This window comes from Moschus berezovskii, chromosome 9 (genome assembly GCF_049115385.1).
Source record: "Moschus berezovskii isolate FMDL1 chromosome 9, NW_MosBer_1.0, whole genome shotgun sequence".
Taxonomy (NCBI): domain Eukaryota; kingdom Metazoa; phylum Chordata; class Mammalia; order Artiodactyla; family Moschidae; genus Moschus; species Moschus berezovskii.
Genome location: NC_142468.1, coordinates 105,836,725 through 105,908,201, shown reverse-complemented (window position 1 = coordinate 105,908,201; position 71,477 = coordinate 105,836,725). Strand labels below are relative to the sequence as shown.

At 43.6% G+C, this 71,477-nt stretch overlaps 3 protein-coding genes and 2 pseudogenes across 3 annotated transcripts; 3 read left to right on the top strand and 2 right to left on the bottom strand.

Annotated features, from left to right (window-relative positions):
• The first annotated feature begins 16,956 nt into the window (after window positions 1-16,956).
• Window positions 16,957-17,946, top strand: LOC148776959 (olfactory receptor 11H12-like). The gene has a single exon (XM_088840253.1). The coding sequence runs from the start codon at window positions 16,957-16,959 to the stop codon at window positions 17,944-17,946; it is 990 nt and encodes a 329-aa protein (XP_088696379.1).
• A 17,086-nt stretch (window positions 17,947-35,032) lies between these two features.
• On the top strand, window positions 35,033-35,670 carry LOC129536194 (olfactory receptor 11H6-like; annotated as a pseudogene).
• Window positions 35,671-37,392: 1,722 nt separating this feature from the next.
• LOC148776958 (cyclin-D1-binding protein 1-like) lies at window positions 37,393-53,657 on the top strand. Its single transcript, XM_088840252.1, has 5 exons — window positions 37,393-37,405; window positions 41,762-42,009; window positions 46,757-47,037; window positions 50,839-50,885; window positions 51,131-53,657. The coding sequence occupies exons 1-4, from the start codon at window positions 37,393-37,395 to the stop codon at window positions 50,861-50,863; spliced, it is 567 nt and encodes a 188-aa protein (XP_088696378.1). The 3' UTR covers window positions 50,864-50,885; window positions 51,131-53,657.
• A 273-nt stretch (window positions 53,658-53,930) lies between these two features.
• On the bottom strand, window positions 53,931-64,762 carry LOC148776957 (protein 4.2-like; annotated as a pseudogene).
• A 1,868-nt stretch (window positions 64,763-66,630) lies between these two features.
• Window positions 66,631-70,807, bottom strand: LOC148776956 (uncharacterized). Its single transcript, XM_088840251.1, has 4 exons — window positions 70,570-70,807; window positions 68,154-70,106; window positions 67,176-67,829; window positions 66,631-66,917 (listed from the first exon to the last, which is right to left on the bottom strand). Exons 1-4 carry the CDS (start codon window positions 70,805-70,807, stop codon window positions 66,631-66,633), a joined length of 3,132 nt encoding a protein of 1,043 aa, XP_088696377.1.
• Between the last annotated feature and the right edge of the window lie 670 nt (window positions 70,808-71,477).

Sequence of the window (71,477 nt, the reverse complement as noted above, 5' to 3'; positions counted from 1 at the left end):
AGAGGTTGATGGAGTACCCTCCTCTTTGCCTTGGCATTTCCCACCTTCGGTTGAACTGCAGGTGACACACCTGTGGGGTAATACACCAGGGAATAGCCATGGAAACAGAATGACTCAGCATGAAATGTGTTGAGAAATGTTCACAATGAAATTGATGGTTTTACAAGGTCAAGTTTCCTGGGTGAATATTCCCCAGGCCTTTCTCCTCATGCCTCCTCTAAACTTTTTATTGAAGTCTGAGACATATACAACAGTGTGCTTGAGGAAAGGTAGCTTCAAAGCTTCCAGAGCCAGCATTTTTGTGATCATCCAAGCATGCTATCCTCATGGGGAACTCAAGGGAAAGACAGAAAAGTCTGTGTCTTTTCCTATCAAATCCTCCTTGCCCATCCATAAGCTACTGAAAAATCTCAATCCCTCTCAGGAGAGTGGCACCCTTCCTTGCAGTTAACTGACATCTGGTCTCCCAGAGCAGCCATCTGGTCAACTGCCTTTTTCTATCTTCTCTGGGACCTAGATGAGGGACACATGTTTATGGCCCGTTTCTTAAAGAGGAAATGGAGTTCTTCCTATGGAGGAGGATAAGTAAGCAATGAAAAACGGTCAATGGGAGCTCCTACCTCCACACTATATTCTGAGCATAAAACTATCAAAGTTTCATTTTCTTTCAACTGCTCTTTAGAGTTCTCCATTCACCTTATTAATTTCTATACTTTCTTTATATTTTACCTGAAATAAATTTTGTGATTCTCTTTATAAACTCAAAATAAACTCAAAAGGAGAATTCACTTGAAATACTCCCTTAGTGTTGCCTGAGGACTTCTGTTGTGGAAAGACCACTGAATTTAGAGGTAGAAAACCCGGACTGTAGTTAAAACACTGTCACTTTTACCTCTTTAACACCCAGTTGCCTCATCAGTAGACTAAGGATAGTAATATGGGTTAATATATATTATGTGGCTAAGAATCAAACCAAGCCTGGTTGCCAGAAGATCTGGTTCCCACCCTGGAGAAATCTTTTCCAGTTAGCGAGGGTCTAAGGCAATGACTGCCTGAGAGGGAATTTGGTGTTGAGCGGGAGAGGATGGCTGCTATGTCCACGAGCATGGAGAGTAGCAGACCCAGCCTCTATGTGCTCAACTGCCAGGCCCTGGAAAGTTCCTGGTACAATCTGGGGTTAAGACGCACCACCTACCACTAGGTGGCCAAGCCTAGGGCTGCTCACCTCCTGCTGCTATTTCTGTAACCTATTGTCGGTGGCAGCTGCACAGGTACCACAAACTTACCCTGTGGCTGCAGAAGAAGGACTACTTCAATTTGTCCTAAGGAAGGGTGGGTGGAGTGTGATGTTTCTGTGAGCAGCTCTGGAAAAGGCTAAGGAAAGCTGGGAGAGAGAGGGGATTAGGGGATGTGAAAGAGAGATTCTCCATGCTGAGAATAATAACTCTCAGCTAGGGCCTATATGCTACCACATCACTGGAGGACATAATCAGAAAGACAGTCTATAAGCAATGCTTAGCTCAAGCTCATTTTCCACACTAAAAATTACAGATGAAGAAACCAAATCCCAATGGAATAACATATTAGAAATCACTTGGAAACAAGGTATTCACTCAAAAAACAGTTCTGATAGCTGCCAGTCCTTTCAACAAAAGGCATTCTGTTGTTTGAGGGGGAGAATATACAAAACTATGTTATAAAATATACATTTTTCATAATAAATTCATTCTGCCTAATGAAAGGAATGTATTTACTTGTCTGGTTAAAAAGCAAATATATATATATACACACATATATGTATATACACACATATATATATACATATTCTAGCAGAATGTAGCAAGAATCAATGAGCTATTTGTCAGTGTTCTGAAGCTAGACTGAAATCATGTTTGCAATTTACCAAAACTCCAAAAATTCAGAGTTTCCCTAACTCATGAGGCTCTCACAATATCAATATTACATGAGTCAGAATATTATCTTTGATGTTATATTACAAATGGAAAATCTAAGTACATGAAGTTTAGGGATTTATTATCCAGGCAGCCAGTGTATCACTAAAGTTTAGATCTGGCCCCAGTTCCTTAAGTCACATTCCAGTATTCTGTCTATGCAGTTATCTTCCAGTGATCATTAACCTATGACAGCTTGGCTTGCTACAAAGTTAAAAGAGTCAAACATCTTAAAAAGACATAGACATGTGATCTAGTCCCAAAAATATTTTCTAAAGAAAAAGAAAGTAGATTCCCAGAAAATTACATAAAATAAGTCTTCCCAAAGAGAATGATAAAGTACATTTGTTTAAAATGGAATATCATGCACCCATTAAAAATCACACTTAAGGAATATTTAGTTCTATGGAAAAAAAAAAAACTCAAGACATAATACTAAACAAAAATATTGACAAACCACATGTGCTATAATTCCAATTTTGTTTAAGTTGCATATGTACCTAATATATGAAATATGTAGAAAGAGAAAAAAGACTAGAAATGGCCCTTCATGGATGATTTAAACTTTTTATATATTTCAGTTTTGTTCATCTTCTTCTGAAATAAGCATGTTACTTTCAAAATAATAAAAATAAAATAATTCTATTTCAAAAGTAACAGCCTTTAGTGCAGACCAGTTTAGGTAGTTCTCTACTTTGTGGTGGCACAATGGGAGCTTTAGAGAAAGCATGAATGCTGAAATTCGGATAAATGGAGAAAATAGAGTGAAAAGTCACCCAAAACAATCTACATCAAAGACCACCTGTCATATAAATGAACCAAAGATGCCTTCTATATATTGACTTGTAAGTTGTTTACTTCTTCACAGCAAGTTGAATCCTGTTAACTCAAATACCCACCAGGGCTAAAAATTTAACATGTCCAGTTGTTTCATATGTAGCCCCAATATGCAGAGTTTTGGGCTTCCCCAGTGGCTCATCAGTAAAGAATCCACCTGCAACGCAGGAGATGCAGGAGATAGGTTAGATCCCTGGGTTAGAAAGATCCCCTGGAGGAGGACATGGGAACCTATTCAATATCTTTGCCTGAAAAATCCCATGAACAGAGGAACCTGGCGACCACAGTCCATGGAGCTGCAGAGAGTTGTACGTGACTGAAGAGCCTGAGCATGGCACAGCGCACAGATTCTTAGCTGTTCAGGGCCTGTCTGCTCCGCATGTACCAGGAAAACGTGCCCCGCCTCTGCCAACCGCAGATGAGATAAAGATCCCAAGTTACTCCTGCCCTTTGCAGTCTTTGGCACGGAGTCCTCAGGTCACCAGGCTGACATCACCTCAACAAGTAAATTCTCTTCTCCTTCTTTCTCCTAGGAGTTCCTTATCCCTTCTCCCCTTCTTACTAGCCCCCAGGTCTACAGCCTCTGGAAGGTCTCCTGCTTTGAGGCATTTCCTGCATGCAAATCTGCCAAAGCAGTGTCCCCAAATAAAACTTTTTATGCTGCTGCCACCTCTTTTTCCTTGTTCAGACCTGAAGTTCTTCTGATCCCCCTACTCATTCCTTGAAGAATCGTCTTTGACCAAAACTGAGGAGCCACTCAGTTTTTGGCTCAGAGAGCAAGTTCCACACACATTTTTTCAGGAAACAAAAATGCAATTTCTTCAATTAATAGAATTAGACTATCTGTATTCCCAGGGTATAACTCAAGGACTTTGCTGGCCAAACCACTGTCCAGAATTCTCTTTTCTCCTCCCTTTGTCTGCTGTCAACTAACAACCATTAAAATATACCATTCATTTTATCAATATAAATGAAAGCCTCAAGTTCTCATTAACCTTAATATTTCCCATTACATTTTTTTGTCATTGACTTTGCCTGGATAGGTTTTCTTTTCTTTTTGTTTTTGACACATCTTAAATGCATATAATCAAATTTCAATATTGAAAGACATTTGTTTCTGATGCTTAAACCCCCTCTACCACTTTCCCTGCCTTTATCTGATGAAATCCATGCTAGAAACTAGTCTTCTGATAGAAAATAGCACTGTGTAAGATTCTGTTACAAAATTACTTTCCACGTTGAATTACAATGTGTCTCACTATAGATTTAACTATTATTTTTAATTCTCTACTTTGAGGGATAAATGGAACAGATTGGATTGCTCTACTAAATGGTCATCTTTCCTCTGTCTGAATGGAATCTTTTGTTCTCCAATTTAAAATTCTAATTCCTTCCACTGTTACTTATATGTCATACTTCTAAGGATCTCTAAGTTGTTTCCTACAAATTTACTGCAGTTTGCCCATGGTCTTCTTAAATTATGAGACCCAGAACTTGTGAAGGGCTCTATATCTGATATCTACAGATAAAATCAAACAGGATTAGATCTTTACCTTCATTTGAATATTTTAATGTCATGTTATTAGTTGTGGCGATCATAGTGTTGATTTCAATGTTTACTTTTCTCTGGCTGAAGTAATATTGAAAGGACAGATCACAAAACAAGTGGAGTAATATTTACACTCAAGTATCACTTCATGGCAAATAGATGGGGAAACAGTGTCAGACTTTATTTTTTGGGGTTCCAAAATCACTGCAGATGGTGATTGCAGCCAAGAAATTAAAAGACGCTTACTCCTTGGAAGGAAAGTTATGACCAACCTAGACAGCATATTAAATAGCAGAGACATTACTTTGTGAACAAAGGTCCATCTAGTCAAGGTTCTGGTTTTTCCAGTGCTCATGTATGGATGTGAGAGTTGGACTATAAAGAAAGCTGAGCATAGAATTGATGCTTTTGAACTGTGGTGTTGGAGAAGACTCTTGAGAGTCCCTTGGACTGCAAGGAGATCAAACCAGTCAATCCTAAAGGAAATCAGTCCTGAATATTCATTGGAAGGACTGATACTGAAGCTGAAACTCCAATATTTTGGCCACCTGATGCGAAGAGCTGACTCATTTGAAAAAGACCCTGATGCTGGGAAAGATTGAGGGCAGGAGGAGAAGAGGACGACAGAGGATGAGATTGTTGGATGGCATCACCGACTCAATGGACATGGGTTTGGGTGGACTCTGGGAGTTGGTGATGGACAGGGAGGTCTGGTTCATGGGGTCGCAAAGAGACGGACATGACTGAGCGACTAAACTGAACTGAAGAGATGGGACATTTGCTGTGTGCATGCTAAGTAGCTACAGTCCAACTCTTTGTGATCCTATGGACTATCGTTGGCCAGGTTCCTCCGTCCATGGGATTCTCCAGGCAAGAATACTGGAGTGGGTTGCCATGCCCTCCTCCAGGGGATCTTCCCCACCCAGGGGTCAAACCAATGTCTCTTCAATCTCCTGCATTGGCAGGTGTGTTCTTTACCACTAGTGCCACCTGGGAAGCCTGGAACACTTGCTGCTGCTGCTGCTGCTAAGTCACTTCAGTCGTGTCCGACTCTGTGTGACCCCACAGACAGAAGCCCACCAGGCTCCCCCGTCCCTGGGATTCTCCAGGCAAGAACACTGGAGTGGGTTGCCATTTCCTTCTCCAATGTGTGAAAGTGAAAAGTGAAAGTGAAGTCGCTCAGTCGTGTCCGACCTTTAGCGACCCCACGGACTGCAGCCTACCAGGCTCCTCCATCCATGGGATTTTCTAGGCAAGAGTACTGGAGTGGCTTGCCATTGCCTTCTCCGGGAACACTTGCTACTGATCCCAAAATTTAAACATTACCATAGCATACTTGGGTTGGTTCAGGGGTAGAATTGTGGAAAGAAGGGAACAGATGGAGCAAGATTTTGGAGTGTTTTGTAGATCCTTTGCAATAGTTAACTTCTGTCTTTATATCTGTTGACTTCGTGGAACTTTTGCCTTTACATTCTCATTCCTAAAGCCAACATCACCTCTATTGTGGAGAAACATAGCTATACTACTATAAAAATATATACAGATGCTGATGGTTGTATTTAATGCTCTGATTCAAGGCTTAAAGCCAAGTTATTCTTCAACTTGGACCTCAGGCCTGCCTCATCATCTTTCCTTTTTCCCCTAAAGGTTGAACCAACACTTTCTGACATCTGGCCAAAATTTTCTCATCATTATCCCTAGATGAAGCCACTGGGAGAAGTTTGGTGATCTAGGAGAGTCAGACACAATCTTCATATATTTATTAAAAAGCATGCTATGAACAGGAGTTCAGTAGTAAGGCCTGACTGCACACATGGGGTACATTGGATCATCTCCTCCCAGGGTAGAGTGTTGAGAACAAAATAACCATGTCTCAGAATGTGGTTGCTACTAATACATACTCTTCTTTAGAGACAAGGGTGTGATTGGTTCTTCTTAAATCAGGAAAGACCACATTGCCATTTATAACCACATGGAATCACCCTTTCAAATTGTTCAAATAATATGGTCATTCTGTGGGCTTCAAATAATTGCTATACTTAATAATATTACATTCCATCACTTACCTCCCCGACCCCACTCCATTAAGAAGATACTCAGATGCCAGTTCGAATTTGTGGTGCATTTCTTTCTGCTGAAATGAGAGAACAAGGAGACTGAGGCCGACTGCATACTCCAGGAGAGAGAAATATAAATTTGGAGTCTGCCTCTACCAGATACTATAATTCTCACATAAAAACTTCAGGTAAGGTACAATTCAAAAATTTTCATAGTGTCTTTTTCACTTTTCTCTAATCCTGTATTGTAGTTTCTTCGTATAAAAATGTAAACTAGAATAGCTTGCATATGATTGGTCAGATTCTCAACTGTATAACATAGCATCTAGTATCAAAACTGATTTAATTAAATGTTAGACTATATGTGTGTTATTTATAAATATATAAGTAAATATATTTAAGAAAAATAATATCTCACTTAAGTTGAGATGTTAACTGAACCACAAAACCACATAGGCCAGGAATAAATTGTAGAATGATCACTTTATTCTATACCTTATTACTTGTTCAAGTCACATATACCAGATTTCTTGACCTTGAATATGAGACAGAAGAAAATATGAGACAGTAAGAAAAGTACATTTTTCTATTAAAGTGCTTTGGTTAACCACATGGGGAAAAATCAGTTATAGACTGTAAACACATTTTCTTTAAGAGGGAGAAATATAAAACAGTTCACTTACCCATTTAAAAAGTCACTCAATTAAAATGTTTATAATTAGACACAGGAAAATACTGAAAGAATAGACAGAAAAACCAGAGTGTTTGTTCACACACACACACACAAACACACACCAACAAACACCTTAAAGCATGATCATAACTTAGCAACAATAAGAAAGCACAGGGCATGAAGATGAGTGGATAGAGGGGATATAAAGAGAGACAAGGTGATTCAAAGAGAGAGGTAGTTGGGGAGGTTGCCTTGAGTAGGCGCCCTTCATGGATCTTGTTTGCACGGATTGAGGCTTTCTCCCGTGCAAGTGTGTTGCCTTGTTTTGTCGTAACTGTGTTCAAAAGATTGAGTTGGCTTCCCTGATGACTCAGTGGTAAAGAATGCAGGAGACACAGATTCTATCTGTGTCCAGAAAGATGCCACCTGCCATAGAGCAACTGAGCCCTTGCACCACAATTACTGAGCCTGTGCTCTAGAACCAGGGTGCCACCACTACTGAAGCCCACATGCCCTCAAGTCTGCAAGAAGAGAAGCCACTGCAATGAGAAGCCCATGCATTGCAACTTAGAGAGTAGCTTCTGCTCAATGCAACTAGAGAAAAGCTTGCACAGCAATGAAGACCTAGCACAGCCCAAAATAAATAAATAATTTTTTTCCACACTCCAATAGTGTGTTTTATTTTTAGATATTGAACTGGATATCAGTTATATCACAGCAGTCTACTTTTTACTTTTTATCAAGCACTCTCATTTTCTTTCTCCTCCTCAACTCAGAAATAAAACATTTCTTGTCTAATTTCATACATAGAGTTTAGTAAGTACTTTTTTGAATTTAAAAATATCCTGAAATTTTAACTTCCACCCTATTCTTTTTTTTTTTTTTTTGCTGTTTTATTTTTTTTCTCATTCCCTTGTATTTATTTATTTTATTTTTAATTTATTTTTTCAAAAACAATTTTAGGAATCTTTACTTAAAAACAACCTTGTCTTAAAATGGAGTAACTTTGGTTTTACGAGCTGCAAGCAAAGTACAGAAGCAAAAGTGCATTACAGGAGCATTAAGTTCTACATTAGGTCACAGCATCTAATCTGAAATCACACTCATAATATCATTTTTCAGGATCTCTTGGAAATAGTTATTTCCCAGGATGTCTGAACCATAGCTACTCTATTTTGACTTTTAATTGTAAAAAAAAAAAAACAAAAAAAAAACTTTTTTTTTTAATAGCTAAAGCAGATTTCACCATTAATGATGTCAGTGTTTTTCTAGGTATGAGAAGATGCAAGAATTGGAACTCATAAATCCTTTTTCTGAAAAGATCTAACTATCTGAAGGCCTGTTCTGTTTTTTTTTTTTTTTTGTCCCAGAAGCATGAATTCTGACACTACAGACAGATTTCTTTCATCCATTTTACTCAGCATGTCCTCTGAAATAACCTAGAGAGAAAGATAGATTGTCAGTTAGTAGGATGGAAAACGGTACTTATTGTCTAGACTTTGGTTAAAATTTATCCACTGACATTTAAATTTCGTTGAAATCTAGCATCTACATCTGAAAGTGAAAAGTATAATTGAGAAGATAAATATTGGTAAAATACTCAGGGTAGTGTGCCCAAAAGAGAAGTAAAATGCCTAAAACTGGCTTTCCAAGATCGGATTCTTATGAATGATTGAGAGGGTTCTTTCACAATGAGGAAGTGAGAAAGGTGGACAGCAAAATAAAAGGCTGAGAAAAGATTTTTGGGCCACCTAGAATCTAGCTTCAGTCTGCTTCTCCAGTGAAAAGAATCTGGATGGGTGACCAACAAAAACCGTTATAAGTTAATAACTAAAATACAAGTAGTCTACTTAGGAAGATGATGGAGAACAGATACTGAAATCCAGAAAAAATAACATGGCACAAAATTACAGTTTCTCTGTGTTAAGCATAATGATTTCTTCAAGCCTCAGATGAACTTAAACTAAACTTTTAGTTTATTACTCTAAAATATGTGCTTCCCAGGTGGCTCAGTAAAGAATCTGCCTGCAATGCAGGAGACCCAGGTTCCATCCCTGAGTCTGGACGATCCCCTGGAGAAGGGAATGGAAACCCACTCCGGCATTCTTGCTGCAGAATTCCATGGACAGAGAAGCCGAGCGGCTACAGTCCATGGGGTCGCACAGAGTGGACATGACTGAACAACCAACACTTCCACTTCACTTTTCAAGTATATGTTTGAACAAGCGTTTTTAGGAGAGAAACTGCACAGAAGGCCATATAAAAATATCATTGCATGAGCATTCAAACGCAAAATAAGCACATAATTTACCATTAGGATCACAATTAAATGCAATTCATTTAGTAAACTGAATCTATTAGGAAAAAAATGTCAGGGGAGTGTTATGTGAGAAAGGGATGGACCAAAGTTTCCACTTTGGTGGCAACCCATTAAATCATTCTGATTTAATGACCTCTGAACAGAGGTTTTTAGAACTCAGGTTTATCAATAGAAAATATGTACCTTCTACTATGCCAATGGGTTCTTTGAAATATTGACATAAAATTTTTAAATGTATCTTTTCTAAAGTGAAAATAAGCTACAGACATGTGTAAGCAAAGTACGTCTTGGTTAGTACTGACTGATGTGATGTTAAAACTTTAGAGATCACTTCTAAATGAATAATGATATTGCTTATATTCATCCTGAAGTAAATTGAGAATTCCTCTCAAGCTGGCTGGTGGAAAGGTAGTTATATCTCTCTCTTTCCATTTTATTTATTTCCCTTGACTTCATTTTACTTTTAGGCTGTCACACCTCCTTTTTTAATTTTTTTTAAATTAAAATATAGTTGATTTACAATGTTGTATTAGTTTTAGGTGTACAGCCAAGTGATTCAGTTGTATACACACATGCTCACACACACATATTTTTCAGATTCTTTCTCTTATAGGTAATTACAAATATTGAGTATAGTTCCCTGTGCTATACAGTAGGTCATTACTAGCTATCTAGTTATGTATAATAGTGCATACATTTTAATCCCAAGCTCCTAATTATCCCATCCCACCCCTTTCCCTTTTTATAACCATAAATTTGTTTTCTATGTCTATGGGTCTATTTCTCTTTTGTATATAAGCTCTTTTGTAAGTATGTTGCATCTTCTTTTATCCTTTGAAATCTCAAGGGTAGTACCAAGGAAAGCAGGTGAGCAAAAATGAAAACCATTACCTCATCGTGAGCACTTGTTTTCCCTTCCCTTATACTGAGAACTATGAAGCATAGACAAAGAATGGAAAGAAAGAAGAATTTCTTAAAGGAATTATGTAAGTCACATATTTGCTGTGAAAATGGGAACATGTGATAATAGTTTCACAACTAACAAATAAATATAACCGCCATAATATTTATTTAATTTCTAAAGAAAAATATTCTGATATTATACCCAAAAGAAGGCCAATGTCTCCTTAGAAATTTGAATAATTTGACCTTTACCTTGAACTTAAATTTCGTCAAGGTAAATCTTTCCAAAACTGATTTTCAATAATTAGTTTTGTACCTGTTGGAATAAGAGACATGGAAGATAGATAATAACAAAAGTAGAATTTCAACTGTGTTTGAGAGAGAAATTTGCTAAAAGATGAATATGTACATTGCAACGGAACAATTTATCAATAAGAAATCATATTTTTCATCAGTTTTGAAATTGCTAATATTTCACAATATTAGTAGAGATATTATTCGATCAATATCAGTCCAACATTTGGGATAATTCATAGAATAACCGTGGACTTTTTAAAATAGTCAGATCTAGTCTGAACCCTGTTACATATTGACCTTATGCCTTTGAGCTAAATTTATTTCTGTTTCCATTTCCTCATCTGTAAAAAAAAGAACACTCAATCTAATAGACCGGTAGTCAAGTCAGAAAATATACCAAAAGCAATTAAAATTTTGATAGTGCATGTTTAATAAATATTAGTTATTTCCCTTCTTCATTCACTAAATGCAACCTAAAGCTCTACAGTTTCCAGAACTTACTGGCAAAAATCTTAGTGAATGGCCAACCACCTTCTGTAACCAAAATACATGGGATAACCTTTCTTTGTGGGCTTCCCTGGTAGCTCAGCTGGCAAAGAATCTGCCTGCAATGCAGGAGACCCCAGTTTGACCCTAAAATACCTACTGCTTATATTTTCTCTAAAGTAATAAGTAGATGCTTAGCAACCCTATAGGATGTAGATGCAAGTGAATTATCAGAATTGCTTCTTGCTTTCCACGAGCTTAACAACCTTTTTACCTTTCAATTCTGCTTTTATCCAGGAGGCACTTAAGATTTTAAAAAGACTGACAAAAGGTAGTTACACATTCTTTTAAAGCACCTTTGAAATTCTGTAACTTAAGGTGGATTTTCACAAAAGGAGGTAGTGAAATTGAAAATTTTGAATTTTTCAGTTGGGATTAGTGAAAGTGAAGAATGAGGGAAAGGAGATAAACTGAGTTACTCTTTTTGAGTATTAAAATATAACAACATATTTTTTATCCTAGTCTGGATCCAATGTCCTTCCATTAATTTTTTCATGATAGTAATCCTAAAGCTGTGAGATTCTCAACATTTATAATATTACAAAGAGAAACTTGAACTCAGAGAATTTAATAGATTGCCTGATATAAACACTGGATGAGGTACACAGGGAGATATTCCAAGTTCCTTCTTCTAAACTAAATTTGCCTTCCTTTTCTCTCAAGTTACAAATTTTAATCCTGTTGATCCCATAATAAATGAGTTTTATACCACTTCTCACTGGATACATAACTTTTCACTTCTATCTCTATGCTAAAATTTGTCTTAGTATGCAATACTCTCTCTGGTATAAACACTTATTTTCTTAAATGGTAAGAGCCATTTAGCCAGGATAGCTGGAAGTTGCTCATAATCAGGTAGCTGTCAAAGCCCTCTGATCTCCCAAAGCAGACTTGAGAGCATCTCTGAGACACAGCATCATGATGATATGTACATTTGTTAAAGAAACCACAGAGATTTCAGTAGGAATAGAATACAAGGAGAAAACCCATGAATGATCTCTTTAAAGTTCAGAAGTGAAACGAGCCATACTCAGTTCCAAGCATAACAGGCATGTGTGAGACAGAAACAGATATACTTTTAAAGTTCTTTTAAAAAAGATAGTCCCAGAGAATATGAGATAACTTACCATACACAATTCTCTCTAAGACCAGATTACTTTTCACTCTTCTCTTCTGATATATGCTTGAGATAATCTCCATTGTTGGGTAGAGACAGTATCTATGAGAGAACTTTCCCTCAGCCTGACACATATTCACCACTGGAAGGAATCCCTTGAGTGAAATTTTCCTATTCTCTGTTTTGGACAGAACAAGAATCATGAAAATAATTTGCACTGGACATCTCTTGGGAACTTCTCTGTTAAGAGCAATAAATTTTGCATATTCTGAGAATCAAAAGAGGGAGACAAGAAAATCCACATATAAAGCAGCTAAGCATTAACCATAAGTGAAGTTTCAGATTATTTTTCATTTAACGTATAAGTACTAGGCAGATGTCTTCTGCGATCTTAGTCTCTAACTAAATCTAAATCATTAGATACAGTTAAGGTTTTATTAATAGTTCCAGTTCCACGAGAAATCATATCTTGACCACTATGATATATGACCACCAACAGAAAACCTTGATATGGATGGCATGCTCTAATGCATGCCTAATGTTTTCTAAATAGTCAGGTAATGTTGATTACCTGACTAATTAGTTTCAACATTATTTATGATTACTTCAGGTCCTGATAGTTATGCACTGGATGTCAAGTTATTAAAATATCTTCAAAAGAACACTGATATTAGCATAAAATACATTTAATTTGATCTTTTAGGTCTTTTTAATAATTTTATTGTGGTGTCATTAATATATAACAAACAGCACATACTTAAAATGTGCAATTTGATAAAATTTGACATATGTGTTCAACAATGAACATCATCACAATGAAGACAGTGAACATATCCACCAGCCTTTATGTTCCTTGATAATCCCTCTTTAATAGAAAAGATACATGCATCCTGATGTTCATTGCACAATTATTTCAGTAGCCAAGATACAGAAACAATCTAAGTATGCATCAATATATGAATGGATAAAGAAGATGTGACATTTCTATATATAATTATAGATATACACACAATGGAATATTACTCAGTCAATGAAATAGTTAAATTCTGCCATTTGCAACAACATGGATGAACTGAAATGTATTATATGTAATGAAATAAGTCATACAGAGGCAAATACTGTGTGTTATCACTTATATGTGATCTCAAGCCATTTCTTCAATGAGCTTCCTAAGAAGTCTCTCAATATAAGTTGTAACCTACATACATCTCTCTTTCCCTCTGAATTTCTTTCCCATCTGTGAATATAATGTAATATTGTCAGGCACCTTGGTGTTGTCTTTTTTTACTTTGGTGCACCAGGTGTTGATTTTACAAATAATTGTGGTTGTTGTTTAGTCACTAAGTCATGTCTTACTGTAGCCTGCTAGGCTATTCTGTCTATGGGATTTCCCAGACAACAATACTGGATTGGGTTTCCTTCTCCAAGGGATCTTGCTGACCCAGCGATCAAATCCGTGTCGCCTGCATTGGCAGGCGAATTCTTTACTACTGAGCCACCAGGGAAGCCAATACAAATAATAAAACTCAGATAACATAAAACAAGAGTTCCATATATTCAACAAATATTTAATGTGGATAAGTAAATACAATGTATTTTTATCATCTTGATTTAGTTCAAACTTGAATAATACCTCTTGTCTACATCTTAAAATCTGGGAGGAGAGAAAAGATATGTATATAAACAAGCAAACATAAAGCAGCTTATGAAAAGCGTAAAAAGAAAGATACGCAAATGGTGAAATAAAAATTCAGAGATGGAAAAGGTGCTTCCATTAGGGGAATAAGGAGAATTATTATGGGAAAATGTCATTTGAACTAGACCTTGAAGGATAGATGGGGCTTTGCAGGTACTGCCGTTTAGTCACTCAGTCGTATCCAACTCTTTGCGACCCCATGCCAGGCTTCCTTGTCCTTCACCATCTCCTTGAGTTTGCTCAAACTCATGTCCATTGAATCAGCGATGCCATCCAACCATCTTGTCCTGTGTTGTCCACTTCTCCTGACCTCAATCTTTCCCAGCCAGCATCAGGGTCTTTTCTAATGAGTTGGCTGTCCACATCAGGTGACCAAAGTATTGGAGTTTCAGCTTCAACATCAGTCCTTCTAATGAATATTCAGGTTTGATTTCCTTCAGGATTGACTGGTTTGATCTCTGTGCAGTCCAAGGGACTCTCAAGAGTCTTCTCCAATGCCACAGCTCAAAAGCATCAATGTGCAGGTATAGAGGGAAGTAATGAGAATTCCATACAGAGAAAATGGCCACAAAGAATCAAATATGAAAAACTGAAAGCTGCCTCAGAGAATGAAATGCTGCCCAAAATTATTCTGAGAGAAAGAGTAGGAAAAGGGAAGAAAGAAAGTCACTAGAAGTCTATTTGTAGAGAACTGGGAAAATTTTTAATAAGGAAACCACTGGTGGATTTTAAGCAGGCAAATGATAGAATCAAGACTGTTTTAGGGAACCAAGGTCCGTCTAGTCAAGGCTATGGTTTTTCCAGTGGTCATGTATGGATGTGAGAGTTGGAGTGTGAAGAAAGCTGATCGCTGAAGAATTGATGCTTTTGAACTGTGGTGCTGGAGAAGACTCTTGAGAGTCCCTTGGACTGCAATGAGATCCAACCAGTCCATTCTAAAGGAGCTCAATCCTGGGTGTTCATTGGAAGGACTGATGCTAAAACTGAAACTCCAATACTTTGGCCACCTCATGCGACGAGTTGACTCACTGGAAAAGACTCTGATGCTGGGAAGGATTGGGGGCGGGAGAAGGGGATGACAGAGAATGAGATGGATGGATGGCATCACCAACTCGATGGATGTGAGTTTGAGTGTACTCCGGGAGTTGGTGATGGACAGGGAGGCCTGGCGTGCTGTGATTCATGGGGTCGAGGAGAGTTGGACACGACTGAGCGACTGAACTGAACTGAATATAACCAAGAGGTAATAAAGTCTAAGTAATCTTTTCCTCTTTAGTCTTTCAGTGTAAAGAGTTTACTTTTATGTGTTAATTGGGAAATCACACGTTCCTCTGAAGTATTTTAGTCAATAAGCTTAAATATTGATACTTCTCGCTCTTTTCTCTCATATCTAAAGACTTTTACCATAATGCCCTTCTAAAAGATACTTCTAAATTCTCCAAATTTTTATCATCAGTGTCCTACAGTTTCTATATATCAACATTTGCCTCATTGGGGTCTCTGCGCATCCCCTCTCTATTCTGCAAAATATGCACAATGATATTTGAAATATTCCTATCAGAACTTTGGCTGACACATTGTATCTTTTTTTGCTCCACAAACTGTGTTTTCTGGAAACTTTTGGAATCCATATTTCAGGTGGGCAAGTTATTTGTAAATAATGGGGTCTCAGAGAAGTTGCTACTTCCCTTTACTGATCCCTCAGAGAATGTGCACTAGTTTAACTTTATAAAGAAGCTTTGGCTTGGAAGAGAACTTCCCTAAAGCCACAGAGGCCACGTGTCAAGAGAATCTGTGATAAAGAAAGTGAAATCTTAATTTTGTGAAGCAATAAACTCTTTATCCAGCTAGAGACAGAAGGATATGATTTATTAAACGGGTCCTTAGAGATCTGGTCAACATCAAAACCACAGGTCTTTCTTTCGAGAATAGCAGAGTCCTGACACCATTAGTCTAATCCCCTTTTATCCCCATCTCCTTACATTGATTTCTTAATGCTTTTGATTTGGAGTGACTTTAAAAGGATTTAGATTACTAAAAGATGCACAAACTTCTATGAAGTCATTATGAAAGACTTCTCAGAACACTGGTGTGGAAAATAAGTGGAAGAAAATTACTTTTGAAAATGTTGTGTTTGTGCTGAAAATATAAGCCTTCATAACTTTTAGGACTCACATCCCTGCATATTGCCACACACAAAAAAAAAATTTCAAGAAGTTCAGATACCTGGCATCGTTTCCATGAGAATATAGAGTAAAAAGAAATTTGCTTACAACAAAAGAAAGCATTTGCCTTCTCTTGAATTGTGGAAACGTTTTACTTTAAACTAGCTTATAAGTAAAATCAATCCCAAAAACTTGTGGAAAAAAAAATACTACAAAATATAGTCCCATACCTAGCTTTTTTTTTCTCCAAAATTTTAAGTAAAAGACTAAGTGCAAACTGAAAGCCACTGATTTCTAGAGAATCACTGTAACATTACAAAAGCTAATGTCGGTGAGTAACATTATGCTCTTGTATATTTTATGTTGCAGAAAAGCAGAGGTAGTGCCTTTAAAATGGTTACTACCAACTTACTGTAAAATATATCCATTTATTTTTCACATTTTAATGATATGATAAGGAATATATTCAACTGAGATGTAAATTGTAAAACCTTCTCTGCTGAGTATTTCACCATAAGATAGGTTTAGTTAAAAAAAAAAAAAAACTAGTACATTTATGGGGTTAACTTTGTGTTACATGCTGTATAGAAACTGTCACAGATCATCTCTGTCCCCAAAATAACAAGCTGACAAAATGTGTTTAAAGTTCTCTAGTTCTATCAAACTAAGGGAGAAATTCAGAAGCAGGCAAAAGTTTGTTTCTGTGCCACCAGTTACCTACTATGCCCAGAACTCAGAGTACATAGCCAAGAACAAGCGGACTATATTCTCTTCCTGACTGATGAATTTAGGGAAATATCTTCTCCTCATTCTCAAACAAGAACACATTTGAAACTAATTCTAAATGATAAATATATGTCTGTTGACGTTGCAGGTTCCTGACCCAGTGAACATCTCTGAGCCAGATTCCCGCTTTGTCTTTGTAAGAGAATTTATACTCCTAGGTTTTCCTTGTGAGTGGAAGATTCAGAGCCTCCTCTTCTCACTCTTCCTTACGATGTATGCTCTGACCATAACAGGGAATGGGGCCATTATTTGTGCTTTATGGTGTGACCAGCGACTCCACACCCCCATGTACATATTCCTGGGGAATTTCTCCTTTCTAGAGATCTGGTATGTCTCTTCTACAGTCCCCAAGATGTTGGTCAACTTCCTCTCAGATAAAAATACCATCTCCTTTGTTGGATGTTTCCTACAATTTTATTTCTTTTTTTCCTTGGGAACGACTGAATGCTTACTTTTGGCTGTCATGGCTTTTGATCGGTACCTTGCTATCTGCCGTCCCTTGCACTACCCTAATATCATGAATGGGCATCTCTGTACCAAACTGGTCCTTATCTGCTGGGTCTGTGGGTTTCTGTGGTTCCTGATCCCCATTGTTCTCATTTCTCGGATGCCCTTCTGTGGACCAAACATTATTGACCATGTTGTGTGTGACCCAGGGCCACTGTTTGCATTAGCATGTGTCTCTGCCCCCAAAACCCAATTGCTTTGCTACAGTCTAAGCTCAATAGTTATCTTTGGTAACTTCCTCTTCATCCTGGGGTCCTATTCTCTTGTCCTAACAGCTGTGTTGCGTATGCCTTCAGCTACTGGGAGACAGAAAGCCTTCTCCACCTGTGGGTCTCATTTGGCTGTGGTATCCCTGTTCTATGGCTCTCTCATGGTCATGTATGAGAGCCCAGGACTTGGACATTCTGCTGGGATGCAGAAAGTTGCAACTTTGTTCTATGCTATGGTGACCCCACTCTTCAATCCTTTTATCTATAGCTTCCGGAATAAGGAGATAAAAGCAGCCTTGAGGAAACTTCTCGGGAGTTTCAACATAATGTAAGACATATTAGATGATCCATCCATTGTCAGGTCAGTATAGTCTAACATGAAACAACCAGAATTATATTGTTATCTAAGCTTCAAATGTGGGTCTAGTGATATTAACTTATATCAGCCTGTGAAATAAAACATTTATGAGGCCACTTACAATCATAAAATGCTGAGATTTTATAGATAACTGATAGTGTCGGGTTCCTCCTTGGCATTTAGCCTGTATGTTAAATAAGGAATGTACACCACACTTAGGTGTTTTTGAAGAGTTAATATGACTCACCTGTGGTCAAAATTCCTATCTTCTATTTGATAATTTAGGTTAATAGTTCTGGGATCAATAAAATTGTAATTATGTCATTTTGCTTGTTTAGTTGGCTAGTTGTAAAGTAAAAAAGGAATCATTACTATATTATTTTCCAATTGTAGTTCTTATCATATTTGACTTTATTATTCTTAGTAAATAAACACTTGAAAGCAATTATCCAAAATTTCTGTAGAGAACGTATGTTCGCCTATATATACTGCTTTATCTAAAATGGATGACCAACAAGAACCCGCTGTATAGCACATGGAAACCTGCTCAACGTTATGTGGCAGGCTGAATGGGAGGGGAGTTTGGGGGAGAATATATACATCTGTATATATGGCTGTGTCCTTTCTCTGTCCACCTGAAACTATCACACCATTGTTAATCAGCTGTGTGTGCATGTGTGTTAATTCACTTCAGTATTCTGAATACTAATATTTTCATCAAAGTGTCACCAAAAGATTGATCCTGTAATGGGGTTTTAGGTAACAGAACATCTCCACCTAGAAACTGGAGAGGAAAACAGTCTTGGGGATATACTACTTAAGATCAAAGAAATGAATGTCAGTTCAAGGTTATTTGTTACTAAAATAGTGTTAAAATAACATTGAGGGACAATTTTAAAGAAAAGCATCCAGAATTCAATCCCTGCAATAAAGGTATTTTCATTTGTATTTATGCGTCATTTAATATAATGTCAAATTTGTTCCATATTATGACAAGTCTTTATAATTATTTTTAGAAACTATAATATTCCATTCAAATATATGGCATGGATTGTTTATGTAGTGAAGTGACTATTCTCCTAGAAGGAAAATTGTTCTTCCAAGTCCCTTGTAGCTGACTTGTGAAGGATATAAAAAGGAATTTCCAGAACATATATTAAGAGAAAAATATATGTTACCACTAAGTAATAATGACTGCTTAAGAACTAGTACTCAGGGAATCAGACTCCTGTTCCATCCACTTCCAATCTTTTTCTTGAATATTATTTCCATTATTTTATTGTAAAAAATAGTACCTTAATAAAACCTTTATAAAGATTTGCCATGGAGATACATTGAAAACCTAATTTAGGACTCCTTCAGTTCAGTTCAGTTCAGTCGCTCAGTCGTGTCCGACTCTCCGCGACCCCATGAATCACAGCACGCCAGGCGTCCCTGTCCATCACCAACTCCCGGAGTTCACTCAAACTCATGTCCACAGAGTCGGTGATGCCATCCAGCCATCTCATTCTCTGTCGTCCCTTCTCCTCCCACCCCCAATTCTTCCCAGCATCAGAGTCTTTTCCAGTGAGTCAACTCGTCGCATGAGGTGGCCAAAGTATTGGAGTTTCAGCTTTAGCATCAGTCCTTCCAATGAACACCCAGGATTGATCTCCTTTAGAATGGACTGGTTGGATCTCCTTGCAGTACAAAGGCTGCTAATAAATATGATGACTCAAATTAAAGGTAAAAAAAAAAATACTGACTTTTTCTTTTTATTTCCTCTGAGGAAACCACTAACCATCACAATTATTTTTAAGCATCACCTTTCTGTGTTCTTTTGAAAGCTTAAGTACTGAGAAACAGACAAAAAGAACACTATCATCTTACTGTTATTCCTAGTGCTCTTTCTCCCTCCATCTCTCTCTGTCTTTTTCTCTGTCTTTGGGATACAGTTTGGCCTTGAAAAAATGTCAGATACAAATTACGTTATACTGTGCAAAGGTTGTAAAGCAGTAAAAACCCATGAATGTACGTGGAAAAAACAAACTTTTGTTTCCCTGACCCTCAACAAACAAAATCACCTCATACAGTACTTGAAAAAAAAAAAAAGAATTATTGATACAAGTGGTAAAAGAAATATTTCAATATATCCATATGCAAATTTATGAGATTCTTACTCCAAAAACAGGTCCAAAAAATAAAAATCCAAAAAGAATTTCAGTCAAGTCAAGCATGATGTGAATCAAGGGAGCCTTCTCTTTGGGACACGAAGTTACCAAAACCCAACCCTGGTTCTGATTTCATGACTTCCTCACAGAAGTATCTCAGTAGCCCATATCCTCTGGGTAAGGAGATACACCATTCAGGTAGAAATCTACCATTCTGTTTCTTCTTCCTTCCTCCTCTACACTCCCAATCTATAGTGTGAAGGTCAAGCTCTCTCCAGAAAAGCCATGGGCCCATCTTTAATCTTCCTAATACAAAGGGACTCAGTATGAAGACTAGTGAAAGGACTCAGTGGAAAGAGATAGACATGGTGAAGACAGTGGGCTGTACTTACGATAAGGAAGAACATAGACTCTCCTGCAAACAAAGAAGCATCTCATTATTTCAGACATCAGGAGGTATGACACGAAAGCAGTGAGAACTGAAACCCCCAAACCAGATTGGAAAAGAGAAATTGTGAAACAGAAAAGGCTATTAGGAGGGAAAAGCGAAAGAAAACCTTGTAAGTTGGAGAAGTTAAGAGGTCAACAAAGCACCCTACTCTTCGCCCTGACACTTCCCACCTTCAGTTGAAAAGGGTGTCACACTTATGGATGAGAGGAAGGAAAGATCACAGAGGAAATGAAGATGAGAAAGAGGGACTTCCCTGGTGGTCCAGTGGTGAAGAATCCACCTTCCAAGGCAGGGGATGCAGGTTCGATCCCTGGTCAGGGAACTAAGATCCCATATGCCACAGGGCAACTAAGCTCGTGCTCTGCAACTACTGAGTCTGCACGCTCTAGAGCCCGGGTGCCACGGCAAGAGAGAAGCCCGCACACCACAACTAGCACACGCACCATAACAAAGATCCAACGAGGCCCAAAAATAGAAGAGAGGAGAAAAAGGCCTTCCTGAGAACTGTCAACCCTTTCTCCCCTGATCTTCATTTCCTCTGTTCAAAGGTTAAAAATTGTTCCAGTGCCAGGTAAGCTTTGTGGACAGTGTGGAAGAGTAAGTAGTGAAAACAAACAAGGGTGAAAGCAAAAATGGAGAATCTCTCCTTCATAGAGACCCTGGACCTCTCCAGGGGAGGCCCGAAGCCTCAAGTTAGGCAGGGGCTGGGCAGAGCTCAGCATTTGAGTTAAAACTTGCCACATTTAACTGGCCAAATGAGGAACCATCATTTGTGGACAATCTAAGTGATGCCAACAAAGCTAATTCCCTAAGGACAAAGGGCATTCCACAGTCCAGAACTCTTCTGTATTCCTTGGATCCCTATTCCAAGGTCATTGTGTGTTCCTAGTCTGAGATCTATTCCAGGCTCTGAAATCTCATAGGTACTAGAAAAGAGAGGGAAGTCCAAGAAAAAAAGGGCATGCAACTTGACATATAGAGGACTGTAGGGGTGAGCTCAAGAAACAGTCTTTCTAGAATGCAAGGAATAGCCATGGAGACAGAAGGACTCAGCATGGAGTATGTTGAGTGACACAGTGAGGCTGGTGGCTTTGCAAGGTAAAGTTACCTGGACAAATATCCCCAGGAATTCTCCTCATGCCTCCCCTGAACTTTTCTTTGAAGTCTGAGATGCATACAACTGTGTTGCTTGAGGAAAGGTAGTTTAGTGCTTCCAGAGTCAGCCTTTTTGTGATCACCCAAGCATGTTGTCTTCATGGGGAACTGAAGGGAAGGTGGAAAAGTCTGTGTCTTTCAATACAAAATCGTCCTTTGCCCAAAGTCTCGAGTTACTGAAAAAGCTAAATCCCTCTTGGGAGGGTGTCTTCACTGTGGTAACTGACATCTGGTCTCTCAGGGCACCAGTCTGGTCGCCTGTCTCTTTCTATCTTTCTTGGACTGGGATGAGCGACGTGCGATTACCACTTGTTTCTACTGCTTCCAGCTTTGTATACTTGACCTTGGGAAGAACCAAATTCAAACTGTAGAGGACAGGGATTTCCTGAGCTATTGCTCCCTGAAACACCTCAGACTTCATGCCAATGGCTTGCAGTCACTTCCTTCCAGGCTCCTGAGTGCTCTACCCCAGCTACAGAGGCTCCCTCTAATAAAGAATAAACGGCCCAGAAGGCTCCCAGTGGGCCAGTTCAGCTCAGCCTGAGGGTGCTAGATCTGTCCCACAACAATCTCTGGGGTCCCCTCCTTTCTCCCTCAACTCCAGGAGCTCTGGCTGAGTGGTAACAAACATTCCAATTTACCCAACAAGAACCTGGAGGGACTGAGATGGCTGAAGAGACCCTAAACCTGAGGTGGAACTAAACTGAGGCTGACTCTTCTCCCTTCCTGCCCTCACCTCACTGAACCTCCTGAGTGGATCTTAGGCAGCTCCAGGGTTCCCAGAAGCTGAGCCATCTGCAGCTGGATTCTCCTGAGATGTTGAAGACCTATTTTCCTTGGCATCATAGCACTGTTCAGCTTGGAGGACTGGACAGAAGTTTGCAGTGAGTTTACAGAGACCCCTTCCTGTTCCTGGAGAATCTCACATCGCTGCATCCAGATGACACCGTCCACCCTGCGTCACCTCACTCTGAGAGGCTGCAGCCCCTTCATCTTCTCTAGCCATTCGTCTAGGGATTCCTCCCACAGCTTCCCCTCCTGGAGCACTTGCACTGCTGGTCTGATCATGAGGGTACAGAAGGTCTACGTCTATTTGCAATGCCCAGGCTGCAAGTGTTGGAGCTGGGAGACCTGGATGTGCTATGCCCCAAGTTCAGTGAAGCTGGAGATGCTACTTGAGGAGCTGCCTCTAAAGTTACAGGTTTTGGCACTGAGCAACCTGAACCTCAGAAATACTCTGTCTCCCACTTCAGAGGCTTGGGCCTCTCTTAGAGGCTGCTGCTTAGCTCCACTCTACTGCCTTCCAGTGATCTCTAACCTAGGACAACTTGACCTCCTAAAAAAGTTAAAATAGGCAAATATGGATAATATCTTAAAAATATGCAAATATAGGATCAATTCCCGAAAATTTTTTAAAGAAAGAAAAATTTAAAAGATTACCAGAAAATTGCAAGATGTTATAAGTGTTCCCAAAGAGGAAGATAGTTTAAGTACATTGATTAAAATGGAATATCATGAACCCATTAAAAATCATGCTTGAAGGATATGTACTTTTATGGGGAAAGACTTGTAACATAATATTAACATATATGCACTACTCTATGCAAAGATAACTAATAAAGATCTACTATGTAGCACAGGGGGGCTTCTCTGATGGTTCAGCAGTAAAGAATCTGCCTGAAATGCTAGAAACACAGGAGATGCGGGTTTGATCCCTGGGTCAGGAAGATCCCCTGGAGGAGGGCATGGCAACCCACTCCAGTCTCCTTGCCTGGAAAATCCCATGGACAAAGGAGCCTGGTGGGTTACAGTCTATGGGGCCTCAGAATTGGACACGACTGAAACAGCTGAGCACAGCTCAGCATATAGCACAGGGAACTCTACTCAATATTCTGCATTAACCTATATGAGAGAAGAATCTAAAAAATAGTGGACATATATGTATATATAATTGATTCATGTTGCTGTACACCTGAAACCAACATTCTACTCTAATTTAAAAATGCTTAAAAAATTTACCAATTGCATGTACTATAATCCAATTTTGAAAAAATTGTATATGTACCTAACATAGGAAATGTGTAGAAGAGAGAAGATTGGACTTCCCAGGTAGCTCAGTTGGTAAAGAATCCCCCTGCAATGCTGGAGACCCAGGTTCAATCCCTGAGTCAGAAAGATCCCCTGGAGAAGGAAATAGCAACCCACTCCAGTATTCTTGGGTGGAAAATCCCATGGACAGAAGAGCCTGCTGGGCTACAGGCCATGGGGTCACAAGAGTCAGACACAATTTAGTGAGTAAACCACCTCCAGAAGAGAGAAGATTAGAAGTGTAAATTTGAAATGGCCCCAGAAATGGAATTGTGAATAATTTAAACTTCTTATATATTTCTGTTTTATTCATTTTTTCTTAAAATAAGTAGGTATTAATGAAATTAAAAGACACTCCTTGGAAGGAAAGTTATGACCAACCTAGATAGCATATTAAAAAGCAGAGACATTACTTTGCCAACAAAGGTCCGTGTAGTCAAGGCTATGGTTTTTCCAGTGGTCATGTATGGATGTGAGAGTTGAACTGTGAAGAAAGTTGATCGCCGAAGAAATGATGCTTTTGAACTGTGGTGCTGGAGAAGACTCTTGAGAGTCCCTTGGACTGCAAGGAGATCCAACCAGTCCATTCTAAAGGAGATCAGTCCTGGGTGTTTATTGGAAGGACTGATGCTAACGCTGAAACTCCAATACTTTGGCCACCTCATGCGACGAGTTGACTCACTAGAAAAGACTCTGATGCTGGGAGGGATTGGGGGCAGGAGGAGAAGGGGATGACAGAGAATGAGATGGCTGGATGGCATCACCGACTCGATGGACATGAGTTTGAGTGAACTCCGGGAGTTGGTGATGGACAGGGAGGCTTGGTGTGCTATGATTCATGGGGTCGCAAACAGCTGGACATGACTAAGCGACTGAACTGAACTTCCTAATAATAAAAATAAATAAAATCTCTTTCAAAAGTGAAACCACTTAATACAGACTAAATTAAGTAATCTCTACTTTATGGTGACACAATGGGAGTTTTAGAGAAAGCATGAATGCTGAAATCTAGGTAAATGGAGGAAACCGTGAAAAGCCATTACAAACAACCTATTTCAAAGACCATTTGTCATATAAAGGAACCAAAGATGGCTTCCACATATTGGCCCATAGGTTATTTACTTCTTCACAGCAAACTGTATTTTACTAGCTTGAAGACTCACACAGGACAAAATTGTTACTCATCCAGCAGTTTCATTCGTGGTCCAGATATGCAGGTTTTCAGCCATTTAGAGCCTGCCTACTTGGCACATTCCAGAAAACTGTGCCCAACACCTGCTGGCCACAGGTAAATGTTCCAAATTACTGCCTTTCAGAAATCTTTGGCACAGAGTCCTCACCCTCACCAGGCTGACATCATTTAGACAAGTAAGCCTTCTCTCTGTTCTCCTTCTTTCTCCTAGAAGTTCCTTAGCTCTCCTTCCCTTGTTAGTGGCCCCCAAGTCTATAAGCCTCTGGAAGGTCTCCTGCTCTGAGGGATTTCCTGCAAGCTAATCTTGAGAGTCCCTTGGACTGCAAGGACATTCAACCAGTCCATTCTAAAGGAGATCAGTCCTAGGTGTTCATTGGAAGGACTGATGCTAAAGCTGAAACTCCAATACTTTGGCCACCTCCTGTGAAGACTTGACTCACTGGAAAAGACTCTGATGCTGGGAGGGATTGGGGGCAGGAGGAGAAGGGGACGACAGAGAATGAGATGGCTGGATGGCATCACCGACTCGATGGACATGAGTTTGAGTGAACTCCGGGAGTTGGTGATGGAGAGGGAGGCCTGGCATTGCAAAGAGTCGGACACGACTGAGCGACTGAACTGAACTGAACTGAATCTGTAAAAGCAGTGTCATCAGACAAAATTATGTGTACTACTGCACCTTGAGGCCATATCTTTTTCCTTGTCCAGCCCTGAAGTCCCTTGAGCACCCTACACCCACCTTGCAGAACTAACTTTATCCAAACCAAGGAGCCACTCAATTTTAGGCTCAAAGAGTGAAAGAGTTCCACGCACATTTTTTCAGTGTGTGTGTGAAAAATTGGCATTGTAAAAAAAAAAAAAAATGCCAGTTTTTTCAATTAATAGGATTAGACTATTTGTAGTCCCAGTATATAACTCCAGGACTTTGCTGGCCAAGCTGCAGTCCAGAATTCCCTTTTTGCCCCTGTTGTCTGCTGTCAACTAGTGACCATTAGAATATACCATTCATTTTCACCAGTGTTAATGTGAAAAGCCCAAGTTCTCATTAATCTTAACATTTCACATGATTTCTTTTTTCTTTTTCTGATACATCTTGAATGCATACAACCAAATTTCAGTAGTAAGAGAAATTTGCTTCTGATGCTTGCTGCTAAGTCACTTCAGTCATGTCTGACTCTGTGCAACCCCATAGACAGCAGCCCACCAGGCTCCGCCGTCCCTGGGATTCTCCAGGCAAGAGCACTGGAGTGGGTTGCCATTTCCTTCTCCAATGCATGAAAGTGAAAGTGAAGTCTCAGTCGTTTCCGACTCTTAACGACCCCATGATCTGCAGCCCACGAGGCTCCTCCGTCCATGGGACTTTCCAGGCAAGAGTACTGGAGTGGGTTGCCATTGCCTTCTCCGCTTCTGATGCTTAAACCTGCTCTAACCACTTTCTCAGCCTTTATCTGGTGAAATCCATGATAGAAAGCAATCTTCTGAAACGGCTTATTCATCACTGGCTAGGAATCCTTTTCAAAGTTATTCGCCACATTTAATTACAATGTGTCTCTCTATGTGCTGTGCTTGGTCGCTCAGTCATGTCCGACTCTTTCTGACCCCAAGGCCTGTAGCCCACCAGGCTCCTCTGTCCATGGGATTCTTCAGGAAAGAATACTGGAGTGGGTTGCCATGCCCTCCTCCAGGGGATCTTCCCAACCCAGGGATCTAACCCAGGTCTTCCATATTGCAGGTGGATTCTTTACCAGCTGAGCCACCAGGGAAGTCTGTGAATACTGGAGTGGGTAGCCTATCCTTTCTCCAGGGGATCTTCCCAACCTAGGAATCAAACCAGGGTCTCCTGCATTGCAGGTGGATTCTTTACTAGCTGAGCTACCAGGTAAGCCTGTATCTCCCTGTAACTTCTATTAAAAACCATTATTTTAAATTCTGTATTGGGGGGATTAAATGAGACAAATGCAATTGTTCTGTTAAACAATCATCCTTCTTTTGTTCTGAGGTTCTTTTGTTTGTTTTACTCCAATTTAAAATTCTAAATACTTCCAGTGTTATTTCTTTTAGATACTTGTAAGCCCCTTTCCAAATTCACTGATCTTTGCCTGTTTTTCTTAAACTGTGAGATCCAGGACTTATGAAGGGTTCTATCTCTGATATCTACAGATAGAATCGAACAGGATTAAACCTTTACCTTCATTTAAATATCTTGTCACATTAGTAATTATGGCAATCATAATGCTGATTTATTTTTTAAGTTGTGCTTGTATTAGTTTTTAAAGACTGAGGGTTAGAAATAGCTATAACATGGACTGCAGCTTTAAAAGTCCTGTGCTAATCATAGTTCTTTTGAAGTATTTTTCAAAATAATACATCTTTAATATTTATTTAATTGATCATTTAGTAGTGAAAACTAGATGAAAATAAAGAAATTAACAAACTGAAAAATCTTTCTTTACTTTTTTTGCTTTCCTTCAGTTCAGTTCAGTTCAGTTCAGTTCAGTCGCTCAGTCGTGTCCGACTCTTTGCGACCCTATGAATCACAGCACACCAGGCCTCCCTGTCCATCACCAACTCCCGGAGTTCACTCAAACTCATGTCCACAGAGTCGATGATGCCATCCAGCCATCTCATTCTCGGTCGTCCCCTTCTCCTCCTGCCCCCAATCCCTCCCAGCATCAGAGTCTTTTCCAGTGAGTCAACTCGTCGCATGAGGTGGCCAAAGTATTGGAGCTTCAGCTTCAGCATCAGTCCTTCCAATGAACACCCAGGACTGATCTCCTTTCGAATGGACTGGTTGGATCTCCTTACAGTCCAAGGGACTCTCAAGAGTCTTCTCCAACACCACAGTTCAAAAGCATCAATTCTTCGGCGATCAGCTTTCTTCACAGTCCAACTCTCACATCCATACATGACCACTGGAAAAACCATAGCCTTGACTAGATGGACCTTGGTTGGCAAAGTAATGTCTCTGCTTTTTAATATGCTGTCTAGGTTGGTCATAACTTTCCTTCCGAGGAGTAAGCGTCTTTTAATTTCATGGCTGCAATCAGCATTCGCAGTGATTTTGGAGCCCAAAAAAACAAAGTCTGCCACTGTTTCCACTGTTTCCCCGTCTATTTTCCATGAAGTGATGTAACCAGATGCCATGATCTTAGTTTTCTGAATGTTGAGCTTTCCTTATTTTCTGTCAAAGGCTGTGGACTTTCTCTTTTCCTAAATGATCCTGCCCTGGGACTTCCCTGGTGGTCCAGTGGTTGAGACTTTGCCTTCCAACGCAGGGGTTGTGGGCTCAATCCCTGATCTTGGAGCTAAGATCCCACATTCCTTGCAGCCAAAAAATATTAACAACAGCAAAAGCAATATTGTAACAAATTCAATTAAACTTTAAAAATGGTACACACTAAAAAAAAAAAAAAAAATCTTTAAAATCTGAATGATCCTGCCCATCTGCCAACCTCTCTTTCTGTACCCTGATGCCATGTGTTCTTTTGACCAAGCACTTCCTTTTGAAATTTCAATATTTTCTTTTCCATATGCTATTTAATGTCAGAGAGGAAAGTTGTTTAGATCACATCCAAACTTGGAGACATTCCTTAACCCTAATAATCTTGCAAATTATTTGTCACATTTTTCTTTAAAAAAAAAAATTGTGAAACACCAGTTGCCTCCCTCTGTCATCATGCACTTATTCATTTGGACAGTTCATACACTAGTTTTCACTGGTGCTATTCTGACTCTGAAGTCTCAAAGGTTAGTTACAACCTCTTACTTGATTAACAGAGATATTTTCCAGTTCTTCTCCAAGTTTATATTACTTGTATTTTGCATTTCATATCACATTACATTATTAATTCTTTTTTCCTTGAAAACCTCTTTACTATCGACTTATATGACTAGGAAAATATAATATTTAAGAAAATAAATTAGTGACTTTGCACATTTGCATCACAATGTCATGACACACTCCCAAGTTCCCTAGTTCATTTGAATTTCAACATTCAAAGAACAGTTGTAAAGTCAGTCTTTGTTGAGAAAGAAAAGATTTTTATAAATTATTTTGCCATAATTTCAGACATTGGAGTTTTTACTTTGATTTAAATGTTTATGTTTCTCTGGCTGAAGTGAGATTGAGAGGACAAATTCACAAAACAAATGGAGCTACAGTTTACAGTCAAGAATGAATGGGTCAGTTGTTACAGATCCAGAAATCTCAACATTACCGTAGTAAATGTGGGGCTGGTACATACACAGAATTGTGGAAAGAAAGGAACAAATAGATAAAGGCTTTGAAGGTTTTGTTTTTAATTCTTTGCAACAACTAACCTGTCTGCATATCTTTTGGCTTCATAGGAGTCTTTGCTCTTAGATTTTCTTTCCTAAACCCAGTATCATCTCTAACGTGGGAAAACAAAGCTGCATTACTGTAATAATGCATACAGAGGCTTCTGGTTATATTTAATATTCTCATCCAAGGCTTAAGGCCAAATTAGTTTTCACTGTAGACCCAGGCTTCATCATCCTTCCCTTTTCCTCTGGAGGTTGGACCAAATTAGACCTCACTTGAAATACTTTCTGAGATCTGGCCAAAACTTTCTCATTGTTATCCCCAGATGAGGCCACAGGAGTTCAGTAATCCAGGATGGTCAGAGACAATCTTGGCATATTATTAAAAACTGTGTGGGGAACAGGAGCTCATGGTTAAGAGCTGACTACATACACAGAGTGCCCTGGATCACCTTCCCTCCAAGGTGGGCTGCCTGGAACATATCAGCCATAATTCAGAATGTGTTTGCTAACATATTCTTCTTTAGAGGCAGGAATGGAATTGGTTCTTCCCAAACCAGAAAAGACCACAGTGCCCTTTACAACTGCATAGAACCACCTTTTCAAGTTGCTTAAGCAATATGGTCACTGTATGGGCTTCAGATAATTGCGATGTTTGATGATGTTACCTCCAGTGCTCACCCCCTTTTAGCAGCCATCAGATGTTCGGATGCCAGCCCCGCTGTCTGGCTTGGCTGCACATTTTCTTCCGCTGAAATGAGAGAACGAGGAGACTGAGACGGACGGCATATTCCGGGAGAGAGAAACCGAAACCTGAGCTCTGCTCTCCGCCAGAGTCTGTAATTCTCACACGCGATCTGCAGGTAATAGACAGTTCACATTTCTTTGTGATGCCTTTTTCACTTTCCTCTAACCCTATGTTGTAGTTTCTCCATATGGAAATGTAAAGTAGAATAGCTTCCTCATTATGGAAACTGGTTAGATTCTCAATTATGTAACATTGCCTCTGGTATTAGAACTGGTCTGATTAAATGCTAGATTTTATGAGTTTCATCTATAAAATATAGGTAAACATATTTAAACAAAATAATATCTCTCTTAAATGAATATGTTATCTATATCACAAAACCACATGGGCCAAGAATAAACTGTGAATGACAACTTTATTTTATATCTTATTACATATTCAAGTCAGATATACCAGATTTCCTGACCCTGAGTATGATTCAGAAGAAAAATCAAGGAGTAAGAGCAGTTTTCTATTAAAGTAACTTGAACAGCCACATTTTCTTTAGGCTGCTCTTTTGATTTTAGGCAGGAGAAATCAAAAACAGTTCACTTACCTATTTAAAAATAAGAAAAAAGAATTTTAAAAATCATTCATTTAAAATATGGACAATTAGATACAGAAACAGATTGAGAGAATAGATAAAGAAAACTGTGTGCGCGCGTGCACACACACCCTTAGAGCACGATTCTCACTTCGCAACAAGAAGAAAACATCCAGAGCACAAAGCAGAGCGGATAAAAGGAACATGAAGACAGTGTGATTGATGGAGTGAGGTAGCTTTGATAGGATTGTCCTGAGTGGGCTCCTCTCATGGATCTCCTGCTTATGAAGATTGAGGTTTTTCCCCATACAAAAGGTGTTGCTTTGCTTTTGTGTTTTTAACAAACTGGAGAAACCAGTCTTTACACTTTTTTAAACATTTTCCCTGTCTAAAGGAATGGTTTTCCTGTTTAGTTACTATTAGGGCAAGACATTGACTGAAACGACAAATGTTGAATGAGCATCCCTAATATGCCTTGCCTTGTGGGCTAGAGTCTATGGGGTTGCAAACAGCCAGACACGACTGAGAGACTAAACAACAAAAAATATGTCTTGAACACTATCCTAGATTCTGGGAATACATCAGTGAGCAAAATGATGTCCTCTTACATTCAAGCGATTAAGATAGAAAATACATGCTAAGTATTAAAATACAATGCCAGATAGTGATATGTGTTTTGTAGAAAACCAAAGCAGAACTGGGAAACAGAATAGTAAAGATGGGCTAAATCAAGGAAGGTTTTCTGGGTGGTAAAGAATCTGCCAAGGCAGGAGATGCAAGAGACACTGTTTGATCCCTGGGTCAGGAATATCCCCTGAAGTAGGACATGGCAATCCACTCCAGTATTCTTGCCTGGAAGATTCCACAGACAGAGGAGCCTGGTGGGCTACAATCCATGGTGTCACAAAGAGTCAGATGTGATTGAGCCATCACACATGTAAATTTAAGAAAGGCCTCTCTGTCTCTGATTTTTCCAGATACCTGAACAAAAGAACAAGTTAAAGCATATGAATATTGCAAAGAGGAATAAAGGACATTCCAGACCTTGATACTGGCCACACGTGGCATGGGCAAGTATCAGTGTGTCTGGAGTGGGGTCAGTAGAGGGAAAGGTGCTAAGAAATGAGGGTCTGGAGTTAGGTCTCGTTGGCCTTACAGATTGTGGAAAGAGCTTTAGACTTTCTTTTAAGTATGTTTGAAAGATCGAGAGCAACTAGTTGACATGATCAGATTTTTTCAAAACTATATTTTGAACAGGAGGCCTAGAGGACTTGTTGATGGTTTGGATGTGGAATATTGAGAAAGGTGGTAAGGATGTGGCCAAAGTCTGTGACCTGAGCAACTGAATAAATGGAGGTGATCTGGCAAAGAACTAAGGATCAGCCAGTTTGTGGTGAGAAAAATCAAGTTTTGTCATAAGCTTCTTGATTTGGTTACCTTCAATAGCAAATGGAGTAAGAAATTGGGTAGATAAATCCAGGTTGCAGAAGAGACTTCACAGTTAGGTAGAGAAAATGTGGCTTCATTTTACATGAGTAGTTTTTATGTCAAAGGGCTATCTGTCACATCGCTTACAGAGAGAGCATAATTACAAAAGGAAAAATATTAAGAACTAGGTCCTAAAAAAACGTTTATAGGTCAAGGCAACCAGAAGGAACTCTAACATAGAAGTCTCGAATAAAAGAAATAGAGAATAATGAGAATGAATAGTCCATGAACAATTCTCCAATTAATGTAATTCAAAACTCAAAAGTGCTTTAATGACATATACCACTGTAGTTATTTCTGTTCTATATGGCAAAATATATATTGAGAGTACCATCATAGGGTACTTTCCCAGCATATGATAAATTTCAACTGGCGACTGAAGCTTGTTTCCTCTACTTAAGATTCAGTTCAGTTCAGTCGCTTAGACGTGTCCAACTCTTTGCTACCCCATGAATCACAGCACGCCAGGCCTCCCTGTCCATCACCAACTCCCGGAGTTCACTCAAACTCATGTCCATCGAGTCGGTGATGCCATCCAGCCATCTCATTCTCTGTCATCCCCTTCTCCTCCTGCCCCCAATCCCTCCCAGCATCAGGGTCTTTTCCAGTGAGTCAACTCTTCGCATGAGGTGGCCAAAGTATTGGAGCTTCAGCGTTAGCATCAGTCCTTCCAATGAACACCCAGGACTGATCTCCTTTCGAATGGACTGGTTGGATCTCCTTGCAGTCCAAGGGACTCTCAAGAGTCTTCTCCAACACCACAGTTCAAAAGCATCAATTCTTCGGCGATCAGCTTTCTTCACAGTTCAACTCTCACATCCATACATGACCACGGGAAAAACCATAGCCTTTACTAGACAGACCTTGGTTGGCAAAGCAATGTCTCTGCGTTTTAATATGCTATCTAGGTTGGTCATAACTTTCTTTCCAAGGAGTAAGCGTCTTTTAATTTCATGGCTGCAATCAGCATCCGCAGTGATTTTGGAGCCCCCCAAAATAAAGTCTGACACTGTTTCCCCATCTATGTCCCATGAAGTGATGGGACCAGATGCCATGATCTTAGTTTTCTGAATGTTGAGTTTTAAGGCACCTTTTTCACTCTCCTCTTTCACTTTCATCAAGAGGCTTTTTAGTTCCCCTTCACTTTCTGCCATAAAGGTGGTGTCATCTGCATATCTGAGGTTATTGATATTTCTCCCGGCAATCTTGATTCCAGCTTGTGCTTCTTCTAGCCCCGCGTTCCTCATGATGTACTCTGCATATAAGTTAAATAAGCAGGGTGACAATATACAACCTTATCATACTCCTTTTCCTATTTGGAACCAGTCTGTTGTTCCATGTCCAGTTCTAACTGTTGCTTCCTGACCTTAAATTTCAGTTAAAAGAGAATTATATTAGTTTGCAGTGTGACCCTCCTTCATGCATACCGAGTTCATTTTTTAATGTTTATTTTGGCTGAAAATACATGAAGCTTACTCTTCTTCTGAATTTTTTTTTTATTACAAAGAGGACCAAGTTAAAAGTAAAGATTATTTTGAGAATTGTGCATATGTCACTAAACCCTGAGAGAAATTAACAATGCAAATTTTGGAATTTTTTTCATGGAGATTTTTAAAAATCAGAGAGAATGCAGATACCACAGTTGGGCTTGCTGTAAGCATTTTCCTTACTTCTATATCCAAAATTTCCAATAGTACAGAAACTCGATCTAAAGTATACATATTATTAGTAAATTTACAGTAATAAACTCTTAATTTATAACTATGAATTCTTATAATGTTTTCTTCCATTTACACACATCATGAACTATTATTATTATTTAAAACTCCATGTTTGTGCATGCTAAGTCACTTCAGTCACGTCCGACTCTTTGTGACCCTATAGACTATAACCCGCCAGGCTTTTCTTTCCATGGGAATTCTCTAGGCGAGAATACTGGAGTGGGTTGCCATGCCCTCTTCCAGGGGATCTTCTTGACATATTACACCTCCTGCATTGGCAGCTGGGTTTTTTACCACTAGAACCACCTGACTCAATGGATATGAGTTTGAGCAAACTTAGAGATAGTGAAGGACAGGGAAGCCTGGTATGCTGCAGTACACGGGGTCACAAAGAGTTGTGCACGACTTAGCAACTGAACAACAATGAAAACGCCATGTGTCCTTATATAGGTTTGGCCCAGATGGTTGTCTCTGAACCAGGTTGAAAGCCTCTGAATGGCAAGGACTATCTATTTTGGTTTATGTAGTGCTGAGGACATTACACAGAGGCAGATGTTCAATGGACCATGATGGGCATGGTAATCATGAAGATAAACCTGTAATAAGCAAGTGAAGTGAAGTGAAAGTCACTCAATCGTGTCCGACTCTTTGTGACCCCAAGGACGAGACAGTCCATGGAATTCTCCAGGCCAGAATACTGGAGTGGGTAGCCTTTCCCTTCTCCAGGGGATCTTCCCAACCCAGAGATCGAACCCAGGTCTTCTGCATTGCAAGCAGATTCTTTACCAATTGAGCCACAAGGGAAGCCCTGTAATAAGCAAATGACCTCCAAATTCCCTGTTTCTTCCCAGTATCACACTGGGGCAAAGAATGCTGGAAATCTTTAAGCAATCTAAAATGATGCTGCTTATTGAATTGTAAAGAAGTTCAGATAACATTTTAATGAGAAAACTTATGTAAAATAATTTGTATCATCGTAATGTCTTGTTGTTACAGTTTTCTGGAGAAAAAAAAAAATTAAAAAACCCAGAAGGAAATAATCACTCTGACCCTGTGAGTGAATTCATTCTCCTTGGATTCCCTTGTACCTGGGAGGTTCAGATCTTCCTCTTCTCACTCTTCTCGGTGATCTATGCATTGACACTAACTGGAAATTTGTGCATTATCTGTGCAGTGTGGTGGGACCACCATCTCCACACCCCCATGTACATCCTCCTGGCCAATTTTTCCATCCTGGAGATGTGGTATGTCACTTCTACTGTCCCCAATATGCTAGCCAACTTTCTCTCTGAGACCAAGACCATCTCCTTCTCTGGCTGCTTCCTCCAATTCTACTTCTTCTTCTCCATGGGCACCACTGAGACCTTCATATTGTTTGCCATGGCCTTTGACAGGTATCTTGCCGTCTGCAGGCCGCTTCACTACCCCACTGTCATGACAGTGCAACGCTGCATCAGAATGGGAGCCTGCTGCTGGGTCTGTGGCTTTTCCTGTTTTCTCCTCCCAGTTTATCTCATCTCCCAGCTTTCTTTTTGTGGCCCCAATACCATCGATCACTTCCTATGTGACCCAGGACCCCTTATGAAGTTGTCTTGCATGCCAACTCCTGGCACTGAGATTATCTGTGCCACCTTTAACTCAGTCCTAATTTTTTCCACTTTCCTGTTCATTATCAGCTCCTACACCCTGGTGATCAGAGCTGTGCTTAGAGTCCCCTCAGCAGAAGGCCGGCAGAAGGCTTTCTCTACCTGTGGTTCCCATCTGGCTGTTCTATGGCTCCATCATGGTGATGTATGTGAGCACAATGGCAAGCAATCCAGCAGGGATTCAGAAAATTGTGACCTTATTTTATTCTGTGATGACTCCACTTTTCAATCCCCTGATCTACAGCCTCCAGAATAAGGAAATAAAGGAGGCCCTGAGAAAACTGTTTAGGAATGTGATATTTGGTCAAATAAAGCCTCTCAAGAACTAGAATCTATATATATGTAGGACATATAGGAATATAAACATATCAGAGGTGAATGGTTTTAATAAATTTGAGAGAAAAGTGTTTCCTATATTCCCCAGAATATTTTAGGTTGCATTTCAGTGAAGCAAATAACAAATAAGATGGCACCAGAATTTAAATAAATCATTTGTATTAGGCTGTATTGTATTAGTGGTCCCGTGTGTACCGTATGGAAACTGGAAAATGCCATTCTCTTGTATTTTTCCAGGAAAAAAAGCATATATAACCCAGATGTCAACTGCTCAGTTTCTAAGTCAACTTCTGAATTTGCAAATTTAAGTTTAAACAACAATTGGAACCAGACATGGAACAACAGAATGGTTCCAAATTGGAAAAGGAGTATGTCAAGGCATATATTGTCACCCTGTTTATTAAACTTATATGCAGAGTACATCATGCAAAATGCCAGGCTGGATGAATCACAAGCCGAAATCAAGATTGCCAGGAGAAATACCAATAACCTCAGATATGCAGATGACACCACCCTTAAGCAGAAAGTGAAGAACTAAAGAGCCTCTTGATGAAAGACGAGAGTGAAAAAGCTGGCTTAAAACCCAACTTTCATAAAACTAGGATCATGGCATCCGGTCCTATCACTTCATGGCAAATAGATGGGGAGACAATGGAAACAGTGACAGACTTTATTTTCTTGGGCTCCAAAATCACTGTGGATGGTGACTGCAACCAGGAAATCAAAAGACTCTTGCTCCTTGGAAGAAAAGCTATGACAAACCTAGACAGCACATTAAAAAGCAGGGACATTACTTTGCCAACAAAGTTCCATCTAGAAAGCTATGGTTTTTCCAGTGGTCATATATGGATGTGAGTGTTGGACCATAAAGAAAGCTGAGGACCAAAAACTGATGGTTTTGAATTGTGGTGTTGGAGAAGACTCTTGAGAGTCCCTTGGACTACAAGGAGATCAAACCAGTCAATCCTAAAGGACATCAGTCCTGAATATTCATTGGAAGGACTGATTCTGAAGCTGAAACTCCAATCCTTTGGCCATCTGATGCGAAGAACTGACTCATTGGAAAAGACCCCGATGCTGGGAAAGATTGAAGGCAGGAGAAGAAGGGAATGACAGAGGATGGTATGACTGGATGGCATTACTAATTCAATGGACATGAGTTTGAGTAAACTCTGGGAGTTGGTGATGAGCAGGGAAGCCTGGCATGCTGCAGTCCATGGAGTTGCCAAGAGTCAGACATGACTGACTGACTGAACTGAACTGAACTGAACCCAGATGTCAACTGCTCAGTTTCTATCTTTTGCAAATTTAAGTAGATTTGTCTCTGACCCCTAACTGTATAGTGATTAGATGTCTAGAGTCCCCATCACTATTTCCCTACGCACATGCACCATACAACCACTATTTTCCTAGATACACACTACGCAAGAGGTGCATGTGTGCTTCTCTCCTCTCACTCCTAGTCTGCCTGCTATCTTGTTTTGATCACATCAATCTGAGTGTGAGACTCATCCCCATCAACATTTTATCCAAAATCAAGCTCATTTAAGCTTTTTTGGGGTTAATAAACCTGACTACAGGATGGAGTTAGGAAGTAAGAGGAAGGATCTTCGCGCTAACTCACAGTCAAGTTCCCATGGTATACTGCTGCTATCTCTGTCTCTTCCTTCCTCATCCTCTCCCCGTCACCCACAAGAGTGACCAGAACACCTTTCCTTTCATATTCAGAACAATTTTGTCTATATGTAGGCTCTTTGGAGTTTGAGCTTCTTCCCCAGATAAACTTGTCAAAAGACTTTTTCTTAGCAAAGTCAATTATTGAACACCATCTGGTGAAAATAGCTTTCTCCAACTCCTTAGTTTTGGGATTGTTTTAAAATCATATAACTTGATATATTACATCTTTATTTTAGTACAACCTGGGAGCACTCAATACAAAATAATAAATGTACTTAAACAGAATACAAGTGAGACCTGGAAACAAGATTCCCTGGAAAAAATTAATAAGGCCACAATAATTCATATTTTAAGTACTTTAAGATTTTTTAAAGTGCTTTTCCCCTGTGTATATAAGAATGAAGATCAATCATGCAGCAAGGACAGTGTGTGAAAGTCTGAGGACAGAAATAAGATAGTTTAGCCAATGTCTGAAATGAGGTACATTGCTGCTGCTGCTGCTGCTGCTAAGTCACTTCAGTCGTGTCCGACTCTGTGTGACCCCATAGACGGAAGCCCACCAGGCTCCCCCATCCCTGGGATTCTCCAGGCAAGAACACTGGAGTGGGCTGCCATTTCCTTCTCCAATGTGTGAAAGTGAAAAGTGAAAGTGAAGTTGCTCAGTCGTGTCCGACCCTTAGCGACCCCATGGACTGCAGCCTACCAGGCTCCTCCATCCATGGGATTTTCCAGGCAAGAGTACTGGAGTGGCTTACTCTGCAGTTAATTTTCAAAATGGCCTGGAATTGTCACATTGCATCTTAGTAAATAAATTTCATTCTTAGTGACACAATCTTATCTACTAGTAAAATTGTAGCCAGTTCCATAGAAGCACAAAAAGACCAGATTCACTAATATATCTTCATTTTAGCTATGCAAGGGAGGTAAAATCAGGATCTAAGTGAGGTGATAATATGACTTAATTTAAAGTTTGGGTGCAGGGCCTCAGGTTAGTCTCTGAAGCCCTTTGCATAAATTATAAAATCACAAAGCAGCAGCCCCTTAGCTACAAGTCTTGACCAGAGGTGTTTTAGGCACTCCTTCCTCAGGGGGTCTCCCACACACATCAGGGTGCACACTTCTACTCCCTGGGCACAGGCTGAGTGACAGCCCCCACTCCCGCTCTCAGACAGGCTCCCTTATGCCAGGAACAACCTGCAGAGCCTTACAGTACCCCTTAGTAGTGGAGAGAAGAAGTAAGCCACATGAAGCCTTCCCCACCTTCTCTCATTAAAAGTACTGGAAAAAGGGAAGGCAAGTGTTTAACCCTCCAATTCTCCCAAAAGAAAGAGGAAGAAGATAGGGATTAAAACATAGCACATCATACTCATCAATTAGCTCTTGAATTAAAACTCAGAAATTTACTCTCATCCCAAAACTTATTTTTCTGCCTATTTTTCTTTATCAAACACTAAAAAATATTTGATGTGAATTTTCATAAAAATAATTTCAAAAATGATTAAAATCAGAAAAAAGTCTTTAAAATGGTGGCCTCCTGCAAAGTAAATATACAAAAGATAATAATCAAGAGGAAAATACAATAATAGAAAATGTCTTTCATAATATCAAAAAAATGCAGTACAACTCTAAATAAATACATCAAAAATCAGTAAAGTGTATAAAAAGAAAACTGCAAATACTTGGCTCTAAACAGGGAAAAATGAATAGGTAGAGATATCTACCATTTTTCTGGATGTAACAAGTAAATGTTGTAAATCTGTTGTTTCATTCCACATAATTTTATTAGTTTAATGAAAATAAAATAATGATAATAACATCAAAATCTTACATATCCAAATGTTCAGTAATTGGAGAACAAGTGAATTATAATACAGTTAAATTATAGGATATCATATAGATATGTTATGTTCACAATATAAAGCTAAATTTAAATTTTTATTCCAAAATAGAGTGGACTTACATAATTGTTTCCAAACATATTTTGTAATTAAGAAATTAAAAGAAGGAATTTTATAGAAAATTCTATAGTTGAATTCTTTAACAAAATTATAGGAGATTGCACTCATCTCACACACTAGTAAAGTCATGCTCAAAATTCTCCAAGTCAGGCTTCAGCAATATGTGAACCGTGAACTTCCAGATGTTCAAGCAGGTTTTAGAAAAGGCAGAGGAACCAGAGATCAAATTGCCAACATCCTCTGGATCATGGAGAAAGCAAGAGAGTTCCAGAAAAACATCTAAATCTGCTTCATTGACTATGCCAAAGCCTTTGACTGTGTGGATCACAATAAACTGTGGGAACATTCTGAAAGAGATGGGAATACCAGACCACCTGACCTGCTTCTTGAGAAACCTGTATGCAGGTCAGGAAGCAACAGTCAGAACTGTACATGGAACAACAGACTGGTTCCAAATAGGAAAAGGAGTGCGTCAAGGTTGTATATTGTCACCCTGCTTATTTAACTTATATGCAGAGTACATCATGAGGAACCCTGGGCTGGAAGAAGCCCAGGCTGGAATCAAGATTGCCAGGAGAAATATCAATAACCTCAGATATGCATAAGACACCACCTTCATGGCAGAAAGTGAAGAAGAACTAAAAAGCCTCTTGATGAATGTGAAAGAGGAGAGTGAAAAGGTTGACTTGAAGCTCAACATTCAGAAAACAAAGATCATGGCATCTGATCCTATCACTTCATGGGAAATAGATGGGGAAACAGTGGAAACAGTGTCAGACTTTATTTTTGGGGGCTCCAAAATCACTGCGGATGCTGATTGCAGCCATGAAATTAAAAGACGCTTACTCCTTGGAAGGAACGTTATGATCAATCTAGATAGCATATTAAAAAGCAGAGACATTACTCTGCCAACCAAGGTCCGTCTAGTCAAGGCTATGGTTTTTCCAGTGGTCATGTATGGATGTAAGAGTTGGACTGTGAAGAAAGCTGATCGCCAAAGAATTGATGCTTTTGAACTGTGGTGCTGGAGAAGACTCTTGAGAGTCCCTTGGACTGCAAGGAGATCCAACCAATCCATTCTAAAGGAGATCAATCCTGGGTGTTCATTGGAAGGACTGATGCTAAAGCTGAAGCTCCAATACTTTGGCCACCTCATGCGATGAGTTGACTCACTGGAAAAGAGTCTGCTGCTAGGAAGGATTGGGGGCGGGAGGAGAAGGGGACGACAGAGAATGAGATGGCTGGATGGCATCACCGACTCGATGGACACGAGTTTGAGTGAACTCCGGGAGTTGGTGATGGACAGGGAGGCCTGGTGTGCTGTGATTCATGGGGTCGCAAAGAGTCGGACACGACTGAGCGACTGAACTGAACTGAAATGAACTGAACTGATAGGAGATTTTGTTCTGCTTCCTGAAGTGTTTTACAAATTTATTATGATAAGCTTGCTGTTCATTTTTCTTACCAAAATCTTTTTAAAGTTAATTCAAAAGTCTCAAGCCAACAATGTTAAAGAAGGCTTATTCTTTATGTCTAAATTGACAACATCCATTGGATCATAGAAAAAGCAAGAGAATTCCAGAACAATGTCTACATCTGCTTAATTGACTACTCTAAAGCCTTTCACTGTGTGGATCACAGCAAACTTTGGAAAATTCTTCAAGAGATGGGAATACCAGACCACCTTACCTGCCTCCTGAGAAACCTGTATGCAGGTCAAGAAGCAACAGTTAGAACCGAACATGGAACAAAGGACTGGTCAAAATTGGGAAAGGAGTATGTCAAGGCTGTATATTGTCACCCTGCTTATTTAATTTATATGCAGAGTGCATAATATGAAATATTGGGCTGGATGAAGCATAAGCTGAAAATCAAGATTGCCGGGAGAAATATCAATAACCTCAGATATGCTTATGACACCACTCTTCTAGCAGAAAGCGAAGAGGAACTCAAAAGCCTCTTGACGGACCTTTGTTGGCAAAGTAATGTCTCTGCTTTTCAATATGCTATCTAGGCTGGTCATAACTTTCCTTCCAAGGAGCAAGCGTCTTTTAATTGCATGGCTGCAATCAGCATCTGCAGTGATTTTGGAGCCGAAAAAAATAAAGTCTGACAGGGAACGTGCACACTTGGACCTGACCCTGACTACCCTTGATTAGTTCCTAGTCCTTTTTTCAACAGAATTATGGGCTCTCTGCTTCCTCAGTCGGGGGTGTTTTCCACTAATCAAATACCAGTAAATGAAGGATGAATAAGAAACAGCTCGGTCTGGGTCTTGCCTGTGTCCTGGAGCGGGAGTGAGCGGGGCTTCTGAGATCGGAAGGGGCGTGGGGGGCTCCGAGGCGGGGCAGGTTGTTGGGAAGCGAAACCGCGGCCTGGAGGAGGAGCTGCGGCCGCGGGGCGGCTCCGGAGGCCGCGGTGGGGCTCGGTCCGCTGCCTCCTACCGCGGTGCTGGGATGGAGAGCGCAGCTGGAGCTGCAGCCCCAGACCCCACGTGGATCCGCCTCTGGAGCAGCTCCGGCGCCTGGCCGGGGAGCTGCGGCCCCGCTTCCTGGAGCGCGGGGTGAGCTGCCGGAGCGGGACGGGCGCCCGCAGCGCCGGGCTTGGGTGGGAAGGGGCCAGGCCTTGGCGGCCGCGGCGGCGGCCCGGGCGGAGGAGGTGGGGCCGGGAGGTCGTTCCGCTTACCTGTGCTCTGTCGTTTGTCGCCGCCCGGCCCACACCCCGCACCCACTAGTCGGCGAAGCGCAGGAAACCACCAAGGAGTCAGATCGGGAGGCCTTTTGGAGAAGACTCGGCGAGTGCCTCTCCGATTGGAGCCTGCTGTCTCTCATCTCTTCCCGCCTCCTTTCCTTCCTGCTCCCCCCGCCCCAGCCTCTCTGCGGGGATACTCCTGCTTACCCATCCTTGGTACCTCCGAGGTTGAAATAGAAAACACTGATTTTTGGAGTTGTGTTTGAGACGTCTCAGCGGGCATGGGTGGAGAGGGAACGCATCATCTTCACAGGCCTTGCAGCCGTTGCAGCCTTGTCCTTTTGGCACTAACATAGTGGCTCTTGCCACCTGCTGTGTCACCCCCCCAGATGAGGCAGCTGTGACAGTGTCAAGGGAAGCCACGACTCTGACCATAGCCTTCTCTCGACTTCCACTGCCATCTCCACAGGTGGGCTTCACTTTTCTAGAATTCTTGTGCTGCTTCAGTATTCCTTAGGAAGCCTCTCATTTTCTTTCCACCTTTTTCACTCAAATCTGGGGATTTAATTTCCTCAATCTGTCGAGTAAGATGAAGTTTCTCAAACCACAGGATTGTTCTGAAGATCAGCTTGTCAAATGCAGTAGTTGTCATGGGGTAGATGGCTCTTCTGAATATTGATTCATTCTGCGGTTCATCCTGGCTATTTCCTTGCTGACATTTTTAAAAGTACTTTCTGTTTGCTAAGTGTTTTCACATACATGATCCCTTTCTGACAGATGAACAGGCAGGCTCAGAGGCTCAGTTTAAAGTAGATAAGTAGTGGAGCTAGGACTTAAATGAGGTTCTGTCTGATGTTTGAGCTCTACCTTTTCTATTATACTACATAATACTCGTTTGTACTGAATTATTTTTATACTTAATTTTAATAATGTAGACAGTATAAGGTTCAGAAGATATCAAAGTTAAATGTGCTAAACAGTTTATATCTCCTGTCTCTGGTTCCTTTGGTATTATTCCATATATATGCTATGCATATTCACACTTAAATGCATATGGTTTCTTCTTTTTACACATGTGATTAAGAGTTTCTGTTGAGAAATCAGCTTGTAGCCTTATGGGCGTTCTCTTGTATGTTATTTGTCACTTTTCCCTTGTTGCTTTTCATATTTTATCTTTGTCTTTAATTTTTATCAGTTTGATTACTCTGTACATGCTCAGGACAGTGGTTTTTTCATTCGTAGATGAAAAATTAGAATATGGCTTTATATGAATTATATATATTTGAATCACGATTGCTTTCTTAGGATCTCAGCACATTAATTCTGCCAAAGAATGGGTGTTTTTGTTTTTGTTTTTTTAATTGCAGTCCATACAAAGTGGTGTTTTTACAAAATTATATGTTTGGATGTTGAAACAATGTCAAATTGGCATAAAAGTTTCTAAGTATTCTCGATCTTTGTACCTATCCATCTCAGACTGGTAACAGATCATTCATGGACTGGCTCCAATCTCGTAGATCACATTTTGCGTAGCCCTGGCTTGGAATTTAGCAGAGCAGTGAGGACAAGGAAGATAAGGGAAAGCCAGTGACTGCCTCAAAGGAAAATAGTCAGCACTGAGCATTGTAAAGTCCATTCTAATTTCCTTTAGGTATACTGAGATTCTGTTAGAGACAGACAGACAGAGACAGACACAGAGGCAGAGAGACAGACAGCTGGTTAATGGTCTAAGATGGAGCTGACAACTTTTTTGTAACGGGCCAAAGAGTAAACATGCCAGGCTTTGCAGTCCAGCTACTCCACTCTGCCTCTGTAGTGCGAATACGATTATAGACAACATGTAAACGCATGATTGTGGCTGTGTCCCAGAAACATTTTATTTGCAAAAACTGGCAGTGAGCTGGATTGGGCCCTTGGGCCCTAGTTTGCCAACTCCTGGTCTAAGATACGGTGAATACCTCAGAGCCAATCACAGATATCTTGGGATATAGATTATCAGGGATGTTTTTCCTAGTTTCTTCATGTCTTACTGAGTTTCTGCTCAGTATCTGGTATCCAGCTAACTCCTCCCTGGTATGTGATGAGAACGGCACAGGGCCTGATGCATAAAAGGACTTCAGAAAATGTTTGATGATGCTGTACAGATGTCTGCTGTTTTCCCCTGTAGATGGCTTGACCACATTGATCTAATCCATTTCTTTTTTCTTTGTGAAATTGGCTTATCTTCTCATAGGAAACCCAGGGGTTCTGTGAACAAGTGCATGCTGCCATCAAGGCAATTATTGTAGTGTACTATTTGTTTCCCAAGGATCAGGGTAAGCCACTCCATACACATAAGTATTCAGTTTATGGGGTAGATCTTTGCTAATGTGACAGCTTATGTCCTGAGAATTTTACCTTTTCCTCAATTTGAGTATGTAATGTAACTTTCTCCCATTAAATGCAGTTATATAAGTGACCTCTGTAAGTAAGCCTTTGTGCTAAAGTTCAGATCCTGTGTTCTCATGTCCCCTGCCTTACGTCTTTAATTCTCACTGGCTTCTCTGTCTCTAACTCATTATAATCACCACAGATACTGCTTGGTTATCAGTGCCATCCCCAGGCTCCTCCTCCTCATCACATGCTGTTTCTGAGCTCCCTTATAGGTTAAGTAGCCTCCAGCTCTGCTTGCATATTCGTGTCTTGATTATTATCAGGTTACAATTATAGATGAAGACATGTCTCATGGATCTTCAGGGTTAACTCATGTGGTTTAAACTTGAAGTGTTTGATCCACAAACGTCAAGAAGTCACTGTTTCTTTAAAACTTTGTGATTTTTCTGTTCTGGCTGGGCCGGGTCTTGGTTGTGGCAGGGGCGCTCTTCAGCCTTCGCCGTGGCTCGCAGGGTCTTCAGTTCCAGCGTGTGAACTCCTAAGCTGTGGCGTGTAGGATCTAGTTACCTGACCAGAGATTGAACCCTGGCCCCTGCATTGGCAGCGTAGAGTCTTAGCCACTGGACCCCCAGGAAAGAAACTACTCTTTAATGAGTGAATACATGCTGTCATGGAACAGTTTTGTTCCAGATCTCTTTTGGAGAATACCACTAAGGAGTGGTGGGAGGAGCAAGCAAATGACATGGGGATATACATGAGACCTGGGTTTTGTGTTGGCACTGCAGTTAAAGCACGTGGGTGCACATCACCTCAAATTCTGTAGGGCTTAGATTCTCGGGAAGACTTTCCAGACTTCTGGAAAGAGGAATAGGCTGCTTAGTCTTTGGGTCTGGCTACAGGCATCACCCTGCGAAAGCTGGTGCGGAGCGCCACTCTGGACATCGTGGATGACATGGCTCAGCTTGGGGAAGCACTTTACATCAATCCAGCTTAGAGTAGTGATGCCATAGCTGGAGTTATTGGGTAATGGGGTTCTTTGGTTCTGGGAGGGGGGGAAAGTCGTTTTAACAGCAAAGTTACTGATAACTGAGATTAATGACCAGCAGAAAGGACCTTTGTAGGAAACAGGAACCCAGTTATTGATATAACCTTATTGATGGCTTTCAGCAGCCCTGAGAACCTGATTTCCTATAACAGTGTCTGGGATGCGTGCCAACGTGTCCCTCAGATCCCTAAAGGTGGGTGAGAGTGGAAAGTAGACATTGGTTCTGCTGGCCAAAGCTGACAGACCTCACATCTAACTGCCGGTTTTATAGTATGTATGTATCTTTACTTACGTAAAGAACTTAGTGAAACAGGTCTAGTTTATCGCCGACATGAAATGATAGGTGTTAATTCTTGTTGCCAGTCTTTTTAGTTCACATAACTTTTAGACTCAAACACCTCTGGCTGTGGCTCTGTCTCTTGTTGAACAGATGTGGTTTCCTCTTCTGGTCCTGCCTCAGGGGCAGTATTCTGGGGACACTGAAGCAGTTACGGGGTAGAGCCTGCTAGGCCGAGAGCAGTGGTCATGCCAGGGCACCACGCTGAGAACCAGCATGTGACTGTTGTAGTTCTTCCTATGGTGAATGACAGAAAGCTTTTTACCCCCCTGTCTGGGCACCCAGAGGATGTATATGAGAAGAATTGTACATTCAACTGCTGCCCTTGTTTACTGTCCTTGGCACTCCCTTCAGATGAGCACACTGTTGCTTTTTGCAGACTCAAGAGAATTGTTGGGATTCTCCACTAACTGGTGCTTCTGATTCTTCACTCATAGATAACAAAGCTGCAGCCCTTTCAGTGCTGACAGAGAGTGGATCTTGTGAAGGATGCACATGAGGAGGTGGAGCAGGTGAGAGGACCTCTGTCTTTGATGGTCATTGGAAGGCCACTCTGTGTCTAGTAGATGAGAACTGGTTATAGAGAGAGAAGATGTGTCAAGCGTGGACCACATGGGTCCCCCCTCACTCCCATCCTCCATCTCCCGTCTCCCCCACCCCACGTGGGGGTGCGATTTGTACCATTCCTCTCTGCTCCATTGCTGCACTAGGAGAGTTAGAACAGCATGTGTGAGGTGATTCAGCTCTGTAGCCGTTTAGGGAAATAGCTGGCTGAAGTTTGGGAACAACCCAGACATGATGCTGAAAGTATTAATACTTGTGTTTTTTTTTTCTGGCACTCACATATATCATATTGTATCTTAGGCTGTGGAAGAATGTGACCCTTCCTGTGGCCTCTTGAATGACATTGAGGAGGACAGCTCTGACAGCCGTGTTGATGAGGAGGATATATTGGGATGTCCAAACAGTCGGGACTCATATTGGTCAGAGGAAGACCAGGAGCTCATAATCCCATGCCTTGCACTGGCGAGAGCATCCAAAGCCTGCCTGAAGAAAACCCGGCTCTCAGTGGCGGAGAACGGGAAGAAGGGTCAGGTGGCCCAGCTGGATGACATTGTGGACATTTCTAATGAGATCAGCCCTAGGTAGGTGTGACCTCCACTCAAAACCTCCCAGCAGCAGCATTCTGATCTCAACTTGTGCCGTCACCTGAAGGTTTTTCCCCATCTTTTTGTTTTGAAAGTTTTCAAACCTGTTCAGTTCAGTTCAGTTCAGTCGCTTAGTCGTGTCCAACTCTCCGCGACCCCGTGAATCACAGCACGCCAGGCCTCCCTGTCCATCACCAACTCCCGGAGTTCACTCAGACTCATGTCCACAGAGTCGGTGATGCCATCCAGCCATCTCATTCTCTGTCGTCCCCTTCTCCTCCCGCCCCCAACCTTTCCCAGCATCAGAGTCTTTTCCAGTGAGTCAACTCGTTGCATGAGGTGGCCAGAGTATTGCAGTTTCAGCTTTAGCATCAGTCCTTCCAATGAACACCCAGGATTGATCTCCTTTAGAATGGACTGGTTGGATCTCCTTGCAGTCCAAGGGACTGTCAAGAGTCTTCTCCAAGACCACAGTTCAAAAGCATCAATTCTTCGGCAATCAGCTTTCTTCACAGAAGGGTTAAAAAGTATTGTAGTGAGCACCTGTACTTCTGTCTAGGTTCACCTGTTGTTCGCTTTGTTTCCTGTATTGGTTTATTTCTGTGTAATTAGATGTACCTTTTTAAAAACCGAAATCGTTGTGCTGTTTTTATCCCTGAAGCATTCGTGAGTAAGTTGCAGACGTAAGTGACGTTTTCCCCGAATATTTCAGCATGTATTTCCTAAGAACAAACAGTTTTAGTATTACATTTCAGAAATTTACATTGAATATGTGTTTGTGTGTGTTAGTCGCTTAGTCGTGTTCTGCTCTTTGCAACCCCGTGGACTGTAGCCTGCCAGGCACCTCTGTCCATGGAATTCTCCAGGCAAGAATACTGGAGTGGTTTGCCATTCCCTGATGATAAAGGTTATACTGAATATAATAATATTATCTAATATTCACATTTCCCAAATTGTCTCTAAAACGTCTTCTATAGCATTTTTGTTTGTTTAATTCAGGGTTCTGTCAAGGGGTCATACTGCATTTGGTTGTCTTCTCTTTGGCATCTTGCAACTAAAGCAGTCCCTGTCCTTTTTTAGCTTTTTTTGTCATTGACATTTAAAAATTTTGTAAATTTTCTTGACATTTTTAAAGAATCCAAGTCAGTTGCATTGTAAAATATCCAGCAATCTGGATTCGTGTGGTTGTTTTCTCATAATTATATTCGGGTTAAACATTTTTGGCAAGAATATCACTTGGTTGAGTGTTTCATGCTTTTCACTGCATCACATCGGAAAGGCACATGGTATTAGTTTGTCCTCTTTTTGGTGCTACAGCACTAACTTGATTGCTTGATTAAAGTGGTGCCTCCTTTAATGGCATTCAGGGATGAACCCTGCCTATATCGGTTATTAAACTTATGGTTTCAGATCCCAAAATTTTTAACTGAATTAATAATATCCCATCCTACTGGCCAAGGGAGTTCCCCCCACCCTCAACTTTTTAGTAAAACAGGGTATGTATGTGTTCCATAAATACCAGTTGAACTGGTTATTTATTGGTTGCCCAGAATAAGGAACTGACGCATTTCTGGGAATTATTTCCTCACTCGTTGCATTCTTAGTTGTATCCTGGAGACCACCTAGTTGAGCTTTGTTCCTTCTTGGTTAATGGTTATTTTTTCTTTCTCCCTTTAGTGTGGATGATTTGGCTCTGAGCATTTACCCACCTGTGTGCCCTTTGACTGTGCGAAACAATGTTAAGTACTAGCTTTGAGGGAATAGCTGCAGACCTAATTGGTAGAATTTCAGGAATCACTGGTATTTTCTTAAACTGTGGGGAATATGTTTGTTTGTTACACTTGGATGCAAGTACAATAGTAATGTCACAATGTGTTTGTGCCTGATAAATAGTTGTTGAATTTGAATTCTGATAGCAGTGAACTCTGATAGTACTCTCTCTTCCATAACCACTTGGGTAATCGTTTAGAAAAACCCAAAGACCTTAGAGGGGCTTCCTAGGTGGTGCTAGTGGTAAAGAACGCACCTGCCAATGTGGGAGACGTAAGAGACATGGTTTGATCCCTGGGTCAGCAGGATCCTTTGGTAGAGGGCATGGCAACCCACTCCAGGATTCTTGCCTGGAGAATCCCATGGATGGAGAAGCCTGGTGGGCCACAGTCTATAGGTTCGCAAAGAGTCAGACACAGCTGAAGTGACTTAGTATTCACGCACCCAAAGACCTTAGATAACCATGACTTGAGAGAAATTAGTACAGTGCTTTAGGATTCTTTCACCGTGAAGTTACAAGTTTCTTATTTCCAGTATTGGCCAAAATAGGTGAATAGTCTAATAGAGAATACTCTAATTTAAAATATTAGAATATGTTTAATATCTAATTCTATATCTATTCTCTATTCTAATATCGACATATTATGTGATTTAACCGTGAGTGGTCATGAAGGGTTAAGCTCTTTATAAAAATCTGATTTTATTGTTTTCTTTGAACTCCTAGGTCCTGTGCTAGAGTTCTGTTCTCTTATTTTTTATAAACTTTAAGTTATTATGTCTCATAGGAAAGAAAAATAAATTGTGGATAGCTTATATTTTACCATCAGATGTATCAGTTCTAATAATATTTGGTAAATTTGTGGAAATTATTAATAGAGTCATCAAATGTATCTTCACAATGTGGAAACACCTTGGAGTAGAATTAGGATCCTTTTGGACATTAACTTTTTTTTCCACATTCACTTTTTAAAAATTGACTTCTGAAGAAATAAACATCCTTAGTAATACGCCATGTCAGTTGCCTAAAAGCAGTTTTAAGGAATGCGTGGTATGTTGGTAGGATACATACATCCTCATGTTACCTTGTTATTGGTATTCTTAAAATTTTAAGTTTTTTAAAAAAACCCAGTTGTTTCTGCTGTATATATCCTGAACTATCAGCAGTTAGGACAAATTTAGGTTATATTTTTCCTTTTTTGTTTTCTTTAAAAAAATTTTAAATATAAAAAAGCTTATAAAGATACTATGGCAGCAGTATTAATAAGATTTTGCTAAATAGAAAAGAGTCCATGATCTGGCCACCTAATCAACATTTTTATTTTTGACTGTTTCCTCCAAGGTTTTTTTTTTTTAATGACTTCTTATTACTTGAGTATTAAAATATTGTAATATTTTAACTCTCCTCCTTCCTTTTTTCTCACTTTCACTTTTAAAAAATTGACTTCTTGTCCCACCTCTGCTGATAGTTCAGGATATGTATAGCAGAAACAACTGTTTTTGTTTTTTTTAACTTACAGAATTTTAAGAATACCAGTGACAAAATAACGTGAGGATGTATGAATGCTACCAATGTGCATTCCTTAAAATTGTTTCTAGGGTAACTGACATGGCGAAATGCTAAAGATGTTTATTTCTTCAGTCCGTTTTTAAAAAGTGAATGTGAAAAAAAAAGGGGAAGAGAGCTAAAGTATTAAATATTTTAATATTCAAGTAAAATATTTTTAGCTTTACTACCCCCCCTCCCCTTTTTCCTCCTTTCCTTTTTTTTCCCCTAATTATCTGTTTTATTTGTTTGGCTGTGCTGAGTTTTAGCTATTCCCCGAAGTATCTTTGGTCTTTGTTGTGGCATGCAGGATCTTTTAGTTGTGGCCTGGGGGGGTCTACTTCCCTGACCAGGGGTTGAACCCAGGCCCCCTGCACTGGGAGCTCAGAGACCCAGCCACTGGACCTCCAGGGAAGTCCCCTATCCTTTCCTTTTTGTGATAGGGCTCAGAGTGAGTAACTTCTCTTGTTTCTTTTTTTTTCTAGTCTGCAAAACTTGTATCCGTTTTAAAGAAGGCACTGGAAATAACAAAGTGAGTATGAAGACTTATCCCGAAATAGCTTTTTGAGAATAAGCCTGAACAGCCATTCTCAACTCCCAAACCCCCATCTCGAAGCGTCGAGAGTGAATGTGGTATTTTCTCTCAGCTTTGCTTATGGAGCAGCTGAGACCCTTGCCCTCTTTTACTGTAGTTCTCCCTGTGTCCCCTTTTGAGGATAGGTCTTTCCCTTGACAGTGTAATAAATTTAACTTCTCTTTTCCCCATTGCATTTGCAGAGCAAGTCATGTGACCCCACAGCCAGAAGATAATTGGATTCCTTTACTCATTAATGCTGTTGACCATTGCATGAACAGAATCAAAGAACTCACTCAGAATGAAGTTGAATCATGAATTTTAATCATGGTTCATTTGAACTCTCTTCTCTTTCTTACTGTTACAGCCAAGCTCTGATGTCTGCTTTGAGAATAGAGCTAAGATGCTTTCTGGATTAGAAGGGAGTATCTGTACTTACTAAGAGACACAATTACCAAAGTTTGGTGATTAGGCCAAACTGGCAATTATTTATAAACCATATATTTTTCTGTGCTAGATACAAAAGACAATTACATGAGTTTTTGTGATTGAGTTGCCTCTCAGAGATCCCTGGGGAAGCTGCAGTATTCCCTGTTCAATAAAATGTGTCATTGTCAAAGGTATATTTTAGCATGTTGCTGAATATTATTCTTACCAGCACATTCTTTTGAATGTTCTTCCAGTTTGTTCCATTACTATATTGTTATTGAAGGGCTTCCCCAGTGGCTCAGCAGTAAAGAAGCTGCCTGCAATGCAGGAGACACAGGAGACAAGGTGCACTCCCTGGGTTGGGAAGATCTACTGGAGAAGGAAATGGCAGCCCACTCCAGTATTCCTGCCTGAAAAATTCCATGGACAGAAGAGCCTCACAGCTGAGCACACAAGAGAGAGTTCTGTTGGTGTTGAGCTTGTGAAAATTATTAAGTGTGTTAGTCGCTCAGTCATGTCTGACTCTTTGTGACCCTGTAGACTGTAGCCTGCCAGGCTCCTCTGTCTTAGCGATTTTCTAGGCAAGAATACTGGAGTGATTTGCCATTTCCTTTTCCAGGGGATCTTCCCAACCCAGAGATCAAACCCGAGTCTCCTACATCTCCTGCATTGGCAGGCAGTTTCTTTACTGCTAGTGCCACCTGGGAAGCTGGAAAATCAATGAAGTGAAAGCTTATTTAAAATGGAGTCGAGAGGCCAGAAGGAGGAGCTCTCACACAGTATTACTCTAGGTCTATAACAGGAAGGATTGTCAGTTATAGACAGGACTGGTGTACATTTTATCTCCTCCAGGAAATTGACCCTAGCTACGAAGCTAATGAGAACCCCTCGTCACCCTGAACTCTCGCTTTCCTCCATGAAATTTTGTTCCAAACAACTGCTCCCAACTTCCTCCCTTTGCTTCCTTCCTTTGTGGAACTTGGCTGTGGTTTTTACTGTCGCTGGCTTGACCCTAATTGCAGTTGTTTGTTGTTCCCGAATAAACCCGTTTTGCTGGTAAAATAACTGGCTGTTTCATATTTTAGGTCAACAAGCTCAGTTGTTAGGTGTGTTCACTGTATTGAACAGACTTATTTTCCTTATACCTATTTATATTGTTCTCTCTTTTGTATTGCCTGTCCCCAAATGTAAGTACAAAATTTTTATAAATCAAAAAATTTTGAATGTATAAGATTATAGGGTTTATGTAGTATTAAGGGCCTCTTCAGTTAATCCTTTTGCAAAACCATCACCGGTTAATTATATTTTTGCATCAGTCTGGAAGATCACGTATTGGAAAGCAAGGTAAACCTGGAAAGTACATCTTAGAAAGCAGGGTATACAGTGCTATACCTGACTAGGCCTCATGCCTGTCCTACAGGTCTCCGCACTTCTTCTGGGCGTCCTTTGTCTTGTGTAGATGTTCTTCATCACATCAGCCCATCTGACATCCCCATGGTCTCTCTAGGTGCACTCAGCAACAGTCGCTGTCCTGTTTTTTATTCCCACCACCCCTTCTTTTTTGTTATGTTCACTAATTTGTTATATTTTTTAGATTCCACATGTAAGTGATATCATACAGTGTTTATCTTTCTCTGTCTGACTTATTTCACTTAGCATAGTAGCCTGCAAGACCAGCATCCGTTCTTTTGAGAGAATACTGTGTACTTGAGGCTGAAATTCTTTGAGTCAGGAGTTTTACTTTACTTTAATAAAGTGCCGTTCTGTACTTGTTCACAAGTATTCCAAAGAAAAGGAACTAAAACCGAGAGTATCAAAGCAACAAAATGGAAACAATGAAACAAATGTTAACTTTGTACAAAAGGAGTCCAGTTTTTTTTATAGGTCCTATTTTCTTTATACTTAATAACTGCATATTTCTCTACTGGACCAAATTCATGTTTTTAACATGACACTTAATTGTGGAATATTTACGCTTTTATAATATTCAACTCTAATAAGGACTTATCCATAGCTAAATATTGACGATCATTCTCCACTCAGGTCTTATGCTGTGTATTTTATAACTTTCTTTAGTCATCTTTGGATCTTTAAGGATAATGGTCAGGGATGGCATTGACTAGTATAATCAGGATTGTCTAAAAATCATATTTTTATTTAATATTGTCCCATTTCATCAGAAATACAAGAGTGCTTTAAATATTAGGTTATTTTCCTTACCTATAAATTAATGTATGTATTGATGAATAGTAAATGGTTATGAAAAACCCTGAACTCAAAAAAAATCTTAATTATCTGAATACCTTTATAAAGGCTTTTTAAAAAAATTCCTCAAGCCCAATAGTTTCTATTTTAAGACAACTAGTCTTCATAGATGCCTTGAGCTGCGGTGACAGAAATGAGTGTTTTTTCTGTTGATTTCTGAGACTATAAGTTTTTTTGAGGTGGGGAATCTGGTTTTGTTCTTGGTCCTCTCTTGCTTAACCTGAGCAGAGAATCATTTGTCTGATAAGCAAAGTTTCTCTTCCCAGCATGCTTGGTTTTAGATTGTAGATTGAGGAGGTGGTTGGGGAACGTGATGCGGGAGCTGGAAGTTTAAGCTGGAGGCTCAGGGGCTACCACCGTGACAGTTCGGAAGTTGGTTAGGTTCTGGAACATGTTGCAGTCCATTTCCACAGTGAGCCTCTGGTGCCCCACCTTCATTGGCATGAACTCGAGTTGGGTGCGCAAAGTGTTTCTGGGCTGCACCGAATTCACTCTGAAATAGAAGAAAAGAAACGTCCTAGTTCTGTCTCAGGGCCATTCCTTTGCTGGTCCCAGTGAATCTGATGCTTACCTGCTTACAGACCCTGAAGAAATAAACATGTAAGTACCCAGCTGTTAAAACAGAGGAGGTTGGAAGAGGGTGGAAGGCAGGAGCCTCCATGGTGAGCAGCTGTATGGTTGAGAAGAGAAACATCCTATTCCAAGGGCTTCCAGGTTGCATCTGTTGTTTCATCACCTGTGACTTCAGTCTGGTCCCATTCTTGGTAATAGTAGGCTTGTGAAAACTATGGTTTTAGAATCCTCGTTGCTAACTGCAGCGGGTGTAGTGGGCATACTGAGACGTCAGGATGCCGGCAGCTGCTGTTTGGAGGCCTATCAGCAGCTTTCTTGTCTACCTGTGGACCTTCATATGGTGACTGAGCACATAGTGCAGATTTCTTTTGAGAAGCTTTATCTTAACAATCTATCTGGGAGACCACAGAAGTCTGGTTAAATGCTGGCAGTCCTTCCGTCAACTTATGGCCAAGAGTGACTGAGTTTCTTGAGGCTGAGGTGGTGGCTCAACAACCACACAACCTGTCAGGGACCTCGGGGTTGTAGGAATAGGCATCGTGAACTCTAAACTGTATGTGTGTGTTTAGTGGAGGATGCTGTGGACCTGACGAGAGAAGGAGCAATGATTAACAGAGATACTTGCAACATCTAAAGCCAACAAGGTGCTAATAACCTAGATTATACAGGGTTTGTGTGTATGAATATATGTGTGTATATATATACCCACAGATCAACAAGGAAAAAAGGAACGGCAAAAAAAGTGGGCAAAGTTAAGGAACTATACAGAGGAGGAAATGGAAAAGGCTAATAAACATGAAGAGTTTCAAATTAAAACAATGATGAGATGTTATTTTATTCCTGTTAGACTGGATTAAAAGAGAAAACTGCGTATTGCCAAGAATGGAGGAATGGTAAGAATAGAGAAGCTGTCAAGTACTGCTGGAGGAACTGCAGCTATTCTACAAACCAATCTGGTAGCATGTGGTCAAACCAGGTCTTATCCCATGTCTCAGCAACTCCGTTCCTGTGTATTTACCCCCCGACACACACATTTTCAAGCAGGTGATAAGGGAATGTGTGTACTTGCGGTGTCTGAGAGTTGGAGGCACTGTGGAGTGGTGTGGTGGGAAGCAGGGGTATACGTGACGGAGGAATTTGTAACAGAAGCAATGGACGACCTGTGGGTGAGTGAAAAACTGTTCTGAGTGAAATGAATTAGACCTGACATTTATATAGTTTAAAAATACAGGCTCGAGAAGCAACAGTACACATTGTACACATACTAAGACAAGGATCTGAGAGAATGGGAGTAGGGAATAGGAGTAAAGGGATGTGGAAATGAAATCCTGTGCTGTGTTGTCACTGGTAGAGTGCGACTCCTGCCTGTGATGTTCCCTAACCCCCTCACCTGCGCTCATCAGTAATCCCCAGGCCCTCTCTGCATGACCAGGGCCTCAGCCAACATCAGGTGCCCAAGGGGCACAGAGCCCCCCTCTCTCCTGTACCCAGTAAACATTGGTGGCCCCAGGGTGAGAGAGGCCCTGATCTTTTAGTTCAACTCTGGCAGGTATTTGCTCTGTCCTCATGGACATAGCAAACAGAGTGTCATCAGTCTTGGGTTCCTGCAATTCTTTACTATTTGAGCCACCAGGGAAGCCCAGGTTCTTGCCTTTCTGACAGGGTGAGACACTTCTGTGGGATGAGAAGCTTGTGGTCTCTTACCTGTAGCTCTTCTCTCTGTGAATGAGCCCCCTTCCGAAGATGGAGATCACACAGTCTTCCAAGGGAACATCGAGGGGCTTATGGATGCTGACCAAGGCCATCAGGGGCTGATGTTGCTCTGCTGTCTCTGGCATCTATGGGGGATCCCAAGAGCACAGAGCTGTAGTTACGCCTTCCCCTCCTGGCTACCGTCCTGAACCCTTTCTTGGTTATTCTCCTATCTCTACCATCCTCACTTAAACTCGACTGCTGACTTCCCTCCCCTCTACGTGGTCTTCTGAATGTCCTCTCAGCCTTGATCCATCACTGACAACACTGATGGTGCCTTTCCTTCACTTGGAAACCTTCGATGGTTTCGTATTGTCTTCAGAATTCAGCTTTGATTGGCCTTCAGAGCCCGTCACAATCTAACCCCAATCTATCCGGGGCTCATCTGTCCTACCCCTGACTCCACCCTAGCCTCTGTGGACAGTTTCCCAGCCCCAGCACAGCCCCCAGGCTCCCTTCCTTTGGGCCTCTTTACTCAGTCTTCCATCTGCAATGGCCTTCTCCCTCCTCTGCACTGAAAGCTCACCTATTGTTCAAAGCCTGACACAAATGCCACCTCCTCCATGAGGTGTTCCCAAACCCCCAGCCGGAAATAGGCCTCTTTGCTTCACTTGTGCCAGAGTGACTTTGCTCCTCTGAAAGCTGTTACATAGACCACATGTGGTGGCACCCTTGCCCAACTGTAACCCCCTCCAGGGCAGAGACCAAGTCACATTCATTTTGGTCCGAGTACACATGTGGAAAGGGGACTGGACTAAGAGCCCTAAGCCTCTAAGACAGGCCATTTTTAAGATTTGTAGGCATGATGCTTTCCTCATCTGAATAACGGGAAGAGTTCACCTCCCAGGGCTGTTGTATTCAAAGAAGTAAAACGTGAAAATACACTGGTATTGTATAAAGTGCTAAATGACCGTAGGCTATTATCTTTGTAAGTTTGGAGGCAGCCACTGAGAAGACTCCGATTTTAGAAACCTTTACTTAAAGTGGAAAGATTTAAATCTTAGTATCATCTATAAGAAATCACCTCTTTCAAGAGAAGGAGCTCTCAACCCAGCATTTCCTGATAGTTTCTTCAGCACGGTCACCTGCTCTGAAGCTTGAGGGGCTCTGTTCTTTCTGAATAGCAGCAAACACAGCGACTTGGGGAAGGACCGGTGCCAACCTCGATGGCAAGGTGTGGTCTGCAAATGGCGATGTCTTGCTGGGCGAAGCAGGTAAGGCTGGAGTGCGTTGCCATGGCAGTGAGTCTGAGGAAGCTATTCTCTGGCAGGCTTTGTTCAAAATTGGAGTTGAACAGGGAGGTAGAGATTTTCTTAGCTGAAACACGTAACAGGGGGAGTCAGGGACCAGGAGTGCCCCGGAGACAAGCAGTGGTTTCACACATGACTCCCAGGAATCAGGGCCTCACTGGCGCCAGAAAGATGCCTCGTTCCTCACAGCAATTTCAGAAGGAACTCGCTCAAGAACCCACCCAAAAGGACTTGGCTGGCGGTCCAGTGGTTAGGACTCCGTGGTCCCAAGGCAGGGGGTCCAGGTTCAACCCCCAGTCAGGAAACAACAATTCCCACATTCCACCACCAAGAGCCCGCATGCTGCAACTAAGACCAGGGGCAGCCAAAATAAAAAAACGAGCAACCCATCCAAGACCAGCATCAGCACCATGGGCACAACACTTGGCAGACCGCCTCCACAGGGCTCTGGAAAGGGCCCTGTGGACGACAAGTGGAGCCTCAGTCCCCTTGTCTAGTAGTAACACCTACCTGGCGGGGTGGCTTCTGGTTCATGAGGCAGTTGTTAAGTGCTGGCCTCAGACCTGCCACCCAGTCATGGCTGGATATACGCTTGCTTGGTCCCCTCCCCTTCTCTGCTTCTGTTCTTTCCCGTTTGCAGAGAAAATGAAGCCACGCTTCCCTCCTCGCCACTGCCTCCAGGGCGCGGCCCCCTCTGTGCGCAGATCCTGTCCTCTGCTTTTTAGATCAGTGCTCCATCCCAACCCCACCGCTGCTTAGCTGTGTGACTGTGGGCAGTTTAGTTAACTTTCTGTGTCTTGGTCTCCTCATCTGTAAAGCGGGATGATAATGGTTCCTGCCTCATAAGGTCATTATGAGGATAAATGAGATAATGCATACAGAACACTTAACATCGTGTTTGCCGAAAATAAGTGCTCAGTAAATGTGAGCTGTAATTATTCTAGTTGTGTCTCATTTCCTCAGAGGTTGCACCATCGATTATAACCCATCTCTCCTGAGGCTTTGTCTTTTTCTCTCTATTAATTCTTCTTCAGCATGTAAGCAGGTTCTGCTCTCTGTCATCTTAAAACAAAGAACACCTTCCCTTTCCCGAGTGTCCCCGTCTGCCACCCAGCCTCTCTTCTTTTTCCATCCGTTCTTCCAGGAAGGACTGCGTACCTTGTCTCACCTCCTCAGCTCTCGGTCAGTTTAAGCCCCAGGATCCTACTGCTTCTCCACCGACCTCCCTGTCAGTAGAGGCTTCCCCGCCCTGACCTCTCCCAGCCCCTCCGCTGGCCGTGCTGGGCTCCCCCTCCTCCTCTCTGACTTAGTCTCTCCCTCTAGGTCTCCCTGTCTGCTGCCTGCACGCTGGTGCTGCCTGGGTTTCCTCCTCACCCTCTCATTTTCTCAGCCCTTCCCCACTCGCCCCTGCCCCCATCCAGGACTTTATCCAAAATACCAGGTTTAGGTTTCCAGCTGCCTACTGTCCATCACAGCTCAGATGTCTTCTGGGATTTCAAACCCAACATGCAACAAACAGAACGCGTCATCTTTCTCCCCAAACCTGTTCTTTCCCATTGGCCCTACTTTAGAGGCTCATCCAAACTGGAAGCACCTTCTAGCCGCATACCCAAGTTCAATCTAGCCCACTTCTATAATATGACTTCATTTGAAAAGTTTTGCTAGTTTACTTTGTCCTTCGATTTTTTCAAAACCTTCCAACTTTAATCTGTGGTTGTTGGATACACATTAGATACACATTAGAATCATATGGGAAGCTTTAAAAATTCCCAATGCCAAGCCACACCCCAAGTCAATTAAAACAGACTCCGACCGAGAAACCTAAGAATCAGTATATTTAAAATTCTCCAGGTGATTCAACATACAGACAAGGCTGAGATACATGACTCTAATATGACCCCTTCCATTCCATTCTACCAAAAGTTCTTTTTCAAAAATGAATTTCTAATCCCATTGACTCCTCTGGTTAAAACCTTTTACCAGCTCCGCATTGCCCAGAGAATAAAACACAACTCTTGAGCAGCATCTACAAGCCACTTCAAGATCTGGCCCAGTCTGGCTCTCACGCAACTCCCCCACTCCACTCCTCCCACTCTTGGAAAGGGAACACGGTGGAAAGACTGGAGGCAGGGGGACCAGTCAGGAGGGAGCTGCAATCATGTAAACAAGCTCTATTCCACTGATTCTCTTGCCTGCACATTGGAGTCACCCAGGGACTTAACAATATTTTTGATGTTTGGGTCAAATTGTGGAGTTTCTGACTTAATTGGTCTGGGGTGCAGGGTGAGCATCAAACTTCCCCCAGTTGGTTCTTACATGCAGCAAAGTTGGAGAACTTTTCCATGAGGACTAGAGCAGGGAATTTCAACTCTAGAATAACACAGGGAGCTCTGAAAAAGTCCAGTGCCTGGATCCGGCTCCAGATCAATTACATAAGATTCTCAAGGAGGAGGAAGAACCTGGGCATATGTCCCTTCTGCCTGGAAAGCCCATGACTCACTTCTCTGTCTGACACTGCCTTACTCATCCTTCAAGACCCAGGGCAGCCTGATTTACCTGGGGGCAGCCTGCTCCTGCCTGGGAGAGATGCTAATCCACCATTGTACTGTGCTTACTTCGTCAAACACTTCTTACCCTGCTCCATAGTCTGTTGACTCAAACGACTACAATCAGAATTGTGGGTTTTGTTTTTCCTGTGGGAAGCTCAGTAAATATGTAGTGAATGAGACAGAGAGCGAGCGAGCCCATCAGGAACTAGAAACCATGTCTTCAAATCTGCAGGGGTTGCTGTATGGCTGCTGCCATACAGGTGGGAGCTGGGTGTGTCGAGTGTTGGGAAGGGGCCCCAGAGCGTTACCTGAGTTGGCACTGAGTGTAAGGACAGACTTCTTCCTCCAGAGCTTGGCAGCAAGGACGCCATTGTAGTACACTGCCTGCAGCCCAACTGTCAGCTACACTTCCTTCTCCTGGTCCCTGGGCTTTAACAAGTTCACAGAGAACTCTACATTCTTTCCCAGGGCTAGGGAACTCGGTGCTTTCAAAAAGAGATGTAGAGGATCATCAGTCTCACAACAAGGAGGATAGATGGCACCATCTTTCTTGTGTTTCATTACGTATTTCTGGACTTCCTCCAGCACCACTTTTTCTTGAGAAGATCCTGAAGAATGGAATAAACAAAGCAGGCCTCTTACCCAGCAGGTATAGACTCTTCTAATAAAAGCTCAGGATTAAGGTTCATTGACCCACTACTGCTCAAATTGCCCAAGGCCACAAGAGCCTTGCAAACCTCTTGCGCCACGTGTAGTTAAAAGAAAGGTTTGTGTTAGACAAACTCACCACAGATACAGTGTGTCTCTTCCAAGTCACTCAGGGGTCAAGTTCTTCAAGGACTGTGAATTTGCCCCTTGAATGGTGGGAAAGCTAGTTTTTGCCCAAGTTGCAGGAACTTGTATTTTCCTAAGTGAGGGAGTTTGGACTTATTCCAAGGGAAATGGAGGCCATGGAATATTCTGGAGCAGGAATATTCTGTCACATAAACATATCTGTGTCCTGGGAAGCTCACTCTGGAAACTGTAAGTTAGAGATGGAATAATGATGGGGAAACTGGAGGCAGGGGTCCAGTTAGGAGGCTACTATAATCCTCTAGAAAAGAGATGATGAGGCCCTGAGTGACCTGCAGGCAACGGGGAAGGAGATGAGGAGATGGGGGTGAGGGTGCCATTGGGCGGCTCAAGAACAGTGCAGGCCTTCTTGTTTGGACAAATGGGAGGACAGGGCCGCGGGGCACTCTAATAACTAATATGGAGGGGAATCCACAGGGAGGGTGGGGAGTGTTGGAATACAGCAGGAGACAGAGAATATTTCCTGGCAGCTGGGCTTGGTTTTTCTTTTGTCTTTGGCCATGCCACATGTGACATATGGGATCTTAGCTTCCCAACCAGGGATTAACCCCCTGCAGTAGAAGTGCAGAGTCTTAACCACTGGACCACCAGGGAAGTCACCTGGGCTTGGTATTAAGTATTCTGTTCTATAGCAGTAGTTCTCAGCTGGGGACAATTTTGCCCCCAGGGGACATTTGGAAATGTCAGGAGACATTTCTGGTTGTCACAACTGGTGGTGCTGGTTGAGGAGGGGCTGGCATCTAGAGGAGAGAGACCAGGAAGGCTTCTGAATGTCCCAGGTCGCACAGCCTCCCAGAGAGCAAAGATATCTGGTCCAAAATGTGAGTAAAGTCAAACAAGGTTGAGCAGTCCTGTTTTATGTGATGGGGAGCGGACAGCACGTCTCCCTGACCTGCATGTGTCTGGCCCATTCCTTTCCCTCTGTTGCTGTTTGGGGCCCTCTTCCACCTGGTGCGTGCATACTAAATTGCTTCAGTCGTCTCCAACCCTTTGCAATCCCACAGACTGCATCCGTTCAGTCTGTCCAAGGGATTTTTCTGGGCAAGAAAACGAGTGGGTTGCCATTTCCTACTCCAGGGGATCTTCCCGACCCAGGGATCGAACTGGCATCTCCTGCATTGGTGGGCAGATTCTTTACCTCTGAGCCACCTGAGAGGACCCCCACTGCCTGGTACCTTCAGGATACTTGTAGTTCTGTGTGATGTCCTCACGGCGGTCACCGTCCACATTCTCGGTGCTATTATTGCCAAAATCCTTAGGGTTGCAGTCAGTCAACTCCAGGGTCCCGTCCTCACGGCACCTCCAGACCACACATGAGGCATTTATGGAGGCAAAAATGTCTGCTGCTGCAGGCTCAGCTGCACTATCCCCTCCTTGACCGCTCTGACTGGGACCAGATCACAGGCCTCCAGGACTGAGGGAGAGAAACGTCAGTGAGTGAGAGGAACCACAGCCAGACCTTGGCTTCGGTCAGAGCAGCCAAACCTCTGTCCCCATCCTAACGCCCTGTTGCCCCTCTGCTGGAATCAAGGTCAGAGGTGGGCACTAGGCAGGGTTTCTGAGGGCACAGAGGAGGTGAGGCTCACTTGTAGTGACAAAGCTTTTTGGTCATGGTCTATGGCAGGCGCCCTCTCAGAAGCTGGACGAGACCTCAGAGTTACAGAGGACATGGGAGCTCCTAAGCCAGCTTGAGCGCAGACATGACAGGAGCAGGCTGCCTTTGTTGAGCACTTCCTGCGTGCCTGGCTCTGTGACTGTTCTGTTCCTGGGGGGCCTTGGGCCGGCATCCCACTGCTCACCATCAGTCCTGCCACCCCTTCTGTTTTAGGGGCTGCAGACCCACTATGGAACACCTGCTGCCCCTGCTTCCTCTCCAAGGGACTCCCTGTACTCTTGCAGCGCTGTGTAACCCAGGGGTCCTAGGCCCACCCCAGGCTTTACCTTCACCTCCTTTAAGAGCACTTGGGTATAGAATCTGCCATCCGTCATAACCCTCAGGCAGAGCAGGCCGGGCCATCCAGCACTCCGTGGAAGTCTGGAAGATCCTGAAGCAAAGGGAACAATACAAGTTGGGGGGGGGGGGAAGTCCGGAAGCAGCCCTGGAGATGACAGAGCTGATACTGAGTGGCTGGGAGGACACTGCGGACGAGTGGTTCCAACACTCCCAGGAAGGGGCGTGCATCTCACATTCACCCTGACCTTCGGAATCCTGCCTTCCAGAATCCGGAAGGCCTATTCGAAGCAGGGCTGCTTGGGGCGGGGAGTTCCCGTGGATGAGAGCCTGCGGGTTTGGAGCCCTTTCAGGTCTGGGACGTCAGGCATCCCCTTTGGGCTTCTCACCAGGCTCTGCCTCTGTTGCCTTCTCCATTCCTCCGCCCCTCCTCGTTGTAGTACTCGTCTACCAGCAGGCCCCCACCGGTGCCCTGGGCGGAGGTGAAGGCGGTCACGACACGGGCAGGGATTCCCAGGCCTCGCAGCACTGCGGGAAAGCGGGCAGAGGGTCAGGGCACCAGAGAGGCCTGGGACGCGGGGGATGGGGTCTATGGCTAGCGTTCTCAGTGTCTCCTCTGGACACCGGGCACTTTCATGGTCCTAAATGCCAGGTGACATTGTGGAAAGAAGGGGCACGGGAGCTGACACCCGCCCGACCTAGGCTACGTGCAGGCCAAGTAATGAGAAACAGACAAGATACACAGCAGGTGGAGTGGACAGCGGGGGGCTTCAACAGAGCGCTGGGACTGGCTTTTCCGGGGCAGAGGCAGGCAGGAGCTTTGGGGAGTTTGGGAGCAGAGCTCGCCAGATGGGCCCAGCTTTGCTGAATCTGGGAAAAGGAGCAGAAGTTGGTTGGGAGGAGTGGCTGGGGAAAAGCCGTCTTGGCCAGATGGCGCATGGGAAGCAGGCACAGGTGTGGTGGAGGTGGGGGATGCTGCGGAGTGGAGGCAGTGGCTGCTTTTGGAGATGTCACGGGGCAGGGGGGACCGGGCAATGCAAGAAGCAAGGCAGACACTCTGTGCGGTAGCCAAGGTGACTTGCCTGGGTGTGGCAGGCAAGTCTGCTCTGTACCTGTGCAAGCAGCAGCTGCCAACACCCAGGCCTGACCCTCGTACATGGGCCTCCCATGACCAGTGACCCTCTGTCGCAGGATGGGCGCACTGTCCCGGCGCTTGTTCAGCAAGGCCCTTTCCTCCATAGTCTGGATCTTCGCAGTGAGCAGGACGAACTTCTCCTTAAGAACGTGCAGCTGTTTGGGGAAATGTGTGGATGTTTATGGGGGTGAGTAGGGAGGGCTCCGGCTTCTCAGGTGGCGCTAATGGTAAAGATCCCGCCTGCCAATGCAGGAGTTGAAAGAAACATGTGTTCAATCCCCGGGTGGGGAAGATCCCCTTGAGGAGGGCATGGAAACCCACTCCAGTATTGCCTGGAGAATCCCACGGACAGAGGAGCTTGGTGGGCTATAGGGTCGCAAAGAACCGGACACAACTGAAGTGACTTAGTACGCCCGTAGCAAGGGCTCATCAAAGTTCTCCAGGCATGGTGAACAGATCACCTGTATGGAAATCACCTGGAACTTGTTAAACCTGCATGTTCCTGGGCTCCACCCTCACCCACTGGGATGGTGTCTGGGAAACATTTGTAACAAGTCCTTCAGAAGCAGGGGTTCGTGAGCCATGAAAATGAAAGTGTTAGTCGCTCAGTCGTGTCCGATTCTTGTGACCCCATGGACTGTAGCCCCCCAGGCTCCTTTGTCCATGGGATTCTGCAGGCAAGAATACTGGAGTGGGTTGTCATTCCCTTCTCCAGGGGATCTTCCTGACCCAGGGGTTGAAACCTGGATCGAACCCAGGTCTCCCGCATTGCAGGCAGATTCTTTACTGTGTGAGCCCCCAGGGAAGCCCATAGTGGCAAATGAAACTCAGGACACGAGAGCAGCAGGAGGGCTGCCCCTCGCTGGAGGCTTTCACTGTTCCTTGGTCTGCCTGGCCCTGATTCTTCGAGTGTTTGCACCTGGGGCCTTGAGGCCCACGTTTCCTCCTCCTCGCAGGCTAGCGCTGTCCCTCACCACCTCCTCAGAGGAGAGGGTTGAGCCACATGAGGAAAGAGAGAACACATTACTCCTGTGAGAGAACTTTTGAAGGACAATAGGAAAGGACCAGGCCACCTTCATGGGAATAATTTAGAAATGAAAACAAGTTCCTTTGACTGCCTTATCCCCAAACCACAGGTAAGATGGAACTGACCCCCTTCTTCCCAGGGACCTAAGCTACCTGCCAGGGCTGGGGGTGAGGAGGCAGGGAGAGGGAGGTCTCAAGGAAACCCAGGTCAGTTTTAGTCCTCGCTGGCTTGTGACCTGAGGGAGGACCCCTTCCTGTCATTTCTCTCCCCGCTGGATGCTACTGTCTGCCCCTCCTCACTCAGACCCTCCTCCAGGGACTGTCCCCTGCACTCTGGGAGGAGGGGACCATTCGTGAGTAAAAAACTTCTGGGGCCCTAGACGGGGGCAGCTCTGGCAGAGGACTGGAGACGGTAGCTTGCTGTCTGCAGTACCACATCAGGCCCACTGTTGATGGGACCTGCAGCCTCTATGGCTGGTGGGAGTTTTGGGGTTGGTGTGAATGCCCTAGGCCTCACTTATTCAGAAGCATCTGGCCCACCTAACTTTTGGACAGAACTGTGTGGGGCACCCAGCACCATTAGTGTTCCTACTGTGGGCCAGATCACCTGGGGGCATCTCAGTGCAGCATGGCTGCTGCAGTAGGAAGGGCAAGCCGCCCTCCCAGCATCTGGGCACATATCTGGTTCTAACTTGAATCCAAATGCCTGGGGTCTACCTGAGCCGAATCCAGGTGGTAGAGTGATGGCAGGGGACACTGCCATCCTTATGGTTAGAGGTTAGAGGTCGGGGTGTTACCACTTCCCATCGCTGCACTCAGGAGCCACCTGAGTGTAGAAAAGCTACAGTTACAAATCCCATCACCATAGAGGAGAAATTTGTGTGAAGGGACAAGTACCAGTGTCCAGTACCGGGCACTGTGGTATCCTCTCCAAAACCAGTAGTAGCAGATACATACCTGGGGAAAATATCTGAGTTGTACACAAAGGCCGGCTGCATGTTGATGGTGGTGGTCTCAGACAGGGGATCTGGCAAACCTGAATCCATTATGCTTCTTCTGGGTGGCTGGACTGCAGAAGAGGTTAGCTTTTTATATTGTGCTAGGGCTAATGGGTTTCCCAGTGGAATAGACTTGTTAGGCTTCTTCCTATTGTTGGCCCCAGATGTGGGCTAAAGGGTGAGTTCTGAGTCCAAGTTTCTGGGTTTCAAGCTTCACTTGAAATGTGGGTACCTCTGATGACCAACTCCACAGGTAAATAAGTCGAGGCTTGGGTCCAGGCATTGCTGCCACTGGGTGCTGTGTTCTCACAACCAAGAACAGCCACGTGATATGGGTAGTGGTTCTCCTTGGAGTCAGAGGTAGACTGGAAAATAACAGTCTGAGGAGCAGGTGTGGTTTCTATAGCATCTGTGTCAAAGACTGGTTTGGCATCTGTCACGATGCCATCTGCTGGAGCATAGATAACTGCCAAAGCCATAGGTGGGGGCTGGGGAAAACAGGAGCTGAAGCCATAGATGTGGGGTTGGGGAAAACAGGAGCTGAAGCCATAGATGTGGGGCTGGGGAAAAAGGAACTGAAGCCACAGATGTGGGGTTGGGGAAAACAGGAGCTGAAGCCATGGATGGGGGGTTGGGGGAAACAGGGGCTGAAGCTATAGTTGGGGGGCTGGGGGAGGCAGGACCCAAAGTCATAATTTGAGAACTGAGGGAAACAGCCAAAGTCCTAGATGGGGGGGGGGGGATGTGAGGGAAGACAGGACACAAAGCCATAGATGGGGGGGGGGGTGAGGGAAGACAGGACACAAAGCCATAGATGGGGGGGTGAGGGAAGACAGGACACAAAGCCATAGATGGGGGGGTGGGACAGGGGAGACAGCGGCCGGACCCAAGAGGGAGGGATGGGGAAGACATAGGCTGGAGTTCTAGATAGTGGGCCTGGGGAAACCAGGACCCAAGGCCGCAGGTGGGGGCCCGGGAAAGACGGCAGCCGGAGCCCCAGACGAGGGCCCGGGGAAGACGGCAGCCGGAGCCCCAGACGAGGGCCCGGGGAAGACGGCAGCCGGAGCCCCAGACGAGGGCCCGGGGAAGACGGCAGCCGGAGCCCCAGGTGGGGGCCCGGGGAAGACGGCAGCCGGAGCCCCAGATGAGGGCCCGGGGAAGACGACAGCCGGAGCCCCAGATGAGGGCCCGGGGAAGACGGCAGCCGGAGCCCCAGTGCGGCTGGAGACCATGGGCAAAAATGAGAGTGTCGTGCGTGGTCTCTGTGCAGTGTGTGTCTGCTGCACCCCAATCCCTGGGGGAGACCGAAAAATCATAGCTTTAGAAGGGGGCGTAGTGTCCATGGCTGTGATGTCTGGATCTGAAGAAGACGGGGAGGTCACACTTCCAGATGCCGGGACTGTGGTGGGAAAAGGGACGGCAGTAGCAGGGATGGGCTGCACAGTTAGAACAGAGAAGGCAGCCGGAGTCCCTGATGAGGGCCCGGGGAAGACGGCAGCCGGAGCCCCAGATGGGGGCCCGGGGAAGACGGCAGCCGGAGCCCCAGATGAGGGCCCGGGGAAGACGGCAGCCGGAGCCGCAGGTGGGGGCCCGGGGAAGACGGCAGCCGGTGCCCCAGGTGGGGGCCCGGGGAAGACGGCAGCCGGAGCCCCAGATGAGGGCCCGGGGAACACGGCAGCCGAAGCCCCAGATGATGGCCCGGGGAACACGGCAGCCGGAGCCCCAGATGGGGGCCCGGGGAAGACGGCAGCCGGAGCCGCAGGTGGGGGCCCGGGGAAGACGGCAGCCGGTGCCCCAGGTGGGGGCCCGGGGAAGACGGCAGCCGGAGCCCCAGATGATGGCCCGGGGAAGACGGCAGCCGGAGCCCCAGACGGGGGCCCGGGGAAGACGGCAGCCGGAGCCCCAGACGGGGGCCCGGGGAAGACGGCAGCCGGAGCCCCAGACGGGGGCCCGGGGAAGACGGCAGCCGGAGCCCCAGACGGGGGCCCGGGGAAGACGGCAGCCGGAGCCCCAGACGGGGGCCCGGGGAAGACGGCAGCCGGAGCCCCAGACGGGGGCCCGGGGAAGACGGCAGCCGGAGCCCCAGACGAGGGCCCGGGGAAGACGGCAGCCGGAGCCCCAGCGCGGCTGGAGACCATGGGCACAAATGAGAGTGTCGTGCCTGGTGCAGTGTGTGTCTGCTGCACCCCAATCCCTGGGGGAGACCGAAAAATCATAGCTTTAGAAGGGGGTGTAGTGTCCATGGCTGTGATGCCTGGATCTGAAGAAGATGGGGAGGTCACACTTCCAGATGCCGGGACTGTGGTGGGAAAAGGGACGGCAGTAGCAGGGATGGGCTGCACAGTTAGAACAGAGAAGGCAGCCGGAGTCCCTGATGAGGGCCCGGGGAAGACGGCAGCCGGAGCCCCAGATGAGGGCCCGGGGAAGACGGCAGCCGGTGCCGCAGGTGGGGGCCCGGGGAAGACGGCAGCCGAAGCCCCAGACGAGGGCCCGGGGAACACGGCAGCCGGAGCCCCAGACGGGGGCCCGGGGAAGACGGCAGCCGGAGCCCCAGATGGGGGCCCGGGGAAGACGGCAGCCGGAGCCCCAGATGAGGGCCCGGGGAAGACGGCAGCCGGTGCCCCAGGTGGGGGCCCGGGGAAGACGGCAGCCGGAGCCCCAGGTGGGGGCCCGGGGAAGACGGCAGCCGGAGCCCCAGATGAGGGCCCGGGGAAGACGACAGCCGGAGCCCCAGATGAGGGCCCGGGGAAGACAGCAGCCGGAGCCCCAGCGCGGCTGGAGACCATGGGCACAAATGAGAGTGTCGTGCCTGGTGCAGTGTGTGTCTGCTGCACCCCAATCCCTGGGGGAGACCGAAAAATCATAGCTTTAGAAGGGGGTGTAGTGTCCATGGCTGTGATGCCCGGATCTGAAGAAGACGGGGAGGTCACACTTCCAGATGCCGGGACCGTGGTGGGAAAAGGGACGGCAGTAGCAGGGATGGGCTGCACAGTCAGAACAGCGGGGGCGATGGGAGGGTTTGGAAGAGGGGTGAGTAAGGATAAGGGAGGGGGAGGATCTACACACATGGGTGTTGGGGATTCAGTTCTGTAGGAGGGTGGTGGTAAGGAGAGGGTTGGGGTGCTCAGTGGTTTGGAGAGGTCAGAAGTAAAAGGGGGTGCTGCTCTGACTGAACACCGAGTGCCTTCATCCTTCTTAAGGTTCATTCCCACAATGGGATTGCAAACTGGAGGAAGACGAGCACGTGCAGCAATAGCAGCGTGAGAGTACACGGGGGCTGTGTGTCTTGCCCCCTGATCCAGACAAGTTGTCAGGCAAGGTGGACGGCCAGCCAGACTGAGGAATCTGGAGTTCCGGTCGGCCAAATTGCTGGTAGCAGGAGGGACCGCCAAAGTGTGACTGACCGGAATCAGGGAGCCTGTCGTCCCTGGGGCAGGCGGAGGGACACTGCGGCGTCGCATGGCCTTCCTTGCATCTTTCAGGATTTTGTTCCGCTGACGCTGCATGCTTTGTTTCAGGGTGCCCCAGGTTTTGGCGAGAGTCATGCCTGGAAGCTTCGGAGGAGGGGGAAGGTTGCTGCGACCCCACGGCAGAGGCAGCGGTGGTGGCACTGGTGGCAGCAGTGGCGGCAGTGGCAGAAAAAGCGGCACGGGTGTCTTCCGCTTGACGGGGTGCCTACTGCTGGCAGATCCCAGGGGCGAAGAGCTTCTCCGTGGGGTGTCTGAAGGTTGTTTATGCTGCAGCACCTTCCCGGAAATCAGTGACTCTGGGGAGCTGGGTCGGTGGTCTTCTCCCAGCACCTCTACTGGCCTCTCGGGCAGCAGGTTGCAGCACGGACCTGGGGCAGAGAGCACCGTGGCCAGGGGCCCAGGTTGCAAGGGAGGCTGGCCGTCTCCACCAGTGCCGGCTGAGCAGATGGCGGGGCTTCCGGAGGAATTCAGCCGAGACCCCTGGGCTTTCTCACGGAAGCTGCCTTCTGGGTGCACCGGAAGGAGGTTTGGAGGCTCAGGACTGCACTGCAGGGATGTGAGGACCCCGCTGGTCTCTTGGGGCCTGGGTGTCGCTGTCACATCCCCACTGTGGTACAGACCATCGTCCTGTCCTTCGGCCTCTGCGTGGCCTTCCTCCTTTGTCATGCCTTCCCTGGGCTCTTCTTGGCCCATCACCTCTCTCTCCTTTGCGCAAGGAAGTGGGAGGTGACTGGTTGCTACCAGCTTCCCAGGCTTGACCACCTGAGCAGGTAGCTCAGGTAGTGAACTCAGGAGCGTAGTTGCCCATACAGTATTGATTGCACACCAAAACGCCAGAGAATAGAGTGTGAAACTGGGAGAGTGCCTCCCTAGCTTCTGACTCCACTCGTGGTCAAGCATGCACTGGAGGGGGGAGTCCTCAGCCTGGCCTTTGTGATGAGTCCATGGTATACGTGTCACAGAGAAACTGTGCTGCGCGCGCGTGGGTGTGGCAAATTACAGGGCAAAGGGCAGGGCCCCAGCGCATGACCCCTCCCAGGCTCTCTAGCAGCTGAGACTTCCCACTGTGGGCGGCAGGTGTTTGGCACCAGAGGGGCCACCATGCAAAGACTGGTAAGGACTGTGGGGGCCTCCTCCTCCAGAGCTCATCCTGTCTAGCACCTCCTCATGCAGCCCCCTTGGTGCCTGCATTTGTATCGGTCAGCCCTTCCCTGCCTGTGTCTCAGAGGCCTGTGCAAAGCTGAGTGCAAGAGCCACCCATCCTGTCGGGGGGTGGTCCAGCACCTATGGGGACCTCCCCAGCTTCTCTGCGAGACCTGGAACCAGGAGCACCTTCTCCACTGCTGCTCCTCTGCCATCATCACCAGCCGGCAGGGAATGCAGAGCCCTCACCTGGCCGGATGCTGCCCCCCACAACCTCCCTTCCTGGCAGGTAAGGCTCTTCACGTCTTTTTAGAAATTTGGTACAACAGTTCGACTTTAGACTGGTCTTCAGGGTGTGCAGAGAGTGATGGCTTAGCCAGGATTTGAACCAAGCCTTCTCTGGGCTGTGGTGCCTCCTGGTCATCCATGCTTCATGTATGACTGTTCTTTTCTTGTACTCCTGATGACAATCAGCCCCAAGTGTCATACCGATAATGAGCCTATATCCTACCCTGTAGAGGTTTTCTTTTGCTCAGTTCATGAGTTGATCACCTACCGCACTGGGTTCTGATCTCAGAAGATGCAGGTGAGGGACCACCAGTTGTCAGCAGAGCACCAGCGGAGGTTTTCCCTTTGGTCTAGTTTGAAGAATCCAGATGTGTAAAGATTATAGTCTAGATAAAGCGTGGGCTTTCCTGAAAGAAATTTACCAGTGAATTATTCTGTATGGATTAGAAGCCAATTTCTATGGATGGCCTCTGGAGTATGTTCAGTGAGGCAACTCATTCACGTCTAGAAAGCAAACACATAATTTATTGCAGCTTCATAGCGGAGCACTGTGTCAGTTTAGAATAGTACAATTTGGTCACTGTGAGCATGTCAGCTTGGTCCACTCTTTACTACTATATATAATTCTAGAGATTCTTATGCCCAGGAGAGAAGACGCACTCTTGTGTGTCTAGAACAAGGGAAACATGTTATTATTCACAAGGTAGAAGCTTCAAAAGAATGGGAAAGAACTGAAAAATCCTAGTCTAACATGGCTTTATTGAGTTTAAATCTTGTTTCTTTGGCTTACTTCATTGGAGTGTTTTCTTTCTCCTGGGCTGACATGTGGTTACACATTAGGCATGTGACATGTAGAGGTTTCAGAACCC

Coding starts and splice junctions, on each gene's coding strand:
- LOC148776959 (XM_088840253.1), top strand. CDS start 16,957: ATGATAAATATATGTCTGTTGACGTTGCAGGTTCCTGACCCAGTGAAC.
- LOC148776956 (XM_088840251.1), bottom strand. CDS start 70,807: ATGACACTTGGGGCTGATTGTCATCAGGAGTACAAGAAAAGAACAGTC. Junction 67,830..68,153: donor CGTCTTCCCCGGGCCCCCAC/CTGCGGCACCGG, acceptor TCTCCAGCCGCG/CTGGGGCTCCGGCTGCCGTC. Junction 66,918..67,175: donor CCCCGGGCCCTCATCAGGGA/CTCCGGCTGCCT, acceptor GCCGCACTGGGG/CTCCGGCTGCCGTCTTCCCC.
- LOC148776958 (XM_088840252.1), top strand. Junction 42,010..46,756: donor CCCGCTTCCTGGAGCGCGGG/GTGAGCTGCCGG, acceptor ATTGTATCTTAG/GCTGTGGAAGAATGTGACCC. Junction 47,038..50,838: donor TCTAATGAGATCAGCCCTAG/GTAGGTGTGACC, acceptor TTTTTTTTCTAG/TCTGCAAAACTTGTATCCGT.